Source organism: Marmota flaviventris, chromosome X (genome assembly GCF_047511675.1).
Source record: "Marmota flaviventris isolate mMarFla1 chromosome X, mMarFla1.hap1, whole genome shotgun sequence".
Classification (NCBI taxonomy): Eukaryota; Metazoa; Chordata; class Mammalia; order Rodentia; family Sciuridae; genus Marmota; species Marmota flaviventris.
Window position 1 is genome coordinate 133,565,654 of NC_092518.1, and position 69,866 is coordinate 133,635,519.

At 48.1% G+C, this 69,866-nt stretch overlaps 3 protein-coding genes and 1 pseudogene across 6 annotated transcripts in view; 2 read left to right on the forward strand and 2 right to left on the reverse strand.

Annotated features, from left to right (window-relative positions):
* Window positions 1–14,166: 14,166 nt before the first annotated feature.
* L1cam (L1 cell adhesion molecule) lies at window positions 14,167–39,853 on the reverse strand. Of its 2 annotated transcripts, none has more exons than XM_027921764.2 (27): window positions 39,763–39,853; window positions 29,110–29,302; window positions 25,659–25,764; window positions 25,238–25,437; window positions 24,089–24,211; window positions 23,818–23,988; window positions 23,439–23,550; window positions 23,118–23,302; window positions 22,826–22,957; window positions 22,549–22,692; window positions 21,925–22,036; window positions 21,645–21,811; window positions 21,388–21,544; window positions 21,044–21,168; window positions 20,806–20,916; window positions 20,362–20,559; window positions 20,020–20,090; window positions 19,615–19,837; window positions 18,368–18,483; window positions 17,960–18,161; window positions 17,753–17,875; window positions 17,490–17,663; window positions 17,222–17,341; window positions 16,960–17,115; window positions 16,481–16,615; window positions 16,136–16,208; window positions 14,167–15,559 (listed from the first exon to the last, which is right to left on the reverse strand). In XM_027921764.2, exons 2-27 carry the CDS (start codon window positions 29,183–29,185, stop codon window positions 15,328–15,330), a joined length of 3,744 nt encoding a protein of 1,247 aa, XP_027777565.1. In that variant the 5' UTR covers window positions 29,186–29,302; window positions 39,763–39,853; the 3' UTR covers window positions 14,167–15,327. The 2 variants fall into 2 exon arrangements, with proteins under 2 accessions (XP_027777565.1, XP_071462447.1); XM_071606346.1 differs by lacking the exon at window positions 14,167–15,559 and adding an exon at window positions 15,578–16,039.
* Window positions 39,854–40,840: 987 nt separating this feature from the next.
* On the forward strand, window positions 40,841–48,034 carry LOC114080163 (26S proteasome non-ATPase regulatory subunit 7 pseudogene; annotated as a pseudogene).
* Window positions 48,035–65,298: 17,264 nt separating this feature from the next.
* Window positions 65,299–68,662, forward strand: Avpr2 (arginine vasopressin receptor 2). Of its 2 annotated transcripts, none has more exons than XM_027921660.3 (4): window positions 65,299–65,327; window positions 66,512–66,688; window positions 67,084–67,968; window positions 68,145–68,662. In XM_027921660.3, exons 2-4 carry the CDS (start codon window positions 66,664–66,666, stop codon window positions 68,348–68,350), a joined length of 1,116 nt encoding a protein of 371 aa, XP_027777461.1. In that variant the 5' UTR covers window positions 65,299–65,327; window positions 66,512–66,663; the 3' UTR covers window positions 68,351–68,662. The 2 variants fall into 2 exon arrangements, with proteins under 2 accessions (XP_027777461.1, XP_071462836.1); XM_071606735.1 differs by lacking the exon at window positions 65,299–65,327 and adding an exon at window positions 65,690–66,103.
* Window positions 68,663–68,950: 288 nt separating this feature from the next.
* Arhgap4 (Rho GTPase activating protein 4) overlaps window positions 68,951–69,866 on the reverse strand; it is a 15,957-nt gene continuing 15,041 nt past the window's right edge. For both annotated transcript variants that reach the window (XM_071606734.1, XM_027921659.3), the window contains one exon: window positions 68,951–69,420. In XM_071606734.1, coding sequence (XP_071462835.1) covers window positions 69,187–69,420 — 234 coding nt within the window. In that variant the 3' untranslated portion in view covers window positions 68,951–69,186. The remainder of the gene's footprint in view (window positions 69,421–69,866) is intronic.

Below are 69,866 nucleotides of genomic sequence, written 5' to 3' on the forward strand. Positions count from 1 at the left end.
AAGGATAAACAACTGCACCCAGAAAAGAACAATACAGAAACTAAAACCAACCTGTGTTTTGTTGGCCGCCTCAGCAAAGGGATCTTCAAGGAAGCCTAAAGAAAAGGATGGAAAGGGCCTCCTCCAGTGCATATCAATATGTCTATTGTAAGAAAAAGGTCCAAAAGGAGTCTCTGGGATCAATTGACAGTGGGGAACTCACTTAAAGTAGATGGCACTGTGATAAAGATAAGGGAGACAGATCAGACTCAGTAACATCCTGTGCTCCAACCCCTTGAATGAAACCTGGGAGAAAAAAACATGAAGGCAAAGTTTTCGTATATGCTGTCCAACCCCCTCCTGGGATGAAATTTGTTGTGTAAATTAAATACACAGATTATATTCATAAGGATTGTTTCAGAATATAAATTAAGAAAGCATTGTGGGCTGGGGATATAGCTCAGTTGGTAGAGTGCTTCCCTCAAATGCACAAGGCCCTGGGTTCAATCCCTGTCATCACAAAAAAAGACAAAAAAAAAGTTGTATATGGAAATACATTTTATAATGGAAAATTATAAGGTGTTTCTAACAATTTGAATCCTCCTGCCTTATTTATTTATTTATTTATTTATTTGTTTGTTTGTTTGTTTGTTTATTTATTGCAGGACTAGGGATTAAACCCAGGGCTTCATACATGCTAGGCAAGTGCTATACTATTGAATTACCTCCCTATCCCAGGACTCTTAATTTCTAAGTAGTATTAAGATACTTTTATCACCTTTTTATTTTGTGTATCTAAATCTCATAATTTTGTTTTGTATATTATTCTGATTATAATCAGAGAACATCCCCTACAAAATTTATGATAGTTTAGGGGTTTCTTGTTTTGTTTTCTTATTATTGTTTTGCATTATAGGATTGAACCAGGGATTCAACCCAGAGCCTCAAGATTGGATCCCCAGCACTGCAAAAAACAACAACAATGAAAGATTTTCTTTCTGACCAAAGAAAAATGCAGATATTAGTAGAAATAGCCCTGCCCAGAGTTTCTAGGCAGCTTGGAGGCTGCTTCTTCCTGATCAATCCACCCTTTCTCCTGCCATTTGGTGTCAGGCAGGTCTGAAAGGGCAGTCCCTGCTCTCCACTTTCTGCATAAGGGAAGCTCTTCCTTGCAGCTGGATTGGCCCCATGCTGGCTCTCCAATCAAATTTTTTGATCTTGCCTTTAGTATCTTTTCCATAGCCCCCAGGGATCACACCAGGAGGACAAAACAGACATTGCCCTGGGACTTCTACTGCTTTGGCTTATCCACCCAGGCTAGCTCTTCTTTTCAAATCAAGCCTGAAATTTAAAGAAGGGATGGGGCTGGGGATGTGGCTCAAGCAGTAGTGCGCTCGCCTGGCATGCGTGCGGCCCAGGTTTGATCCTCAGCACCACATACAAACAAAGATGTTGTGTCCACTGAAAACTGAAAAAAAAAAAATTAAAATTCTCTCTCTCTAAAAAAAAAAGAAGGGAAAAATTCAGTGACGAGTTTATTTTTCATGAGTGAATTACATAAAAATAGAAACTGTACATTTATAGTTTAAGGAATAAAAACAAACTATCAACTAGTGACAATAAGTGTGAAACAGTTGAGCACAGTGGTGCAAGCTTCAGCAATTGAGCGATGCCCTAAGCAATTTAGCAAGATCCTGTCTCCAAATAAATAAAGAAAACAGACAAAATGGAAATATTCCCATGCAATTATTTTTTCAGGGGGAGGTACTAGGGATTGAGCTCAGATTTGCTCTACCACTGAACCACATCTCCTACCTTCTTTTAATGTATTTTTTTAAATTTATTTTGAGAGGCTGGCATCTTATTTGCAATCCTCTTGCCTTGGCCTCTCTGGTTGATGGATTACACAATTACATCACAGCACTTGCTTCCCACGCAATTTTGTTGTTTTGAGGTGCTGGAGGAACTTCACCCCAGCCTTCCTATGAAAATTATTATTTATTAAAACTGACTTAATACTTTTTTTCTTTTTTCTTTTCTTTTTTTTTTTTTTTGCAACATTGGGGATTGAACCCAGGTCTTCATGCATGCTAGGCAAGGTCTCTACCAGTGAGCTATATTCCAGTCCAAAACTGATTGAAAAAAGAAAGTCCTAGTAGTCCTGAAACAGGTTGAAGCAATGATTTAAAAGTCTTCCCATAGCCAAGAGCTGTGGTGTACATTTGTAATTTCAGCAGCTCAGGAGGCTAAAGCAGGAGGATCACAAGTTCGAAGCCTCAGCAACTTAGTGAGGCCCTAAACAACTCAGCAACACCCTGTCTCTAAATAAAATACAAAATATTATTTTGGGGATGTGGCTCAGTGGTCCAGTGCCCCTGACTTTAATCCCTGATACCCCCCCCCAAAAAAAGAACTTATAGATAAAACACCAGGCCTGCATGATTTTATAGACAAATGCTAGCAACTCTACTCATTTCCAGAAAATTGAAAAGGACTATTATCCTATTTATTCTATAAGGCTAACAAAACCATAATATTAAGTAGACAAAGACAGAAAAAGAAAGGAAAATTGTAGAACCATTTCAGTCTTAAATACAGAGAAAAAATCTTGAATAAAAATTGTAACAAACCAAATACAAAATGTATAAAGGAAAATAACCAATAATGACCGAGTTTAGCAAATGTCAGTAATGCAAGGGTGACATAATACTGGGATATCTATTAATGTCTTTGAACACAGATTAAAGAGTGACACAATAGTTATCTCATTATGTGCAGAAAAAGCATTTAATAAAACTGCCACACATATTCATAACAAAAACACTTAATAGGTCAGGAATAAAAGGAACTTCCTGAACTTGATACATTAACAGGGAAATGTTATAAACATTTTCTTTAAATCAAGAACAAGAGCCAGGCACAGTGGCGCATGCCTGTAATGCCAGCAGCCCAGGAGGCTGAGGCAGGAGGATCATGAGTTCAAAGCCAGCCTCAGCAACTTAGCAAGGTCCTAATCAACTCAGGGAGACCCCATCTCTAAATCAATTACAAAATAGGGATGAGGACGTGGGCTCAAGGGTTGAGTGTTCCTGAGTTTAATCCCCGGTATCAAATAAAATAAAAGGGAGTGTGTGAGAAATAAGCTCATCTGCCCAAAGTCAAAAGAGTGGACTGGGAGACTCGGGTGCAGTGATGTTGCCAGATCTGATGTCTGGTGGTCAGGCACAGAGCAGTTACAATCAGTATTTTATCCCCTAGTGTGCAAGATCCCTCCCCAGGTTTGTCATTGGCTGAGTACTATGGGGTGTACAATCTTCTGGAGGTCACAGAGTTTTTACTGTCTCCTATTCAGTAATTTAAAGAAAGCTACCTTTCATTGTCTCCACTTGCCTCTCTTCCCTTGTGGCTGGAAGGCCTTCTTGGGGTGAGTGCACTTTGGCATGTACAGTTTTTACTTCTTTACTAAGTTTTGGACCCACCACTTCCCCTACCTCCTGTTTGTCAAGGGGTTCAATCCCCAGCAGTTAACTCACACAATAACCTGCAGAAATGGCAGATTTGAGGTCTGTGCACCTGAGTAGCCCCTGTGAGTGTTTTTCTTTTATCCTCACTAATTTTACATTTAAGGCTAAACGCTGCATTGTGAAAATGGACTGCTGGACTTTCTATTTCTCACAGGGTATAGCTCAGTGGAAGAGCACCCTTAGATTCAATCCCCACTACCAAAAAATATATATATATCAGATTTTACTCTCAAGCATATTATTTGTTGTTGTTTTCTTTGTTTTGGAACTGGAGATTGAACCTTCCGCTCTACCACTGAGCTATATCCCTAGCCCTTTTCATTTTGAGACAGGGTCTTACTAAGTTGCCTAGGCTGTCCTTGAACTTGCCACCTCCTGCCTCAGCCTCCCAAATTGCTGGGATTATAGACATGTGCCATTGTACCCCACTTAAAATGTGATTCTTACAGTAATTCAAATAACACTATAAAAAGTGCAGAGTCATATGGGGTCATAAGTTCACTACAATCCCTTCTCCCTCCATTGACTTCAGTTGTAATGTCAGCTACTCTAGGATAGACTGTGGGATTCACAGTCTGTTTTTCCGCAAGGAAAAACAGTCAACTGTGGGAGACCAACCTTACACGTGACTGGGTCACACTCCCCGCCTGGGCGCTGACGCGCTCAGTCACAGAAATGTGGTCGGTGTCTCGTGCATGGGTGTGTCTTGCTACAGCCCCATGGGTAAAGCTATGCTCACCTGTTCCTTTTAATATAACCCCTTAATACTCTTGTTTCTCTTCAGACGTATAAATCTTTCGCCTTTTGTAATATAACCCCTTGCCCTGTTTAGAATAGAATCTTCCATGGAAGTGCCTTGGGTGTGTCCCTTTCTCTTACTGTGCCCTTGGGTGTGGCCTACCCAGGTGTCAGTCAACCTGCTGACAGTGGACATCATGAAGATAGACTCAACCCCCTGAAACCTGACCCCTTGCCTCATTTGAATAGCTTCTCCTCAATAAAAGGGGTCAGCGAGTGCTCTCGCTCTCTCTCTCTTCCTGGGGACCCTTAAGGTCAGAGGAGCCATCACAGCGACCGCAAAGAAAAAGATATTTGTGTTTCTTGTGTGGTTATTTTGTGCAGCCCAGTTAGCCCAGTTTAGTTGCAGTCAACTGAGATGAGTAACATCATTGCAGGAATCTTTCCAGATCCTTTGACTTTAAGTCTCATGGTTTCTAGAGAAGACAGAAGCCCTATTAATTATTGAGTATGTTTATAGAATGATTCAGTTAAACCAGGAACAGGATTTGGCCTCATACCTAAATTACATTGAAACTCCCAGATATAAGTTCACAAAGAGCTAGACTATGCCTGCTTATCAGGGTCCCTTTTATCTGTAACAGGCCTAGTGATAAAGTTGTAGGCTATCTTAACATAGTAGGTTGCAGAGTCTTAGCCAATGTGTTTGATTTGTTATTTATTTATTTATGCACTTATTTATTTATATTGGTACTGGGGATTGAACCAGGAGTGCTCCACCACTGGACCACATGCCGAGTCCTTTTGATTTTTCATTTTATTTATTTTTGATACTATGGATTGAACCCAGGGATGCTCTCCCACTGAGATAGACCTCCAGCCCTTTTTTGAAAAATTTGAGGCAGGGTCTTGCTAACTTGCTGAGGCTAACCTGGAAATTGTGATCCTCCTGCCTCAGCCTCCTGAGTTGCTGGGATTATAGGTGTGTGCCAGCATGCCTGGTATAATGCATGTTTCTTTTAGGTTCCTTTTCAATTCATTTTCCCATTTTCTTTTGAGAATCTTTTCTTTTTTTCCTTGCAGTACTGGGGATGGAACCCAGGCCCTTGGGAATGGTAGGAAAGTGCTCTGCCATTGAGCTGTATCCCAGCCGAAGAGCATCTTACTCTAGAAGCCTCTAGAAACTTCTGCCTCGTTTATGCTTTAGAGTAAGTTGTGACATGTGAGCAGGGTGCTAGAGAATTTCCCCATTAGATAATTTAGTTTCCATGGAGTTCGAGAATTTTTCCAAAGTTTTCCTGTACTATGACAGACACCAAACAAAGTTGTCAATAGCATGTATATTCATGTTAGATCTGGAACCAAGAGTTACAGCTCTAGTAACTTGTTAACCCAACTGCTTGTACAGACTCAACTCCATACAAATGCAAGCTTCCGGTGATTCATGATAACTCTGCACAGCACAGGGAAACTTAGGTGGGCTACTTTCATTTAAGCATACCACTATGGGTAAACAGTATCAAATACACAATGTGGCCAATTGTGATGGCCACAATCCCGGAGACTCAGGAGGCTGAAGCAGAAGGATGGCAAGTTTAAAGCCTCAGTACCTTAGCAAAACCCTGTCTCAGAATAAAAAATAACAAGGGCTGAAGTGTAGCTCATTGGAAGAGCACCCCTGGGTTCAATTCCCAGTACTGGGAGGGAGGGAAAAGCAATAGGAAGAGGAATATCAGAAAATTCAATTTGAGATTTTCAAGATTTGGAATCCCCAAGACTGAAGAAATGGCTACAGACACTTTCAGTTGTTCCAAGCCTCTTCAGGGCACTGGGGATGTATCTCAGTGGTTGAGCTTTTGCCTAGCATGCAGGAGGCCGGGTATGATACCCAGTACCAGAAAACAAACAAACAAAAACATATCCATTTGTAAAACTTCTTAGGATTTTGGGGACCAAACCAAAAGATCTATGGAGTTATCATGCAAATGCACTCCCAGAACCTTACGTTGAGACTGGGTCTCGATAAGTTGCTGGCCTCCAATTTGCAATTCTCCTGCCTCAGCCTCCCAAGTCACTGGGATTATAGGCATGTGCCACAGTATCAGGATGCCACTATAGTCCTAAGATTGATTCTACCCTGCAAAACTGGGGCTAACCTGCCATCTTTAATGCAGCACTAATCCCAAACTAGCCACAGTATGTTTTTTCCTAATATAGGCTGTTTGCAAAAGGGACTGACTTCTAGATTGTAACACTCTGTGGCCTACAGCAGACAACAGATGGCTTAACATTCCACCTCAGTTTAGCAGTATTGCAATTTGCCTAGTGAAACCTTATGTCCCAGCCAAGTAAGAAATTGCAAGAAAGCCAAAACATCAGTTTTGTGTTGCAATTTAGTTTCAGTGGTTAGCTACTAGCAAATCATCTGTCTGTGGAATAATCAGATCCTCCTGGTGGAACAAATTTCTCCACGTTTTCCTGTAAATGACTAGAGAAAATAATAGGAGAGTCTGTTACGTTTTGGATGTGAGGTGTCCCCCAAAAGCTCATGTGTGAGACAATGCAAAGTTTAGAGGAGAAATGATTGGGTTATGACCTTAACCTAATCATTGAATTAATCCCTGATGGATTAACTGAGTGGTAATTAACTGAGGCAGGTGGGGTGTAGTGAGAGGAGGTCATTATTGGGGGCATGCCTTTGGGGTATATATTCTGTATCTGGTAAGTGGAGTCTCTGTGCTTCCTGATCATGTGAGCTGCCTCCCTCTGCCACATTCTTCTGCCATGATGTCCTGCCTCACCTTGAGCCCTGAGGAATGGAGCCTACTGTCTGTGGACTGAGACCTCTGAAACTGTGAGCCCCCAAATAAACTTTTCCTCCCATACAATTGTTCTGGTTAGTCATTTAGTCACAGCAGCAAAAAAAGCTGACTGTTTTAGTCCAAAACACTTGAGGACATTCTCACAGGGAAGAGCAAAGACAAACTTTGACTCATGTATTAGAGGAGAAGAAACAAAGGTAAAGGAGGGTGGGTGAGCTGAAAAATCAATTATAGAGAATGACTTTGCAGACAGCACTCCTATATTTGGAATGGTCGCAGAGGTTAACAGAGCAACAATTTTATTTTTTTAAAATCTTGTACAAAACGATACAGTGGTTAACCATACTTGTCAAAGTTTTTCCTTCTATTTTGGAAGTGTGGGAGTATTGCAAGGAGGGTGCCTTTTAAAATCATGCCTTGCTTTTCTGATTCTTTTTTAAAAATATTTATTCTTAAGTTTTAGGTGGACACAATATCTTTATTTTACGTTTACATGGTGCTGAGGATTGAACCCAGTGCCTCATGCATGCTAGGCAAGCACTCTACCACTGAGCCACAACCCCAGCCGGTTTCTGATTCTTTTTATGATTGGGTTTCATTCCTTCAGATTAAGTACTCAACAGAGAACATTGTTTTACAGGTAGCTATGGCTTATCCTTTTGGTAAACCTTCTTTTCCCCCCTTGTAGAGATGGGGATTGAAACCAGGGCCTCCTGTATTCGCAAGCACTCCACCACCAAGCTATACCCCCAGCCCAATTTTTTTTTTTTTTTTTGGTGGTGTTGGGGATTGAACCTAGGTCCTCGCAGCATGCTATGCAAGTGCTCTGACACTGAGCTACGTCCCCAGCCCCTTGGTAAACCATTTTTTATTAGTTCTATGTTTTTAATTAAGCCTGCATCTTTATTATCTGGGGCTCAAAATAATGCCCAAGTTGTTTCAGCTTGGGGACAGGGCCTTTTCAAGCAGGATGTTAAGTAAATTTACCTCTAATAACTGTTATTTTTTTGTTCCATTTTTTGTGGTACTGACAATTGAACCTATGGCCTCGCATGTGCCAGACAAGCATTGTACCACTTAGCTACCACCCAAGCCCTTTTTATTTTTACGTTGAGACTGGGTCTCGCTAAGTTGCTGGCCTCCAATTTGCAATTCTCCCGCCTCAGCCTCCCAAGTCACTGGGATTATAGGCATGTGCCACAGTATCAGGATGTCACTGTAGTCCTAAAATTGATTCTTGGAAAAAAAGAGTTTACAATCTCTACCTAGGACCGACAGCATGTCAGATCTATTGTTATTCAAAAGAATAGTGATGGGAAGAAGAGGGCACAGATTTTCTACAAAACTCTAGAGCTCTGCACAGTGATTCCCCTACTAGTATGTGCCAGGGGCTCCGTGTATCCCCATTTCCTGTAGACACTTTGAGTATTATTGTTGTTGTTATTTGGTACCAGGGATTGAACCCAGAGGTGCTTAACCACTGAGCCAAATCCCCAATCCCTTTTTAAAAATTGAGAAAATGTCTCCCTAAGTTGCTGAGGCTGGCTTTGAACTTGCCATCCTCTTGCCTTAGCTCAGATTTCAGGAGTACACCTAGCCACTTTGAGATTTATTAAGTCTGCTGGATCATAAGGTCTAATTGTATAATTGCAGGGTTTTTTTTTATAGTTGTTGTTTGTTTTTGTTTCAGTGCTGGGAATAGAACCCATAAGACCCAATTAGAAACCCCATAAAGCCCAATCTGGGGTTGCTGCAGAGCTGTCTCTTGCTCTGGTCCCTATGCAAGACTGGTAGCCTTGTCAATTACACATTAAATGGGCCAAAATAGCCCTTGGGTGTGATACATATTCCAAAATCCAAAAAGTCCACCAAGGATTGTTTTTAGAGGCGAGTGGTGCCAGGTGAAGCACTGTTTCATCTTGAGAAGATATCTTCACTTCTTTGTTTTGTTTATTATTTTGTGATGCTGGATGTTCCAGATGCTACGCAAATGCTCTACCACTGAGCTACATCCCCAGTATTCTTAAAAATTTTTATTTTGAGCCAGGTGCAATGGTGCATGCATGTAATCCCAGTGGCTTGGGAGGCTGAGACAAGAGAATCACAAGTTCAAAGCCATCCTCAGCAACTTAGTGAGGCTCTAAGCAACTAGTGAGACCCTGTCTCTAATAAAATACAAAAAAGTGCCGGGGATGTGGCTCAGTGGTCAAGTACCCCTGAGTTCAATTCCCAGTGTCAAAAAAAAAAAAAAGTTTTTATTTTGCGATTTTGAGATAGGGTCTCACTAAATTTCCTAGGCTGACCTTGAATTTGCAATCCTCTTGCCTTAACCTCATGAATAGGTGGGATTATAGGTGTGCACTGCCACACCTGGTCTTTACATTCTTTTTTTTTTTTGTGGTGCTGGGGTACTATTAAGTACCTAGGGGTACTTAATAACCATGGAGCTATATCCCCAGTCCTTTTGATTTTTTGAGATGGAGCCTTGCTAAATTGCTGAGACTGGCCTTGAACTTGTGATCCTCCTGCCTCAGTCTCCTGAGTGCTGGGATTATAGGCATGTACCACCATGTCCAGCACAAAGATAACTAAAGTGCTTTTTGCTTCTCGTTTATCAGATCCAATCAAGATGATGTTGTCAATATAGTGAACCAGTGTGATGTGAAGAATGTCAAGACACAGTTTCTAAGTACCATATCATGTCACAGTGGAAGAGACATATTGGAGCTCTTAGGCTCTGTTGTAATGGTGGCCCAGCCAGATCAAAAAAAAAAAAAAAAAAGCAAAAGCAAAGGCAAGCACAATGGGTCACACCTATAATCTCAACTATTCAGTTAGCCCAGACAGCAGGATTGCAAGTTCAACGTTGGCCTGGACAACTTGGTGAGATCCTGTCTCAAAATTTAAAAATAGAGTGTTAGGAATGTAGCCCAGTGATAGAAATCTCCTGGATGTCAAAACAACAAATTACTCTGGTGGTCTTTGCAAATGGTATGGAATAAAAGTATTTGACAGGGCAGTAGCTGCACACTGGGTGCAGAGGTTGTGGTGCTATGTGTCTGGAACAATTATAGTCATCTTCTGATTAGATTTAGATTTATCTCCAGTCATGATCTGAGTCATCCACTTTCCATACAGGAACAAATAGACAAATGGGCATAGGAGAGATAGCACAACTGCAATTTTTAAGTTCAAGGCACTAATGCCTCTCATTTCCCTAAGACTTACAACTTCATGTTCCTTCCTCTATTATCAGGCCAAGGTTGTTCTGTTATTTAAGTATCATTGAAATTAAGCCACAGTTGAGTTCAAGTTTAAATCAACCATTTCAATAGGCTATTATAGTCACTTCTAACTGCATGGACTAACATGAAATACAGAATCTGTGGCAAATGCTCCCAGCTCAATAAATTGTGCCCAACCCAATGTTATATTCCAATCTCTTTGGTATAATGTCTTTAGGATGCACCCACACACATATTCTCAAAGGTTTTCACTAATATGTATTAGCAAAACTCTTGTTGTTGTTGTTTGTGTATAAGCTATTTATTCCTGGGTCTTAGTGTGCCTGTCCCACTGGAGCATGCTGAAATCGAACACTAATAGTGTGCCAAATGACAATGGGGGTAATTGAGGTGGGCCTTGAGACCATGGTACAGGTACAGCCCTCAACATTTTTTTACTCTTTGTACTTGCAGGGCTGATAGTGCCCAAATAAAACCCAAAGTTTAGTTGTGTTACAGATTATAGAATCACAATGTGAGTTGAATCTGTATCCTGATAGATGGAGTTTGGGGCTTGCTTTGTTGACCTCCTTCTGAACACACTAGTAAGTTTCAGGGTCCTACTCCTCCTAACCACTGCCCAACCTTCCACATAGACTCATGGCAAGGCTGCAAATTCAACTGTCATTTTGCTGCTAGTGCAGGTAGCACTTTGTCAGTCTGAAGCCAACCAGGAAGTACAGACAATGACACAGCTCCCCTAGTGCGTGTTGGGGGAACATGCTGGGGGAATGGGGCCCTGTTGACATCTTTTTGTTTGCGGGTTTGGGTGCAGGGGATAGAGCCCAGGGCCTGTGCATGGTAAGCACACACTCCAATACTGAGTGGCACCCCCAGCCCTCTCCTGCTAACATAATGATCTAGGACTTGGGGCCACTAAGTTTGTGGTGCTTTCTTATGACAGTTCTAGGAAACTAATCTAGACCTAAGGCTGAGGATCAAGGGGAAAAAGCTGGAACTCCTCAAATTTAGAAACTTAGAGGAAGAGCCTCAGAGCCAGTGCTGAGTCTCTGAGTCTGAGGTGGGGGAGGTGCCTACCTAGAGCTGGGTTCACTTGGCTCAGAAAAGAGACCCCTGGGGCTGGGACCCAGATCTATGATGAGGAGGAGGCTGCTGATGGCACTGGGGTTTGTGAGTTCAAAGAGCCATCTAGTGCTCAGAGTTCTAAACAAGGGCACTGGGGGATATCGCTGTCTCAGAGGCAGGAGATAATGATGCTGGTTTTACAAGTATTAGAAAATATGAAAATTGGATTCATCTGGTGCCATGGAAATGCACTGCTTGCTGCTCAAGTGAAGAAGCCTTGCTAGGGTAATCCTGGCAGACAGGACCAAGTCCCTTCTTCCTTCAGCCTTGTAGCCTCCTGAGAACACTCCCTGCTAGCAGAGCCTAAGACGAAGCCAGAAGACAAAAGATCCCTGGTCTGGTATTACCACAGAGGACAGGAAAGTGAGTTGGCATGGCCACAGTACAACCCAGCCACTCCCCTTCTGGGGCATAGATCCCTGAGAAAGGATTGCCTATGTCCACTGTATCCTGATGGAGCATGGCTGAGGAAGTGGGGCTGCATCCATACAATGGCCTCTGGTCAGCAGTGTCAAAGTGGGAAAAATGGATACAGAAAGTAGTGATGAGTCTTACAGACATAGCAAGAGAAAAAAGGTGGCATGAGTTCCATCCATAACCAGACGTAGCAGAGCACAGTTAATTTGTAGCAGGGTGTTGGCTGGACAGAGGCACAAGGAGCTTTCAAAAGTTCTATAATTTAGCCAGGCATGGTGGCACATGCATGTAATCCTAGTGGCTTGGGAGACTGATGCAGGAGGATTGTGAGTTCAAAGCCAGTCTCAGCAACTTAGTGAGTCCTAAGCGACTTAGTAGGACTCTCTCTCTCTCTCTCTCTCTCTCTCTCTGGGTTCAATCCCCAGTACCCTGCACCCAAAGAAATAAGTCCTATACTTTGGTGATTTCATGAGGAGATACAGAGGTAAAAAATATCAGGCATGTATATTTCTTTTTCTTTCTTTCTTTCTTTTTTTTTTTTTTTTTGGTACTGAGGATTGAACCCAGGGGGGATCTACCACTGAACCACATCCCCAGCCCTTTTAATTTTTTATTTTGAGACAGGATCTTGCTAAGTTGCTGAGGCCAGCCTGCAAGTTGTGATACTCCTGCCTCAACTTCTTTTTCATCATTGGGGTAACAGGCTTGCACTACTGTGCCCTACAGGTGTGTACTTTATTTGATGCATGTTAGCCCTCGATAAAAACATCCTTAATGGATTTTCAGGACAGTGAAACTACTGTGTATGGTACTGTAATGGCAGATTCATGCCATGCATTTGTTCAAACCCATAAAACACACACCCAAGAGAACCCTAACATCAGCTGTGGAGTTCAGTTAACAATGGTGTCACTATCGGCTCATCAGTTATGACAAATGCAAGGTGTTTATGACTGAACCATTGAGGGTAGAGTGAGGGGGTGTGTAAACCATGAAACTGTTCTAAAAAAATAGAGTGTGTTGGGCTCAGATAGCTTACCTGGGTTCCATCTCCAGGGCAGAGGGGAAAAAAAAGTGTTTAAAAGATCCAGGGAGGCAAACCAGAGACAATATGGCAGCTCCAGATCATCAGGCCCAGAGGGTCCCTGGTGATGGGCTCGGCCATCCTCAATGTCCATTTTCTGTTTGGTGCTCCCAGCAGCTTCTCTTTGCCCATCCTCACATTTCTGTCCCACTTCTGTAAGGGCAGAGCCCAATGGTTGCACACATGTTCACATTCCACACTCCACCCACCTGAACTTCATAGCATAATTCCACTGAGGCACAGAGAAGTCTGGGAAAAGAGGCTGAGCCACCATGTTCCCAAGCTAAAAGACTATTATTATAAAAAAGCAAGCAGTTATTGGGCTGTTATGCATGGAGATCAAGTGGGGAAAAGAAGAGTAGCCAAGTCTAAGGGGTTTTGCTGTCAATAGGAGCAGAGAAGTGGGCAAGAGTTGGGGGGGTTAAGGGACAGTCAGTGTTGGGAGGGGGTGTTTGAACCTGTTTCAACAACTTTTTCGGCTAATAGGAGTGATGCAGCGGGGATGGAAAATCAGATACAGATGGAGAGAACGCTCAAGTGGGTCATGGCGGTTGGAGGGGTGCCCAGTGGGAGGGGCCTGGGGCTGGGGCAGACAGGTTGGGCAGTAGGGAACAGGATGGAAAACATTTTCTTCTGATGCTTTCCACCTGCTCAGTTAAAGATAAGAAAAAGTCCTCATCTGAGAGCAGGGACTAGAGTTGTTGAGAATGGTGTAACATCTTGGAGAGCCAGGGACAAAATGGACTCCCCAAAATCCCAGGGAAGGCTGTGTCTCCCTGCAGGCTCATTAAAAGTGCTTTGATTTAGGGAGCTGGGCACTTCAGGGAGGTCACTCCACCAGGGCACATCATGCTGCTTTCCTGAACCAGGGAATCAGGTTGATACTTCTAGGTGGCCTTGGTGGCTGTGTCATGTTGAATAGCAAAGGGAGACTGACTGGCCAATAAGCTGTAGGTCAAGGGACCAGAATTTTGGAACTCTGCTCCTGTGTCTACCAGCTTTGGGAATGGGGGCCCAACCATGATAAGAACCAAAGCTTGGTCTCTCGGGCCCCAAGGGGTGGATAGCAAGGCCTGTCAGCCTAGGTGCACTTCCGTCTCTGGAAGGTGCAGGGTCACATGCCTGAGCCACGTGGGCCAGCTGGCCGGAGATCTGAACTGATTGCTGGGGCCTCCAAAGTGTGGGACGCAGACAGACACAGGAAAGGAAGTGCTCAGTGAAATGACAAAAGGTTCTCTGCATTTCCAGGTTTTATTTGCCTGTTATAATTCTGATGTTTATGTACATATATATATATACTTTGTTTTTTTGAAGAGGGCTCATCAACAGACCAAGCAAGGCATACAGGGAGGCTGTAGCTGCTGGGCAGGGGCACAGCAGTGCTAGGAGAACCAATCTTTCCTTTTTTTTTCTTTTTTGTCTGTTTTTATTTTTTCTGGGGTGGGATCATCAAAGCTAATTGCTATAAAACCTAGAAACCACCTAGAGACTCAGACATCTGCCTACACACTAGTGGCATATGGGGAGAGGGCAAGGGTACAAACTTTCAAAGTCACGGTGTATGTACATTCCCAAGGTGGAGGGTGGGAGGAGGCTGAGGAAGAGAACTGGGGGTGGGCAGGGCTGCTAGGGGTAGAAGCTGGGCCGGTGGGCAGTGGGAGGAGGTGTGCCCGCCCCGGCAGTGACAGAGGCCACTTGGATGTTGTCTGGTGGGTACCGAAGGCAGCATGTGTATGGAGCTCCTGAAAGCCGGCCATGGCAGGAGGAGGGCATGTGGACCCAGTGTGCTATTGGGGGGCGGGGACTCCAGGCTCTCCAGATGGTCTCCCCTGCACCCATGGCCAGCTTGCCCAGTTCCTGTCCCAGTTGGAGCAAAGATGGCAAAGAAAAGGGAACAGATGGTGGGGACACCGAGTTCTGTCCCCAGTCAAGTGGCCAGGGAATGGCTGGAGGAGGGGGAGGTGCCAACCCTGCTCTTGAGAAGTCCCCACCACACCTGCCCCCAATTAGGGAGCAACAGGGATGGCTTCTCAGAGACCTTTCCAAGGCCACCCCTTCTTCCTCTCCCAAAAACCATGGCCTCTCTGCCCAAACAGGCTGGCAGGGGAGCACCCAAAGGTCCCTGACATGTGGGTGATCTGCCCCCAAGCTGGAGCAAAGCAGCGTGTGTCCAGGAAGGGATGCAGCTGAGTTTTGGCAATAAAGTGGGGACCAGGTGGTAAGAAGGGGATTAGAGGCAACGAGTTCCTCAACCCCAACTCAAGCTTCCCACAGGCCTACAGAAAGGAAGGGGCCTCGATCCCAACGTCAGTGGCACAGCACAGGTATTGGGCTGGGTGTCTTGGCCACTGGCTTTCCTGCACCTCTGGCCCACCTTGCCTGGCTGGACCTCACTATTCTAGGGCCACAGCAGGGTTGATGGGGGAGGTGGCCCCTGAGCTGTCATTGCCTCCTGCTGCTTCCTTCTCTTTCTTGCCACTGTACTGGCCAATGAAGGAGCCATCCTCATTGAACTGGACGTCCACACTGCCCCCATAATCAGCCAGGCTGTCGTCACTGCCCAGGGGCTTGATGTCTCCGTTGAGAGAGGGCTGGCTGCTGCCAAAAGCCTTCTCCTCATTGTCACTGCAAGGTAGTGGGGAGGGTGCAAGTGAGAGTGCTGGGGAGGCCCTGACCCGGCAGGCAGCGCCAGGAGCTCATGCTGGACACACTCCCAGGAGGGCACGTTGCATACATGATACCAGGGGCCAGGCTTGGGCACTCCTAGGATCCTGGAGGCTGAAGGAGCCACTGGACACAGTCTGGTGGGGGATTCCCAGGGCCTGGTTCCTCGCTTGTATGTGCCCACTGCCAGGGACTCCCTTGCAGAGAGGGGCAGGTGGGAAGGTGACAGCCAGGCCTAGCAGCTGGGATGTTAGCTTGAGGTGGAACACCTGGGCATTCTGGCCTCACCTTGAAATGGGAACTGCTAGGCCAGAGGGCTGGGAAATCAGAAGCTACCAGGGGACAATGGCACTCCTAGGCATGCACTGTCCATGGAAGGGGTTCCCTGTTGTTCCAGTGTGATAGTCCACCCCCACCACCCCACCTTACCTCTCCAGGGACCTGAAGTCACCCAGCAGCACAGAGAAGAGAGAGAGAGAAGATCAGATACGAAAAGAAGATGGAGTTGGTGCTGCCCCAGTCCTGCCCCTGGCTCACCTGTATTCGCCAAAGGTCTCATCTTTCATCGGCCGGGCCTCAGAGTCCACCTGGGTGTCCTCCTTGTCCTTTACTGAAGACACACAGAGAGGGGCCAGCTTTCTCTCCCACTCCAGACTGACCCTGGACTCTATGCCCCTCTGTGCCAAGTGCCTTCAGGGTGATCCTCTCAGCCCCAACCTGTGAGGAAGGTCACCCTGACCTGCTCCCACCATGCCCATGATGACCTGACAGAAGCTGAGGGACACAGGGACTCGGGGAGGGCTTGTAGAAAGTACAAAGGGGCGAGGTGGGCCAAGATTCCTCTCACCGCCCCCACCCTCAGCCTGTGTGGTTCAGGATTACCTGAGTATTTGCCGCCCTTGCTGCGCTTGATGAAACAGAGGATGAGCAAAATGAGGAGCAGGAGGATGATGGCACAGACGAAGCCAATGAACCAGCCCTCCATGGCAAAGTTATTGGAGGAGAATCTCACGGGGCCTGAGACAACAGAGCCCAGGCCTGGGGTGAGCTGGAGGTTCCAGGAAGCCAGTACAGCCCCTGGGCCCAAGCCAAGCCTTCAAGCCAGGGCCTTGTGCTCAGGCCCACTGGAGTTTTAGGAGGCCATCTAGGGCCAGGAGATGGGACAGGAAGCAGGCAGGAAGGCAAGAGGGGCCTCACTGAAGAGAGTACTAACAAGGGCATGGACCCAAGGGTACCCGGATTCTGGGAAGAGGGAAGAGGAACCATGGAGTGGGGCCCAGCTGGTGGAGGCTAAATGTAGCCAACTGGGCAGCAGCAGCAGCGACTCCCTGGCAGGCAGTGGTGGGTCCCCAGTGCCTTACTGGTGCCATTGGTCTTCACAGCCATCTGGCGCAGGAGCACCTCCTCCTTCAGCAGGTGGATCTCATACTTGGTGTCAGGCTGCAAGTCCCACTGAGTGTAGGAGCTCTGGTTGTAGCTGACATATTGCCGTGGGGGGTCAGTGATAGCCTTTCCTTCTGTACAGACAGAGACCGTTCCATCAGGGGAAGCAGCAGAGCTGGGTGGCCCCTCTGGGCCCTGAGCCCTGCCCCCTGCCCCTGCCCCAAGGGTCCCTGTGTTTACCTCTCAATGCTTTGAACTGGATGTGGAATCTGAAGTTGCACTGGCCTTCTTTGGGAACCCAGGAGATGACACTGTAGTTTTCACCTGCTGTGGCCGAGATGTTGCCAAAATCTGGTATCCCTGTGGGGTGCAAAAGTGAGAAGAGGGTGGGGAGCCTGCCAGGTAGCCTAAAGGTCCACCCTTCTGGGCTTAGCTTCCAGCCAGGGCCTTATCAGACCCCTCTGCTGCCATGAAGACCAGCACCCAGCAGGCCCTGCCTCTGGCTCACCAGACAAGGTCATGGTGCCTCCTTCCCGCTCGATGGCCTCGCCAGGGCCTTCCTTCGTGGTTGCCTGAAGCTGGAAGTGGTACCGCAGGCCGGGACTGAGGTTGGTCAGGTTGTGTGTCCGAAGCTCAGGGTCCGGAAGGTCAAAGGACAGCTGCTCCTTGCCTCCTGCATTCACTGCAGGGACAAATTAGGGTTGGATTTGGCTGCCAGGTATGCCCCCTCCCATGTCCCCTCAGCCTCCCTGCTGGATACAATGCACGTACGGGGGTGGTACGAGAGCACATAGCCAGTGAGCACGCCATTGTGGCTCAGCGGGGGTTGCCAGTGCAGCAGCAGGCTGGTGTCTGACTGGCACTCCAGGTTCAATGCCTCAGGGTGGCCAGGTACTATAGGGCAGAGAAGAGTGGCAGATCCTCACCCATATCCAGGGAGAAGAGGCAGAGGATGGAAGTCTGAGGAGCCGGACTCACCTCCCTCCGGGGTACTGAAGGTCATCTCACTGGCAGGCCCCAATCCCCTCCCATTAAAGGCCTGCACCTCTAGATGGTAGGAGCTGTAGGGCCGCAGGCCACTGAGGATGGCACTGGTGGTGTTAGCGGGTACTACCACATGGCCTTTGTGGACATGCCTCTTGCTGTGCTTCCTCTGGCTGCCCTCCCACCAGTATGTCACCTGCACAGGTGGACAGGAGATGTCATAGGGCAGAAGGCACCTGGCAGGCAGGGACTGCCAGTGCATGCCCCCTACCACCTGCATCAGGACCCTCTCCTCCCAACCCAAGGACTTTCAGGAGAGCTGCTGGCAGATGGCAGAACCCCACCCTCAATCCCGTCACTTCATCCTGGAGATCTCCCTGTGTCCATGCCTTGAACCCTTACATTGTATCCCCGGAGGTGACCCTTGACCTGGGCCAAGTCCACAGGCCACCATCTGACCAGCACAGTGCTTGAGTTGAGGATCTTGATGCCTTCCAGCTCGGGGCTTACCTGGGGGTCTGAAAACAGAGACTTGGAGAAGGCCACAGGCCCTCACCCAGGCTCTGAGGCCAGCCTAGAACCCTTCCCCCACTGGGCAGATGGATTTGGATGCTATGTGAGGGGCAGTTCAATGAGGAGCAGTGTTTGCATGGCCTCAAGGTCGCTCCAAGGAGAAAATAGTTTAGTTACACAGAGAAACTCAAAAAAGCCTTGACCAGGTGATCAAAATTCAATTCTGCTCAAGTTCCAGATTCAAGGGAACATAAGAGGCAAGACAACTTGTACAGGTTGAGTATTCCTTATCTGAAATGCTGGGACCAGAAGTGTTGTGCATTTCGTATCCTTTCAGAGTCTGGAGTATCTGTATATAGCTCATGGGATAACTTCGGGATGAGCTCTCTTGTGGTGCTGGGAAAGGAATCCAAGGTCTTAGTGCATGTTAGATGAGCACTCCACCACTGAGCTGTACCCCAGCCCTTACTTACGTTTCATAAATGCCTTATACACATAGAATGAAGGCAATTTTATACTATAATACTTTTAGTGAGTCTGTGTTTTGAGTAATCCATCACATGAGGTCATTTTTCCTTGCTTAGGATCAGGCATTGAACCCACGGGTGCTTAAGCACTGAGTCACATCCCCAGCCCTTTTTACCTTGAGACACAGTCTCGCTAAGTTGCTTAGGGCCTTGCTAAGTTGCTGAGGCTGGCTTTGAACTTGAGATTTTCCTGCCTCAGCCTCCCACATCACTGGAATTATAGGCTTGTGCCACCAAATCCAGCTAAAAACTTTTGAGTGATTTTGAAGCATTTCAGGTTTGGGGCTTTTGAATTTTTGGATTAGGAATGCTCGGCCTAAATTAGATCCCTGTACCAGAGGAAGAAATGCTATAAAATGCTATGACGGTTGATACAATTAGAATACTGACTGCCAACTACAGAAATGTATTGTATCAACATGAAATGTCTGGAATTTTATAACATCACTCTGCTTATGTAAAAGAATGTCCTTATTTGTAGGAATTCTGGACTTGAGAATTGACAGGTAGGGGTTGGCACTGTGGATGGGGAATGAGCAGTGTATGTCCACACACTGAGATGCACAGAGGCTTGACCCTGGGTGTTGGTGGGGCCCCACCAATACTCACAGTCCTCCCCGGAATAGCCAATGGTGACCTGGGGTTCAGGGCCCTTGCCCTGGCTGTTGACGGCCTGGACTTTGATCTCATAGGGCACAAAGGTGGATGTGTTGGACACCACCAAGAAGGGGTCGCTCACGGTCTGCTCCTGCCAGATCCCCCGTGTGTCCTGCGGACGCCATTGCACACGGTACTGGACCTGGGGGGCGTTCCAGTCCATCCATCGGAGTGGCTGGAGGGGGCCAGCAGAAAAGGAGCTGGTTGGTCAAGAGCTCCTGCCTTCTGTGCCCTGTCCCTTACCCATATAAACCTAGATGTCTCCAATCATTGGCTTCCTCCTTAATACAGTCCAGGGGCAGCAAATGCCTGGGTCCAAGCCTCATGTCCAGGGGTGAGTCATCCAGGGACCCTCACCTTCCATGTGATAACCATGTTGTTGGTCTCGTTTCCTTCCCCTTTCACATCCACAGGGTTCTTCTCTGGGGCTGGAAAATATTGTGATACCATATTAATGCTTCAGCTTCCTGCCGCAGACTATGAAGGCCAAGGCTGGGGACCAAGGACAAATGACCCATTCTTGTCCCCGAAGCAATGAGCCAGTGGCCTCAAGGTAGCACTCCCTCGCTTCCCCTGGAAATTTGGAACCAGAGGAGCATGGGCATAACATTTGTCCAGGCCCTCCCTTCAGAATCTGTGACCGTAGCTCTTGATATCCCTTTTAGGGGGCCCAGAAGAGAGGGTGCTACCTGAGCTCACCTGCCTCAGGTGTGACCACAGTCTCAGAAGTTGGGCTGGGTTCTCCAGGGCCATATTTGTTGATAGCAGTTACCCTAAAGGTGTAGTGGACGTAGGGCGATAGCTTGAGGGTAGTAGAGGTCTGGTTTCCTGGCACCTTACCCAGACTATACCATTTCTCAGGTGCCATTTCCTTGTCCTCAAATTCAATGTCATACTCTGCAAAGAAGCAAACCAGCAATGATGTGATCAGCATGTCACTTAGCAGAGAGTGTAGTGGAGGGGGTGCTTGGCTCTCTCTGAGCACCTAAGCCAACTGGGACTCCCATGAAAAAACATGAGCCCTCAGAACACAGTGTGTGTCCCAATAAGGTGAGTAGCCCTGGATGGAGCCACAGCCCTGGGAAGAGGGGGGACCCGAGCAATAGAGAGGGATCGCAGGGGTGAAGGTGGGGGGTCTCTTACTCTCAATGGGGGCATTGTGGTCTTCGGCGGGGCTCCAAGATAGGTGCACCTGGCTCTGCTTCAGCAAGTGACGGTCAGACAGCTCCAGATGAGGCACAGGCCCAGGGCTCCCTGAAGGCAATAGAGCCACATACCGTACTTTGAAAGGGCCAGCAACATGAGCCTGAGCCTCCTGGGCCTGGAGGCTGCACCCTCCAGTTCCCCCAGGCAACACACCTAGTACCGTCCTAGGACTTACCGACCACCAAGAGCTGTGCCCTGCTCTCCACCTCATCCAGCTCTGTGCTTGCCACACAGCTATAGTTGCCCTGGTCACTGTAGTCCAGGCTGTGGATGATCAGGCGCCTATCATCTATGAAGTACCTGGGGAGGCAGCTGTGTTTGTCCTTGGTGCCCAGCAGTCACATCACTTCCCTGCCATCTGGGCCCCTCTCTTCACCCCTGCCTCCTTTTCCTTCTCCTGCCAGAACCTCTCCTTCTAAGCAGGAGGCTCACTGCACAGAGAAGGCCAGGAGTTCTGCAGTTGCTATTTTTCTCACTCTGCCCCCTTCCACCCAGTCCAGGTTGGGGTTGGACTCTCACTTGTCACTGTCCCCAAGTTCCTGAAGGTCTCGCCCATCCCCTCGCCAGGTGATGCTGGGCTGTAAGGAGGGGTCAAAGGTAGCCTGGCATGTGAATGTCACCCTTGAGCCTTTCTTCTCAATTGCACTCCGGGGCCCTTGCGTGATCTGGGTTGCTTCTGAGGGTGATAAAGTAGAGAGAGGGTCACTTTGATGTCCTTCAGAAACCGTGACCCTCCCTTCCTCTCAGGGTGCTGCCTTGTGGGAGCAACAGCAGACCTTTAACCTGCAGGTTAGCCACAATGGTCACATTGTTTTGGTCATTGGCAGCCTGGCAGAAGTAGCGTCCAGTGTCATTGGCCTGGAGGTCTCGGATGCCCAGGGTCCCGTTGGCATAAGGGAAGAAGCGTTCATCCTGAAGCACGGTCGTGCCTTCCTCATCCAGCCTAGAGCAAGCAGGTGGGCCTGGCTTGTACCAACTGGCAGGGGCTCCCTGCCTGCCTGGGCTCCTGGGACAAGATAATGGCTTTAAAGGCTCCCCCTGGGATGAGGCACTTACCACTGGATACTGGGCACAGGAGCTCCAAAGGCCTTGCACAGCAGGTAGGCAGTGCTGCCCTCCACCGCCATGTATGTCTGATTGTCTCCTGTCAGGATCTTGACTGGCAGCTCTGGGGGAGGAATAGCGTCAGGAGGTGGAGCAGGACACGGCCACAGGCGTGATAGAAGCCAATATCTCTCCACCCAGCATCCTCAGGCCCCCAGGAGCCCTGCACATTGGGCTTCCCTGCTCAGGGTTATCTCTCTGTACCTTCAGAAGCATGGTCCCCTCTGCCTCCATGGGCTCCATTCCAGCCACGCAAGTTTTACCAATTATCCGAGGCCCAGCTAGCAGTCTGCCTTTTCCTGAAACCCTTCCCAACCCATCCTCAAGTCTTTCCTCTTCAGACTAGTTGGAGTTACATTTTGCCCTGGGTGAATCTCTGCTCGGTTGCGGGAAGAAACCCTGCCTTGCTATACTTTCCCCACAGCTGTTGCAAGGATGGGGGAGGATGGAGAAGATAAGCCAGGGACACATCAGCTTCGCACTGAGTCATTTTGGTGGGCTGCAGGGACAGACTGGGGGTTACAAGGCAAGGAAGTGAAGGTGGGTGGGTAGACCACATAGTTGGCTGGCACTCACGGACAACATAGATGTAGGCATTGGTTTGGAGGAGCCCATGCCGGTTTCGGGCCTCACACTGGGTCACCATTGTGTCACTGGGCTGCACGTTGCTCAGGATCAGGGCACCCTGCTCGATCCGGTACTTCTGGTCCATGGCCAACTCTGTGTGCAACCCATGGGGCCCCATGGGGCCAGGGTAAAGCACTGAGCTGCGCGGAGGTCCCCTTCCCCTTCCTTTTCCTCCCAACAGTCCCCAGGACTCACCCACCTCTCCCCCTCCCAAGGTCCTGCTCACCTTCTATAGGGATTCCATTGATTCTCCAAGTGACCTCTGGTTGAGGCCTGCCCTGGACTTGGCAGTCTAGGCGGGCGGTCTCTCCTGGCCCGTATAGACGGCTCTGGGGCTTATGCAGCCAGTATGGAGCAGCTTAAGAAGAAGGAGAGAAGTACCCTGAGCCCACAGCCTGCTGTTGTCCCTGGTGCACATCCTGCCTTCCCTAGTGACAGTGCATTGCCTGCCATCCTTGGAGGCCATTCTGGGGAGCCTATGGCAACTTGGGGATAGTATGCCTGGCAGAAGCCCCTACCCTCTACGGTGACATAGTAGGCGTGCCGGGCACTTCCTAGCGAATTCTCAGCCAAGCAGCGATACTCGCCGTCATCTTCCTCACCCACATTCAGCAGTTGCAGGGTCTTGTTGTGGTTCTGGTAGCTGACACGGTCTGCTGGCATGGGGCTACTAGGGCGTAGCCACTTGATGGAAGGTGTGGGGCTGCCCAGGGCCATAGTGCAGGGAGGCCACAGGAGAAGAGAGGGGAGAGAGCACAAGGCCACTCAGCCCAGAGGTCCAAGCCCCTGCTGGGGCTGCGCAATCCCATCCCTCCTCTACCCCAGGCGCCCAGACTCACAAGCCCTCAGCGATGCACTCCAGGACCAAGGGCTGCCCCTGCAAGGCCACCAGGTGGCTGCTGGAGTTGGTGGGAAAAAGGAGGCGTGGCTTCCTATCAATCATGCTGTTGGCTGCCAGAAGAAAGGGAGTAAGTGACCTGGAGTCACAAAGCTGGGGAACTCTGGATACCCCAGAGAGCCCCTGGACCTTGATTTCCTCCTCTGTTAAAAAGAGTGTCCCATCTCTGCTCTTGCCACCTGGGAAGGGATCTGGGAAAGGTGGAGGCAGGAGCCAAATTGTCCTTGGGCAAGAATAGGGTTGTCAGATCCATCTATGGTGGAACATGTCAGGCCTGAAGGAGAGAGAGGAGTGGGGGGGTCAGAGACTTTGAGACTCACTGGCCTTGACCCGGAGGTCAATGGGCTCCTTTTGAATGATGGTTCGGGTACCCGGGAAGTGGGCATTGCAGATGTAGTCTGAGTGGTTGTCTGAGGTGAGCACATTGGCAAAGTAGAGGTTGCCGTTCTGGCCCATGGTCACTCGTTCATCCTGTTTGATGTGCAAGATTTCTATGGAGATGGCAAGGAAGTGGAGGTCAGGATTCTTGTCCAGGGGAAGATCCCTGACCAACACTCCAGCCCCAGGTCACAGCCCCTTGCTGGCACCCACTGCTGTTCATCCAGTAGATCCGCAGTGGCGCTGCACTGGGTGGGGGGTTGCAAGGCAGAACAACTGACTCCCCTTCCTCCACCTCCACGGGCTTCACTGTCTCCTTTGGCCACTTGGGGGCACCTAGAAGGGATAGAGAGGCTGGCACTCTCCTCTTGGTCAAGATAATACAGGACAGGAGAAAGGAGGGGGGGATATCCTGGGGGCAGACATGGGGATGAGAGGGCCAGGCTGGGAGGAAGTTCACATAAAGAGAAGCAGAGACTCTGCATCCTTTTGGGGCTCATGGTGGAGACTGGCACCCCATGGGGAGAAGAAATGAGCAGGAGGCTGGGTGACCATGAAGGGTTAACCCTCCACAATTCCTAGTTCTCCCTGCCCACCCAGAGGAAAGGATGAGGATGAGTGGGGGGAGGCTGAGTGCAATAATGGGGGAGGGGAGCCGTGGTTGGATGCAGGAGTCACAGACCCTTCCATCATCCTGACATGGAAACCATGGCAACGGTTCCCAAGGTAACTGAAGGGGAGGAAAGGAGAGTGCTCAGGAGGCAGAAAACTCAGGGAGGATGGAATGTGAAGGAGAAACCTGAGGGAAGGGTGGCACAGATAAAGGCAGAGCATGGGACCAGGAAGGAGAGAGAGAGAGAAGCCGAGTCAGGGGTGCAACGATGGACTCTAAGAGACCAAAGTGGGAAAGCTGAGAGAGGAGGCACCAGATAAGTAGCAGAGATGGACAGGGATGACCTGAGAATGGTGGAGGAGGAAACGAGGATAAGTCCCTAAGCTTAAGTCAGGGAGTGACTCAGACAAGGCTGGCCACAGGGGGAAAAGGCAGGCACCAGGGCAATCACACTTCCCAGCCCCCAGCCCACTAGCAGCCCGTGCTAGGTTGCACTGAGAAAGACTGAGAGAAGGAAGGGGGCACAAGAGGAGCAGAAGTTCAGCAGATAAAGAAGGACAGGGTGAGGATGGCGGAGACTGCTAGAGAAAAAAGGAAGAGGCAATGGGACTTTCTGGGGCCACTCCTGCGCTAACCAACCAGCTGAGGGACAGTGACTGGAAGCCCAGAGCCCCATACCAGCTTGAAACCTGTCTGAAGATGCCTCTCAGGTACCCTAGCCCCTCCCTGGTCCCCGAAGTGCCTCGCACCCTCAGCCATGAGCTGGATCTCATGGGACATAGCAGTGCCCAGCTTATTGCTGGCAAAGCAGCGATAGACGCCCTGGAATCTCTGGGCAAAGCTGTTGTTGCCCGCGATGGTGAAGGAGCCAGAGTAGGGTGCCTCATGTACAGTCACACCCAGTTCCTCCTTGGGCTTGAAGTGGACTCCATCCTTTGTCCAGCGGAACCTGTGGGCAGAAAAGGGCTCAGAGGCCACAGGTCCTGGCACCAAGGACAGGGTTGGGACAGGCCAGAGGCAAAGGTGTGAATAGCCAAAGGACCCCAAGGGATGGGCATGGGAACAAGGACTCAGGACTGTGGGGGAGGTCTCGTGGCCTAGGGAGGTGTGAGGGCTGGAGGCGGAGACTGGTAGTCAATAACAGAGGCTCAGAGGGCAGGGACCACTCACTCCACTTCAGGTTTGCCTCTGGCCTCACACTTGAGGCTGATGTCATCTGTGGGGAAGACAACAAGGCGCCGTGGAGACTGTTCGGTGATGACAGGAGGTTCCATCACTGGGCACAGAATGAGGAAAGAGCTGGTCAACATGATGTCGGACTGGCATCACAGCCTCTGCACCTGCCATATGGTAAGGGAAGCAGGGTCTGGGACCCTTAGGGAGCCCATGGCCATGGAGGGAGAGAGGGGAAGAACCAAAGAGAAGCTTATGGGAAACAAAAAGAGGGAGACAAGAGACACAAAAATAAATGTAGAAAGAGGAACAGAAAGAAGGTAGCAACAAAAGTTATAAAGAAATAAGAGAGAGAGAGAGAGAGAGAGAGAGAGAGAGAGAGAGAGAGAGAGAGAGATGAAAGACAGAGGAAACAAAAAACAAAGGCACAGAAACCAAGAAGGACAACCCCTGTCAAGGAGGAACAGAAACAGCAAGAGGGACAGAAATGTCAGCAGAGGCAGAGACAGCAAACAGCAAGATACCAGTGAGAGGGTGAGGAGGCTGAGAGGAGCCTCTGGATTGAAATAGCAGGAGTGAGGACTGACAAGCCAGAAGAAACCAAGACACCCAGCACAGCACAGGGCACACAGGGAGAGCTGAGCCCAAGGCCCCTCCGCTCTCTGTCCTTGGACACACTCCCAACCCTCCTCCAACTTACCATGGTGTCCTTCATCTAAGAAATCCAAGCAGCAAGGGAGAGAACGGAGGAGAATGCTGAGAGACAGCTCCAATAGGACCTAAGGCTAAGGAGGTGAGATCCAGCAGACCCCAGGGATGAGGAAGGAGCAAGGAGGAGGCTATGGTGCTGGGGTGCAGCAGTGGAAGGGGACAGTGTGAGGCAGAACAATGCCCAGGGAGAGGCTCCTCTGACAGAGACACAGGTATATCAGTACAGGGGGACAGAAATTCTTGCCTTTAAAAAGAATAGTTCTTGAAGCCCCCTGGCAAGGCCTTCTAAGGCCTGCAGAGTGGATCCCTACCACACCCAGGATGCCTGGAAAGGCTGAGAGACACACAGCCCACAGCTAGGGCACCCTCCCCTGCTCCAGCCCACTTCCCTCCTAATCCAATTAGCACAGCGCAGTGTTTTCAATTACCCAGACCCAGCCTCCGGAGCCCAGCAGCCCCTCCCCTCCAAACCCTCCCAAAGGCCCTAATGCATCTGAATCTCCATAGCCTGCAGGGCTGGAGCCAACCCTCCCGTCTCTCTCCTACCATACTCCCAGCTGGCCACTAAATTCCCTGGGGCAGAGGCCACAGCAAGTGCCCTAGTCCCAGGACTCAGCAAAGCAGAGGCAGGGAGGGAGGGAGGGAGGGAGGGAATGGGGAGGGCAGTCAGGACAGGGGAGTAGTGGATCAGCTCTGAAAGCTTTGTCTTTGCAGAAGACCTCAGTGTAAGGGGCCCCAAAAGAGAGGAGGGGGCTCCCCAGGGACACTGCAGAGGGCCCTGAGCTAAGGAGAGGCCAGTGTAGGCAACCTGAGAGCAAGACAACGATGAGAACCACAAGATGGGGGACATCAGCTCTTTGGAAAAAGAAGGAAAATAGACAAAGGGGCTGGCATGGCTGGAAAGACAGGTTCTAATAGGGAGGCACCACAGCTGCCCTCTATATAATATCAGGGTCAGTAATGAGCTCTGGTCAGTGCCCAGGGCAGCCTTGGACTTGCTGTGATCTTTGGCCTACTTCTCTCTCCCCACTGCCATCTTTCTGTTAAATTCTCCCGCCCCTGCCACATACAGACACACTCAAGTAAGATGCTCAACCCATCAGGTGGAAGGGCAGGCTAATACCCAGGATAAGGCCCTGGCATTTCAGACCTGGAGGCAGGCCTGAAAAGCAACTGAGAAAAGGCAAGAAGGAAGGAAAACCAGTACATGTGTATGAATGCAAAAGTGGGGTCTGGGCATGTATGTGGGTGTCCTGGAATGTGTGTATTGCAGTAGGTTTTTTCCAGCATCCATTTGTGTGTCTGTATATGGCTGGGCCTTGCCTGAATATGTCTTCAGATCTGCCTATGTGTGGCTGAATTTCAGGGTACAGTGTTGTGTCTATATCCACTGCCATGTCTGTGTGGATGATGTTCCTTTGTGTATAACAAACCTCACTTTGTGTTTTTGTTGATGTGGCCTCTCAGAGTCCTGCCCCTTCCACATGTCTGCCTGATGGGAACAGGTGTCTGGCTCATCTGACTCATGTGTCCCACGAGCCCCTCTTTATCTCCTCCAAACTCTCCCTGGTCCCTGATGCCAGGTGCCTCCCAAGCCCATCTCTCTCAGCCCCTGTCCCATCCCTGGCAAACTTTCTTACCCCTGCTCCCCAGCTGGTCTCTCCATGTCCAGGCTCAGAGACAAAGGTAGCAAAGTGAGGTAGGGAAGGGATTGGAGCCTGGGAACTCAAGATCCACAGGTGCCCTCACACATGACACTGTGAAATACCCTCCAAATGTTTTTTTTATTATATTTGCTTACACTCAGAAAAAAAATCACAGTGGTAACACCCTACATAAAAGTATGTACACACATTCAGCTTCACACATTCACACAATCCACTACAATCAAATGTAACAGTCAAATACCTCCAGACCCTCACAAACCTGACCAATAAAATAACAATTATATTAACTTCCAAACTTACCCACATAGGAAACCAAAATCACATTCACAAATATTCAATTTAGTCACAACTGCACACACAGATATTTGGCATGTCCAACTCATAAGCATGCACAAGTACTCACAACCCTACAACCAACCACACTGCAGTACCCACACCCCTACCTGTGACCTCTGCAAACAAACAGTACAATCATACACACTTGCTCCAGCAGCCCCACCCCATGTCCTCCAAATAACTATAAATAAAAAAAGGATCCATAAGGTTGTTGGGCAGGGACCTGTTGTATTCAACGTGTCTTTTCCTGTCTCAGTTCAGAGACAGGGCTATCAAATGTCCAAGGAAAGAGCCGGTTGGGAATACCTAGTTTAGAAATAGTAGCGAGACTTGAATGCAGGCCTTGAACAAGCTAGCTGAAAACTCGGGAGTGTCCCATTTTTCTGGCCCCCACACCCCTGGGGTGTGAGGTGGGTGGAAGAAGAAGAGTCAGAGTTGGGTGGGAAGGGGTGGGATAGGCTGAGGGAGAGCGCCAAGGAGGCTGACAGCAGCCCCGTGTCCAGACCGCTGTCCGTGGTGCTGAAACCGCAGAAGGCCACCCGTGCCTATCCGCGGTGCTCACACCCTCCGTGCTTTCTGCCCTTCTTTCCAGAGGTACTCAGTGTCTTGGGTACCTCCTGCCTACACGGCGCCCAGGAAAGGAGGGGTGAGGGTCCAGAAGGAAGAGAAGGTAGAGGATAAAGAGGGACCCACCACAGTGGAAAGGAGGGCTGAGGCTCCCTCCAGCTACTCACATTCGTCGGGGATCTGGATGAGCAGGCAGGGGCTACAGAAGAGGAGAGGCCACACATACCACAGCGCCACGACCATCTTCCCGGTGGCGCTGGCGGCTTGGCGAGGCACAGGCCGGCCGGCTCAGCTCACGCTCCGGCCAGAGGGAAGGGCGGGCTGGTGGGCAGCTTGAGGCGGGAGCTGCGGGTGGAGGCACTGGGAGAAGGAAGGAGGAAAGGGCACGGTGGGAAAGGAGAGAGCGAGAAGGATGGACGGATGGACGTTAGTGACTAACATCTGGGCGAGCCCAGGATCCTGGCCCCGCCCCCAGCCCCGCCCCCACCCGTCGGCTTCCCAGTTCTTCTCCCGCACCTTGGAAGGAGAAAGTTGAGACAGCCTTGGCTTGGCCTGCAGGTTGCTTTTCATGCCCTTCTTACTCTGCAGCTTCCCTGCCAGCTGCTTCCCCAGAAACAACTTGTTGTCCCAATCAGCTTCCCTGTGCATACCACCCAGCCATTCTGTACACACCATCCGCATGTGTCTCTCGATGTGCCTGTGCACAGGTGTCCATGGGAATATGTGTGGATGTGGATCTGCATGTGGGGGAGTAAGACAAATATGCACATCCGTCTTTATGTGGCTGCATGTGCACATGCATGAGAACCTGTGTCTTCTCTGGGAGGGGAGTGCACTCATGAATGGCATGTGTTGGCATGTCTGTCTGGGGGAATCAACACACAGGTCTGGTATGTGTGTTGTGTGCCTTCTTGTGTGTCTTTGTGTATCTGTAGGTGATGAATCACCATGTCTGCTATCTCTGTGTGCATATATAAGCAAGTGTGCACATGTGTAGAAAAGAGCTCTTCTGTAGTCCCATTCCTGTGACTTTCAGAGTCAACTGATCCCTGGGTGCTATTTGTACCTAAAATCTGACAGGGGGTTTGGGAATTGGGATAGAGAAGAGAGCAAATGGACCCAAGATGGCTACATTTCACAGAACAGGCTCAGGAAAAGGAAGAAAAAATGGAGAAGGAAGTCTGCCCCCTGGGGAATCAGTGGGAGAGTGGGGGGAAGAGGAAAGTACTTCCCTGCTGCTTCAGTTCCCTGGGGGAAACAGGGGTGTCTATAGCCTCTGCACTTCCAGATGTTCCAGGCCAGGGTCAGGGCAGGGGTCAGGGAAAGCTCTGGGACATTTTTACAAGACAGTGTTTCTGACACTTCACAAGTGTCTGGCAGTTCTAGCTTCTGGGCCTTTTGCTGAATCTTCAGACCTCAACTGCTAGATGTATGTACCCCCAGTCCAAGAAACACCAGACACAGCCACATTTCACCTGCATGAAATGGGCCCAAAACACTGGGGTCCAGGAGCGGGGGACTCTCTGAAAATGAACAGAAGAGGAAACAGATTCCCAAGAGGACAGGCTATTTTAATTCCACAATAAGAGGAAGGGATGTGAAAAGAGACCAGTGTGATTAAAGTGTGGGAGAGGCTGGAGCAGAGAGCTGAGAAGCCAGAGCACTGGTCTGGATGCTGTCACCAAAGCCATATTGTAATCTCCTATGTGCCCAATCAGGACCTTAACCAAACGAAGAACTGAACCTCATCTACAACACCAAGAATAGAATGCCACGCCAAGATATCTGGACTCTAGCAAGAGGCAACAAGGAGCCACAAATCATTTTTGTGTAACAGGGGGATGACCCAAGAAGAGTGGTGACTGTAGTATATTGCTTGCAGACTGGGCAAGGAAGACGGATGGTAGAGTGGCAGCCAGAGCTGGTAAGTGTGGTGGAAAAGCACCAGGATGGTGTAGAGACCAAGAGAATGACGTGGAGTAGGAAGTGGTGCAGGGGTGGCCAATTCTCCACCTACAAGAGCTGAGCTGGGGCCGGAAGAGAGGAGAACAGTGGATCTGTTCTACTAACACCTCCCCCTACAGAGCCCATGCAATCAGGGCCAGCCCCAGGTGGCCTTGGCCTTGACTTCAAGGCCTGTAGGAAGCAGTAGGAGATACAGATCAGAGAGTAGGCGATCAAACAGCAGCCTTGGGAGCTCTGAGCACTGGTCTTACAAGGGGGAGGGGAGGAAAACTGGAGCAAGGGGAAGCTCAAAGAAGGACCCTTTTGCCTGTGAGGAGGCTTTGATGCTGTGTGTGGAACTGATGGTGTTTGCCATTATACTTCCTCCATTTGTCCTCCAAATTGAGGTTCCCAGAATGATGTTTGGCATGTATACTGGGGTATATGCAGGGCAAGCACAATATCCCCAACCCCATGACCCCTACTCTGCCTCCTCCTGGCCACATCTCAACTCCAGCCTCTTTTCCAGTGTCCTGGTATTTATCACCCCACTTGCTACTGCCCTAGGTACTCAGAGACAGGCAGGAAGGAGCCAGAAGGTTGAGAGGCCCCTGACAGCTGGGAGGGGGCTCCCCCTCCTCTCCTCTCACTGCTGCTGGTTCTCTGATCTCTCACCACTGCTCAGGCAATTACAGAGCAAGCTAAGGTTGTTAGCTCAGCAGGGCCCGACTCCCCATCAGCACTACCACCGAGGGCAAAGGAGCAGAGGAGGGGAGTGGAGTATTCCACAGATGGAGCCAAGGCCCCATTTGCCAAGGGTGACAGACAGAGTGAGAAACAGGCAGGAGGGAGCAGGAGAGGCTGGGAAGTGGGGCCAGGAACAGGAGACAAAGACAGCCATTGGAAGACCCTAATTAGCAAGAGATGACCAAGATAGAGATATCCAGCTAGAGGCCCAGTTGGTGGGGAAATGGAAAGAAAAGGAAAAAGGAGTACAAAGGTGAGAGACAGCTGCAGAAAGCACCACTGAGAAATGGCAGAATGAGCAAGAAGAGTGAGGGGTGGGCGTGTGCACGCAAGCGCACACAAGCCCACGTCTGCTCTGCTTGAGCAGGCGAATGGTGCCTCGGCAGCTTCCTTGTCCCCAGGGGGTGTGCCTGGCAAGGGGCAGGGAATAAGGGAAGATGAGCCTGGATGGGTGGAGAGGGACTTCTCTGGCTTGGAGGTCAGGCTGGAGGGACAAGCAGGGCGGGATAGACAGAGAGTGGACCAAGCTGTGCACTGGAGCCAGAGAGACAAACAAAGCCCCGCAGCGAAAGAGCAGCAAGTCCCTGCCCACTTGTGGCACTGGGGCAAGAGGATAGTTGTTAAGACAAGATGAATGACCCACGGCTTGGACCCGCAAGCACCAGAGAACAGGTGGAGGTTCCTGCAGGGAGGAGGGGTGGAGGAGGGAAAAGCACCCAGAGGATCTCAGTAGATCCTTCCAAGATTGCTGTCTGTGTGTGAAGTAAGCAGCCGCCTGGCTGGGGGAGGTGCACCCGCATTCACAGGCACAACAGTGAGTGTGTGAGTCTGTGCGTGCATGCACATGCGCTGACTGTGCACCAACCACTGTGCTGGGGGAGTGCAAAACAAAGGTGCAGCTGTTCCTGAGTGGGTCCAGCCTAAAACCCATCCACCCTGCCTCATGTGGGGGTCCTGTTCAGAGGCAGAACTGGGCAGGCAGGGAGAAAGGGCGTGGCAGGCCAGGAGATGAGGTTCTGGCCCACAAAGCCTAAAGGAAGGAGGTCTGTGGGAAGCCTCACAGGAACCCCACCCCAGCCCCACCCTGGTCTCACTGTACCCTAGGTCCCTAGGGGGTCCTCTCTGCATTGCCAGCCTCAGTCTGAGTTGAAGCCAATTGCCAGGGAGGGACCTGGGAAGTCCTAGAGCCTGGCTGAGACCTGACACAGCTGCTTCCTTCCCTGAATGAGCCAGTGGGTGCTTGTGCACGTGGGCACACACGTGCGCACACACACACCAGGAACCTCCAGGGTGTCTTGTGTGTGCACACAGCACACATGCCTGCTAGCATCCTAGTCTTGCTGGGGGTCCTTCTCAAAGAAGCAGCAAGAAGGCCATCAAGAGCAGAGCAAAGAATTTCCAGGCTCTCCTGCCTGATGTCTATCAGGAATGGCAGAGCCTGATGACCTACTGGGTCAGAGTAGGAGCAGGAATGGTGGCTCAGAGCCTTGTGTATGTGGGAGGGTCGGAGTGTGGGTGGCAGGTCTCTATGCTCAGGCCAGCCAGCACACAAGGGGAGGGACATGTGGCAGACTTTGTGCCTGTCAGTGTGGACATAAAGATGTAGGTGTTACCTACACCCCATGTACTGTGTCCCTTTAAGACTCCCCCTCGCTCTCCCCCCCCAGGCTATGGCTGGTGGGTTTCTATGGTGATGGAGCTGCTAGCAGAGGTGGGAGCCTTGCTGTAAGTAACCTATTGAGTTGTTTAGATAATAAATGGAGGAGGCTGCTCAAGGGAGCCCTCATAGATACCTGGGGGCCCAGAAATCTTACACTGCTACTTGGTCCTCTGTGCTCTGCCTTACCCCTCCCTAAGGAAAGAGAGTGTGTCTCAGCCCAACTCAGCTCATCCCACCCCCCACCTTATCCCCGCCTGAGGCTTCCGTCTCCAAGGCAACTACAGCTCACCTGTAAAGGACCATTCTCCTTAAAGGATGAGGAGGGGGCAGAGGGAGGTTAACTCTTTGTGTCTTTGTGGAGAAGGAAGGAAGGATTCTCAACACAAGCTGACTCCACCCTATACCTCTCCCACCTTGATCTCAGTCAGCTCTATTTTCTTAAATAAACTGAGGGATAGCACTGACCACATATGAGGGGTTCTGAGCCCTCATATTTTTATACACATCAACTCATTTCATCCTCATTATCTCCAATTTCCACCCATGGAAACTAGGACCCAGAACTGAACTGTGTCCTAGGTTGCAGAGCCATGAATGGTGCTCACCAGGGGTGGTTGCTCAGAGAGGTTGGAGGCTCCTGAATCTACCCAATCTACTCTGGGGTCAGGTGACCTCCCAGGACTATGGCATTCTGATATGTGCCTGCTTGGGTCCCAGGGGACCAGGGACCTGGATAAGGAAGGGCTCTAAGCCATCCTGGCCCCTGGGGATGGGCCCATTTGCTAGGCAGATGACAGGCAAATGTCCAGGGAAGGGAGTGAAATCTTGGAAGAGAGGCCATGCAGAAGTAGGATGTGACCAACATCACGTCTCAACACAAAACAGAAACCTGACCCCAAACAACCTATCCATACCTTGGCTGGGGTCCTCCTCAGCTTGAGGCTCTGTGGGGCTTCACAGGACACCACGCCATTCAAGTACTCAGTCCAAAATAAGGCAAACTCCTTTTCTTATTGGGTTTGGAGACAGGCTGGGTTTCTTTCTTTTTTTGTTTTGTTTTATTTTATTTTATTTTATTGCAGTAATGGGATTAGATCCAGGGGTGCTCTACCACCAAGCCACATCCCCAGCCATTTTTATTGATTTATTTGTTTATTTATTTTTGTACTGGGAATCAAACCCAGGGATGCTTAACCACTGAGCTACATCCCCAGCCCTTTTAATTTTTTATTTTGAGACAGGGTCTCACAAAGTTACTGAGGGCCTTGCTAAGTTGCTGGGACTGTCTTCAAGCTTATGATCCTCCTGCCTCAGCCTCCCATTGCTGAAATTACAGGCATGCACCACACTTTTGGCCATTTTTATTTCTTATTATGAGACAGGACCTTACTAAGTTGCTGAGGCTAACCTTGAACTTGTGATCCTTCTGTGTCAGCTTCCCAAAATGCTGGGATTAAAAGTAATGCACTACTATTCCCAGCCAGGCTGGGTTTCTTGATCCCCTCTCCTGCTATCCAGCATCTTGGCCTGCTGTGACCTCTTTCTTGTAACCAAAGGCTCCAGAGCCTCCTCACAAAGAGGTCTCCACTACCTGGAAGACCTCTTTCCAGCCAGAGCTTAGGGACAGCAATGGCTCCATTACTGTGCTGAAGGGGAGACTAAGACCCAGAAGGGGCTAGGGCTTACCCAGCCTCCCAATGAACCCAGGAACAAGGCTGCAGCCTTCCAGAGCACCAGAAGGCAGAACCACAAGGCAACAATTGGTATCAGGGTTCCACTCACTCTGGGCTTCTTAACCTAACATTAGAGGAGCCTTCTAGGGCCACGCCAGAGGAGACCATGTGTATCCAGCTCCTGGGGCTGTAGGCCTACAGAACAGGTAGGTAGTACAGAGAAGACATCAAGCAAAGGTGGCAAGCAGAGCAGCAGCCAAGCCTGTGTCACCTGGCTTAAGTATTATGTTGGGGGAAGGGTGCATGGAAATGGCTTAGACACTGCCAGGCCCCACTGGACCCCTCGGGGCTCCCTACTCCCAAAGGGTTAAAGGGCAGAAGGAACACAGGAAGCCTGGGGGTGGACAATGGAGCCTCTGTCCTCCCCAAGGCCTTGACATTCCTAAGGCATGAACGCAGATAGCTGAGGAGGGGGCCTAAGAGAACATCTCTCTACTGAAGCCATAAGCCCAGGCTGGCCACAGGCTCTGTCCCCATATGATACAGTGCTGCATGTCAGCCATTGCGGCCACCACCCTTGGCCCCACCCCTGCCCAGCACAGGCCTAAGAGGGACTCTGAGGGGAATCCATGTGGGCACATGAGGATGTGTGTGCTCTTTCAACAACAGACACACACACAAGTGTGCACATGCAACCCAACATGTGACCCCAACACAGGCAAACAGGAATAATGCAGTCACACTCAGATACACAGGTGACCAGATACAGGAGCCCCACACATGCAAATAAGAATACTGGAGGGCCTTACACACCCACACACATGTGCATGCGCGCACGCATACACACACACACACACACACACACACACACACACACACGGAAACCCAAAGTCTCCCATGCAAACCTCTGGACTGGGGCTGCCCTCCCCCACCTCTGCCTGGCACTGGGGACTTCAGACTGGAGAGCTGGGGAGGGAGGGGGGCTTCTGGATGCAGTCCCCATTCTTCAAGCTCCATCCTCAGACTGATATTGAGATGGATAGGCCCAGAAGTCTCCCTTAGACAAGTGCATAAAGCCCAGGATGATGCCACCCTCCTGCCCCACCCAATTTCTGGCTTATATGTTGCCCCTGCTAGGTTTAGGGGCCAGAGACTGGCTGGTGTAAGCTGCCGAACAGAGAAACAGTGGTTCTGCAGCTCTCTGACCTGGAAGAGCAAGCTCCTGAGGCTTTGGGTGGGGGGCAGTGGACAAAGAAAGGCTTCCAGAAAGCCCAGCAGACCAGATCCTCCCCCTTGCAAAGGAGCTCCCCGCCCTCCCCGGCTCCTCCCTCTCCCTCCAACCACAGCCTTTAGGAAGCCACAAAGACCCTGTTGATATTTGGGGAGCAGGCAGGCTGGGCTGGCTATTCCCCTCAATCCTTATCTGATTGGTGGCCACCAGGTGCCCACATCCACCCTCCAGGTCAGATGAGGCCCCATGGGGGGTCTGGGCCCAACCCAGGGATATGGAGCTGTTGGACATTTGATGGGGCAGCAGAGCAATCAACCCCAGTGCTGGGACTCACAGCTCAATGCCAACCGCAGGGCCATCAAGGGCCCCTGAGAGAGGGAGGGGCTTTAGGGGAGGCAGGTAGCAGAGCAGAGAGTAGAAGAAAAACAAAAAAGGAATCAGAGAGACAGCAATGGGCTGGGAGGGGAAGGGGTGGGGCAGGTGAGGCAGAGGGAGGGGTACAGAGCAAGAAGGGGAAAGGTGAGAGTGTGAGGTGGAACCAAGGGTTCAGGAAAAGCAGAGGAGGGTTCCAAGATGGCCATTAGAACAAGTGGAGATGAAAGTCTGCAGGGCCTGGGGGCTGCTAAGGGCCTGGTCCACATGGCCCCACCCAGACTTCCTAATCACAGGAACAGGGAACAGGGCAGAGACTGCAGCCAGCTTGGGACACTACAGCAGGCAATTAGACCCTCAGCCTTCCCTAATGTCTAAAGCATAGGGTGGGGTCTCCACTCATATCCACAGAGGAAGGCAGACCTCTCCATGGGACCCCACCTCTACTCTACATTCTCCCCAGGAAGATGCTGTCCTAGAGCTAGCCCAGTGCTGCTGGCCATGACTGGCTGGACTTAGCCACTACAAGGCCACATCACCCTCAGTTCTCAGAAGAGCACCCAGTTGCAGCCATTTCAAAGGGTCCAAGAACTGGGTGTGGTGATGTACACCCATAATCCGGGTAACTAGGGAGGTTGAGGGAGGAAGATGACAAGTTTGAGGCTAGCCACAGCAACTTAGGGAGACCCTAAGCAACTTAGGGAGACCCCCATCTCAAAATTAAAAAACAAAAAGGGCTGGGGACATAGCTCAGTGGTAAAATTCCCCTGGGTTCAATTCCCGGTTCCAAAACTAAATAAATAAAATAAAAATCAAGTGGTAACAGGGACCATTTCCCTTGAAAGAGACCTTGGAGATGAATGAGTCTGTCTCTCATTTGATAGCCAAAAAGCTGAAGCTCAAAGTGGGGAAGGGGTGGGGAAGGGGTGGGGAAGGGGTGAGGAATGGCCAATATAGCACACACTGGGCTGTCATTTTAACACTCCCCAGCCAGTGGTGGCCAGGTGCCTGCCATGCAAAGTGCCTGGCCCTTGAGGGAAAGAGTGTGGACTTGGTGGAGCCCAACTGGGGAGCACATCTGGCCACCCCTGTTCCCCAGAATAGCCTTCAGACAAGGCCCTCCCTCACTGTGTCTTTTTCCCTTCAATCAATCATAAAGAAAAAAAGTGAATCAGCATCCCATGTGGACAGGACAGTGTTGGTCCAGCCTATTATTGGCTCTTCTGTGGGCAGCCAGGAACCTGGCCCAAGCAGGCTACTTGGCAGTGAGACACTTCCCAGCAAATGACTGCCCACCCATGATTACTCAGTTCTCAGAAAGGAGGTGTCTGTCACCTTGAGAGCAGCCCCACCAGTGGCAACAGGGCATGAGATTCCACCACCTCTGGGTGTTGTATGCCTTCATGATGCTCTGCAGCGGGTTGGGCACTGGGCATTGGAGGAGGGAGCCCCTTGGGAGTGGGTGAGAGCAAACCAGGGAGGCTGGGGAGTGCCAAACGTGTTTCCCTCTTGATGATCAGATCACCAGCAATTCTTAATTTCTTTTGTTCTTGTCTGTATATTTCAAGTGTACTACAATAAGATGAATTACTTTGGGGGTCACCCCACACACATACACAAACATAAATAAATATGGAGAGAAAGAAACATTGGGATGCAGCAAAGAAAAATGGCCAGGAGCCAGGGAGGTGGGGAGGTTCCAGTCCTAATTCAAGCCCTGGCACCAACTTGCCATGTGGTCATATACAGGCAAGGGTCCCCAAAGGCTCAGATCCCGTGAGTGAGCACACATAGGCACCCTATGGGTGCTGTGCCAGGAGAGAGGCTGGGCTGGCCCAAGTTCCCCCACCTGCAGCACGGAGCCCATCAGAGGTGAGAAGCCCTGGCTAGGCCCCCTGCCTTAGCCACCCCACAGGGGACCAGAAAAATGGGGCTTGGCAGCAGTTCCCATGGGAAGAAGGGTTGGTAGGGCTTATTCACCATCAGGGCCATGTGAGTCAGCAGAGATAGCACTAGGATGCCAGAAGCCCCTACCCTTAGGGCAGTGTTAACCAGGAGCAGGGCATCTACCTGGAGGGAGTGCCAGGCCCCCACTCTTTGGGGCTGACAGATGGTGGGCTTGCCTCCCGAGACAGGCAGTGATGGGTGGGGGCTCCAGATACCCTGCAAAGGGCAGCAGATTGCACTTGGTGTTCTTTGCAATCTCTGTCAACCAAGACACCCTAAAATTCTGATCTAGGAAGGAGGAAATAGGAATTGCAGACCCCTCCCATAATGGAAGAGAGGGAAGACTTGGAAAGGAGCAAAAGACCTGCAATAGGCAGGGACAGGGCCCAAGCATCTTGCTTTCCAGAAGTCCCTGGCCCTGAACAGTGAGGCCCTCCCTCCCTCACCCCTACCTGATGGACCATCATTCTACACCCTGCACATGGGAGGTACATCAGGGAGCGTCCAAACACACCTCACCCAGTGCACCCATTATTGGCCACGGAGACTGTGGAAAAGGCTCCCTAGGCGCGCTGCGCCTCCAGGGAGGAGGCGCCTCCAGGGAGGAGACCCTGGTTCTGCGCAGATTTTGAGGGGAATCCCAGCTAGAATTTAGAGAGAACAAAGCCCCCTCCCCACTTTGGGGCGGGGGAGGGGAACGCTGGCACTGCCTAGCCCTGTTCCCTCTCCTCCTTTGCAAGAGCAGCTTCATCCAATCTCCCCGACCCTATCATACTGGAGGCTGGATTTTTGGTCAAACAGGTCCCTAGAAAAGGGATGAGGGATAGCCACGCCCAGAACCACACCCCAAGGCGATCGATGGCGGGGCAGTCGACCCTTTTCTCGCTTCCCTTCCCACACACGCACACACCCAAAGGGACATGCCAACTTCAGCCCCACCATCCCATACAGACCTTGCCTGACCACCGCTTCCCCGCGCCCCTCCTCAGGTGTACATTTTGGGCGCCGCCCAGGTACCCGTCACCTGTCGGGCTCAAACATCCGGTGTCCTTCCCCCGCCCCGCTCCCGTCCTCAGTGCCGGGAGCCAGGTGCCCAGCATGGGTGGGGCTCCGGCTGCATAGCCGGTTACAGCGGCCAGGGTGGCACTCCCTCCTCTCTCTCCCGGGCAGGGCCGGGGCTAGACGCAGGGGAGCTCAGGGGGTCACAGTCGCGGCCGAAGCGCTAGGACAGGCCCGTCCGTCTTACCTGCGCTGCTGCCACCCCTCCGGGTGCCGGTCCAGCCTCCGAACACGCCGGCTTCGGACCCGCCGCCCGAGCGGTCTGCGAAGTCGTTGCCGATGCTGCAGCGGCGGCGGCGGCGGGCGGGGGTGGGGCGGGGCGGGCGTGCGCGGAGGGGAGGGGGAGGGGGAGCGCGGGCGGAGGGGGAGGGGGAGTGAGATCACCTCCCTGGCCGACGGCCCCGCCCCGCCGCGCCCTCGCGCATCTTCCCAGCAGAGTCTGGCCGCAGAGCCCGGCGTGGACTGGGGACCCCCTTGGTGGCCCCTTCCGGGAGATCCGTGGCACCTGCACCCGCAGCCCTGAGGTCCCCGATTCAAGAGTGTTTGCAGCCCCACCACCAGGGAGCCCCCGCCGCCGTGGCGTCTCGAAGCGGGAGTCTCCAGGCAGGGATGCGCTCAGGGGCCCGGGCTTGGGCGGTGGAGAGAGCACCCCGACGAGGAACACATTGCCCCCACCCCCATCTTGTCCTCGAGGGCGCTGGCCAGACACCCGCACCCTTAAGCAAGGCGGTCTCAGCCGGCCCTGATAGTCAGGCATTTGGACGTCCCCCAACACCCAGGGCAGGATTCCAGTGTCCCTCTACCCGCTCTCCTCTGAGTCCCCCGCTATCCTGAGCACCCAATCGGGGTCCTTCCGGGAGGGGTGCGTGGGCCTCAGTCCCCAGCCTTCCGAGGAGGCATCTGCTCAAGCGTGCCCTAAGCCCCAGCGGGAGCCCAGGGGCGAAAGGTCGTGCAGAGGGCGCCCCTAGGCCTGACACTCCCTCTCCCAGTTCTTCCTCGACTCCCCACCAGGTCTGGTGTCTTATTTCTTTGTCTTCGGAATTGGCCTCATCCCGACCTTTTTCGCACGGCCCCATACTCCCTGCAGCCCTGCGCTGCAGCCCAGTGCATGTAGGGGGGGGAGGGGGGAGGAAGGAGCTCCTCCCCAGCGCCCCCTTCTAGGCTACTTGCCGTGACCTCCCAAGCGAGGAGAGGTGGAGGGGGCTGGAATTCCGGAGCAAGCTGAGCTGGCCGAAGCCGCAGGGCAAGGAAGGCCTAGGGCCCAGATGGCAGATTGCAGCCCTGGTGGCCAAGGTATTTTTATGGGCATACCTGTTGCCCAGTGAAGCATTGGGGGGGGGGGGGTGCCCTCAGCTTAGCCTCCCGACACACCCCAAGTGGTGCAGGGTCTTCCTAAGGGCCCACAGGAAAATGGCTCTGGTATCCTGGACTGGATTCCCCACCCCCATTGGACCACCTCCCACCAGCCGCTTTTACCCTGAAAGTGAAGGCTTGGGGTGGTCCCACCGGCCCTCTGAGATGGCCCGGATGCCATGTTTCTAGGGGTCTTTAGGAGGAGAATGGACAAAAACTAGTGAAGGTGCTGGGCTTCCAGGGAGAGGGAGAGCCAAGGGGGCTGCCTGCCCCTCCCAGAGGTGCCGGTGGCCCACCACTTGGTTCTAGTGGCCCCAGAGTGGAGCCAGCACTGGGCAAAGCTCTTGAAGTGCCACTGGCCCAACATCTTTAGGAAGAGGGAAGGGAGACTGAGCCGGCCTAGGTCACAAGGCCAGGGGGCCAAGAGCTTGGCAGAGAGGGGGTATTTTCCACCAGGCACTGAGCTATGGTCAGCTTCCTGCCTGCACTGATGTGACCTCTGATAGGCCAGGCAGAAGCTGACTGTGGGCCTCTGCTCTCCAGCTGCTCACTCCACTCATCCCAACTCACCAGCCTTTCCCCAAGCCCCAACTTCTGCAAATCCTTGACCTAATCTGGGGTTTTATGATGATCACTATGATGACATTGACAAGGGTAAAGTAAGAAGGGAAAGGAATAGGACCCACTTAGCATGTACCTGCTAATGTGTAATGATGGGTGCAGCATTCATTTATTTTATAAATATGAATTATGTTTATTACACTGTATTGCATTGGTAGGCAGTACCACAGACCTGCCTTGTTTTAAGCACATTCCATGTATTAGCACATTTATTTTCCACACCAACCTAGTGAGGTCTGACCAAGCATTAGTCCCACATCACAGGTGAAGAGACTGGAACCCAAAGAACTCAAGGGATGCACCCAGGGAGTGCTGCTTAGAAGAGTCTCTTTCTCTCTCTTAGTTCATTGCATTCACACATAGCCTGGTGATGAAGGTCCTACTATTATCCTCATTCTCCAAGTAAGGAACCCAGATCCAGAAAGAAGCAGTTATGCAGCCAAGAGGGGCTGCGTAGAGTATTCATTCCACCTGCATTCTGCACACCCCTCCTCCTCAGCCCTGCACTGTGAAGTAGATGCAATCAGTGCCCCCATTTCACAGATGAGGAAACAGGTTTCGAGGATTCAAGTGACTTAATCAAGATTATCCAGAACATAAAAGGCATAACTGGCATTTGAACTCATGTCTGTTTTACTGTAAGGTCCATTTTCTTGCTTCCTATGCCAAGGTGGAGGGCCAATGGGAGTGAGAGCAGGAGAGAGAGAAGATCACACACAGGCAGAGCAAGTCACAGAAGCAGCCAGAAGGATTGGCCTTGAATATAAGGTGAGCATTCCCTCTACTGCCTTGTACTCACTGTGGAGGTTCATGGGATCACTGGGCAGATGGCTGTGTCTTGCCCACCCATGTGCCTTTCAAAGTCAAGTGCACTTCATAGCCTCTGCAGTTTGGTGGTCATGATCTGCCCTCCATGACCCACTCCTCTTAGGCACAGGAGACTGGACCTAGACAGCCCCCCAGAGTCTGGCCAGATCCCCCAGATGATGGGTCATGTGATAAGGGATGGACATCACAGACAGCAGCCAACAGTGGGGCAGGAAGAGTGGCAGCAGGCAGGCAGAGTGGGCTTGTGAGCTTGCCATAGCTTTCCTTGATCTCCTGGAAGTAGCATTATAGTTGGTTTTGGTTTGATCCAGTCTGCCAATTCTTATCTTTTAAAAATCAGCTGTATTAGGGCTGGGGATATAGCTCAGTTGGTAGAGTGCCTGTCTCACATGCACAAGACCCTGGGTTCAATCCCCAGCACCACAAAAAAAAAAAAATCAGCTGTATCAAAGTATAATATACACACAGTAAAATTTACCCCTTTGAAATACAGTTTGGTTAATTTTGATAAATGTCAGTTACCACCAAAATCAAGCTATAAATCATTTCTGCCACTTCCCCAAATTCTCTCCTACTACTTTGCAGTCAACGACTGTCTCCATGCCCTGGCCTCTGTCCCCCACTGATCTGCTTCATTTAGGCAGTCTAATTTTTGAGATTCATCCTGTTTTGTGCATGTGTGTACCAGTAGTCTGTTCCTTTTATTTTTATTTCTTTTTGTGGTTTTGGGGATTAAATCCAGGGCCTTGTGCATGTGAGGCAGGCACTCCACCAACTGAGCTATATCCCCAACCCAATGTGTTCATTTTCATTGACAAGTAGTATTCCTCTCTTTGGATGTATCAGATTGTGGTTAGGTATTCACTCATTGAAGGACATCTGGGTGGTTTCCAGTTTTGGAGTATATGAATAGAACTCCTGTAAATATTCATGTGCAGGCTTTTGTGTGAACATGCTTTTTCACTTGTCTAAGGTTAACTAGGTTAGTAGCCAAGAACTGGGTTTCTGGGTCATATGGCCAATTTATGTTTGTCCATGTTTGTCTTTTTTTTTTTTTTTTTCCAGCACTGGGAATTAAACCCAGGGCCTAGTACATGCTAAGCAAGTGTATCATTGAGCTACATCCCCAGCCCTAAGTTGCTGAGGCTGTCCTTGAACTTGGAATCCTCCTGCCTCAGCCTCCTGAGTAGCTTGGATTATAGGCATGTGCCACAATGCCCAGTCCCATCTTTGTCTTTTTAGCAGTAGAGTTTGATTACATTTATGATGATTGCTGTTCTATTTGGATTTATTGGTCCTTATTCTGTGCTTTCTATTTGCCCTGTTTTCCCAGTTCCTCTCCCAGATGCAGAATCCATCGCTGCCACAAGTGCCTCCTAACACCCAAACCATGGAGGCTGGACACAGGAACCTCCTTGATGCCCAGCAGGAACACAACTGCCTTCCCATAGCATCTCAAATCTCCCTGAGGGCACCAAATTTGTCTCCCAAAGCCCAGCTGTATGGAAGTCAGAGGTGAGAATGAAGACTGAGAGCAGGTGACAGGCCCAGGCACACCCTCTGTTGTAGGTCATCTCTCAGACGGATTGAGTTTGCTTTCTCATTTCATTTCCCATCTGTTTATTTAAAAGCACTGTATGAATTTTTTAATAGTTACTTTAGCTATTTTAACATGCATTCTTAACAAAGTCTAAAGTTAATCAATATATCCACTCCAGTGGTTATAATGTAGATCCACAAATTCTTTGATATCCCTCTCCTCAAGAGGTGGTGCCCAATGCCTCTCCCTGTGAGTACTGACTGGACTTGGTGCCTGGCTTCTAATGAATCAGAGAAAGCAGAAGTGACAACTTTGGGGAGCAGGTCATAAAGGCACCACTGCTTCACTTCCTCTCTTGGATTACTTTTTGGGAAAAGCCAGCTACCACACTGTGAGGACACTCACCAGCCCTGCAGAGGCACTCACATGGGATGGAAAGAAAGTGTCCCACCTATAACCATGTTACCATTTTGGAAATGGTTTCCTGGGACTGGGATGTGGCTCAGTGTTAGAACATGTGCTTAGTACATGTGAGGCCCTGGGTTCCACCCCCAGCACCAAAAACAAAAACATCCATGCTTTCCTGTGACTTCAGTGCTGACCAACATCCTGAGTGAAACTGCATGAGACACTTTCAGTTGGAACAATCCAGCTAAGCCACTCCTGAATCCTCACCCACAGAAATTGTGTGATGATAAATAGTTATTGTTTTTTTAAAAACTATTACATATTGGAGCCTAGGAGCTCAAGGCCAGCCTGGGCAACATAGTGAGAGTCTCAAAAAAAAAAAAAAAATATATATATATATATATATGGCTTTTCTCCCAGGGATTTGCTTTGTTTATGTATGTAAGGAAGGCAGTACACGTTTCTTTTTTAAATTTTTTTTCTTTTTTCATTTTATTTGTTATTTTTTGGTACTGGGGATTGAACCCAGAGGCCTATACCACTGATCCACATCTCCAGCCCTTTTTGGGGGGGGCGGGGGGTACCAGGATTGAACTCAGGGGCACTTGACCCCTGAGCCACATCCCCAGCCCTATTTTGTGTTAAATTAGAGACATGGTCTCACTGAGTTGCTTAGCATCTCGCTTTTGCTGAGGCTGACTTTGAACTTACAATCCTTCTGCCTCTGCTTCCTGAGCTGTTGGGATTACAGGCGTGGGACACTGCACCTGGCCCTTTTTGTTCTTTATTTTGAGACAGGGTCTAAGTTGCCTAGGTTGGGTTTGAATTTGCATCCTCCTGCCTCAGCCTCCCCAGTCACTAGGATCACAGATATGCACCACAATGACCAACTAATAAGGAAGTCCAAGTTTCTAATTTGTTATTTGGCTACACAACTAGGAGAACATGAAGCCCTGGTTACCACCTCATGTAACCTAGAATTTCCATTTGTCCCTCAGAAGTGACAGACTTCTGACCAGTCACTCCTTGGGATTATCCTTGGTCTTGTCCTCTCCACAGTCTTCTGGGCTTCCTTTCTTTAGGCCTGTCTTTCTGCTGATGCCTTCCACTGGAAGCTCTCCACAAAGTTCTCTGTGCACCTTTGTTCCACAGCTAACAAATTCAACTGCCTCTTTGTCAAGTGACCCCCCCAGGACCAGGGCCCCTATCCTCTGGGTCAGGAGGTGGAATCAGCATCTTCTATGTGTCACTCAGCCATTTTGTGTTCATCACCAACTCATTTGCCAATGGCCAATGGCTCACTGTCTTCTCTTCCTGGACAACATCCCAACCTTTCAATTTCTTGGCGTTTTTATCTCTCAAGACTTTGTTGATCTCACCTCAACATCCTCCTTCATGTTAAATCCCAAATGCTAATCCTCTGGGCACAGCCTCCACTCTGTTCCTTCCAGTTCTCCAACTTCCTCCCTGTTATCACTCCTGTGTTTGGACTAGGTACCAAATATATGAGTTCCCACTTGGTTTTTCTCTTCTACATCCTACCTTGGCCCCACCATGTATCTCTTCAATTTGCTTCAGTTTATCTATTTAAAGGAGGGCTCTGGTAGGAAAGAAGAAGGCAGTAATCTCAGCTAATCTGCCTGAGCTCCAGGGAACCTAGAATCAGAGGATTTTAAGCAGGTCAAGGGCCTAAGTTGTCTAATCCACAATGCGACCTCCACCTCTGAGCTACTGTTATGAGGACTCCTGTTACCACCAACCAGTTCCTATTCTGTCTCTTCTGAGGCCATCTTTTCCTCATCTCTTTGCTTCTGCTTAATCCTAGCTTTGCTTCTCCTGGCTTCTACTGCTTTATGACAAGCACACATGGCTTTTCTCCATGTGCCCATTAGCTTTTAATCTCACTGCAGTGCAAGTTCCAAGAGAAGAAAGTTGATTGGCTCAAATACTTGGTATCCTTGTTTTGGCAAACCCTTTATGCCAAGTAACTGCATTGGCAACTGGCCAGTCTATAGAGGTGGCAGTTCTTGGCCAGGCACTGGTTCCTGATCCAAACAGGTAAATCCAAGGTTAGTCCAGGCCAATGGGATACACACTATATATTCTATATATACTGCTATGGACTGAATGTTGTGCCCCCCACCTAATTCACATCTTGAGGCTCTAACCCTAAGTGTGGCAGTATTTGAAGATGGAGCCTCAAAAGAACTAAGAAATGAGCTCATAAGTGAAAGGCTCGGATTCCCATAGGGTTGAAAGTGTTCAATCCCCTGACCCACCATAGGAGTACACAATGAGCAGGTGGCCATCTGCAAATCAAGAAGAGAGCCCTCACCAAGAAGTGACCCTGCTGCACCTTGATCTTTCTTTTTGTTTTCTTTTTTGTTGTGCTGCGGATTGAACCCAGGGCTTTGTGCATTCGAAGCAAGCACTTTACCAATTGAGCTATATCCCCAGCCCCTGATCTGGGATTTCTGACCTCCAGAACAATGAGAAAATAAATGTCCATTGTTTGAGCCACCTAATCTAAGTCATGGGCAGCTGCTGCAGGGAACTATCTATGTCTTGGCTAGCCTGTCTACACATGTCAACATCATCCATTCTTTTGGTTTTCCTTTATACTCAGGTGATAAAGCCTCAGGGTTGAACAGGATTGCCCATGACTCTGTCTGGTTGTTAGATCATGATTATTTGGAAAACATGTATGCAGTGTTTAAGAAGGTTAATGTCAGAGAAAGAATAATTGGCTGGCTAGGGGCTGGGGCTGTAGGTCAGTGGCAGTGTGCTTGCCTATCATGCTAAGGCATTGGGTTCAATCCTCAGCACCACATAAAAATAAACAAATAAAATAAAGGTATTCTATCTGACTACAACTACCGAAAAAAATTTTTTTAAAGAATCATTGTCTGGTACCACCCAGGCCCTAAACAACTATGTAAGAATGACATTGCCATCAATGAACTCATGAAAACATACTGCCCTAACTCAGTATTGGTCATTATCATGCAAAGCCAAAGAACCTGGGGCTGCCCACAGAAACATATATTTCAGGCGAAGAAGTTCATGATGATAGAACTCCAACCTTGAAAACATTTGAGCATGTGACTGGGAAAATTGGAGCAGAAGAAGCTAAGGAAGTTGGGGTTGAACACTTATTGTGAAACATCAAAGACGGTACAGTGGGCAGTCTTTCCAAGTGGATCACAAATCAGGGCCATGGTTTGAAGGGACTGAACTCCAAGTTTCTAGATATCAGGAGCTACTTGGAAAAAGTAGCCACAGGCAAGCTGCCCATCAACCACCAGATCATCTACCACCTGCAGGACATCTTCAACCTGCTGCCTGATGTCAGCCTGCAGGAGTTTGTCAAGGCCTTTTACCTGAAGACTAATGACCAGATGATGATGGTGTACTTGGCCTCGCTGACCCGCTCCGTAGTTGCCCTGCACAACCTCATTAACAACCGGGATGTAGAGAAGAAAGAAGGGCAGGAAAAAGAAGAGAGCAAAAGGATAGGAAAGATGACAAAGAGAAGAGAAAGATAAGGAAAAGAGTGATGTGAAGAAAGAAGAGAAAAAGGAGAAAAAGTAAAACGTGTAGCTTTTTTTAATTTGTAAATTAAAATCTTATAAACTAAATCAATGTGCCACTAGAGGGTTCTTTTTCACTTTCAGTGCTTATTAAAAGGCTGTCCTGATGAGAGCTCTCTGCCTCCAATCATTCTTGCTGTGGCATTATGTGATGTAAATGACAGAGGGACTGATCTCCAACTCAGACTGCAGCCTCAGCTGCTGTGCATTGGGAATTATGATAGCTCAGGCTTCAGATCATGTGAGAAAAGTGAAAAGACAACAACATAATATTTTTGGTACTCTTCATTCTTTATAAACAAGAGTTGAATTTTCCCCTTCTTGAGAGATTCTTGGGGGGTCTTTTTCTGATAATTGGCAAAATTGCTAAATGGAATGTGTGGATCCTGTATGTTCTCTGGCTTGTAAATCTTGAGTTCTGACACTTCTGAACTCTTGAGAACCACACTACATTTTGGACCTGCAGTTCTGCAGTCTCACGACCTAGGGTCCAGCTTCATGTGTTGTTTACCTTCAAAGACACAATTAAATGCTTTTTTATAAAGTGGTGTCTTGATGAGGGAATGCCATGGACAGCTTAGGAGGTGCCATACAGAAAGCAGGGAGATTAAATGGAGATTTTTTTTTTTTACATTTAATCTCATTTTTATTTCTTTTAGGTTTCTGTTTTTCTGGAACTAGACAAAACAGTTCTAAAGTACTCATGGAAAAATAAACAAGCAAGAATTGCCAGGAATATGCAAAGCAACAAGGGGACACTTAAATGGAGATTTAGCTACTAAATGTGGGACACTCTGGGTTTTCTTAGCCCACTCTTTTCCTCAAGTGCGGACAGTCAGCCCCAACTATCAGCCTGAAGAGCTTTCTCTGGAGTTGGTTATGGTTTGGATCTGGAATATCTCCCCAAAGAACCGTATATTCTTAGTCCTAAGATCAGAGCTTTTGAGAAGTGGCGGAACCTTTAAGACAAGAGCCTAGTGGGAGATCTTCTAGTCATTGAAGGCATGTCTTCAAAATAAATAGTGAGGCTCAGCCCCTTCAACTTCCTCCTTTTTTCATCACAGCTATGAGGTGAGAATGGGCCAGGTGATCATGGGCTGAAACTTCGGAAACCATGAGCCAAAATAACCTTTTCTCTCTGCAAATTGTTCATCTCAGATATTTGTTACAATGACAGAAAGGTGACTAACAGACTTCCCCAATAAAACATCCCAACTAGATCCCCATACAGCTAAGCTCACATCAATAAGCTCATCCTTTCCAAGGAGCTCTTTAGTGCCCAATTTGCAATATGAGAAGACAACCAGGATCACCAGACATCTGAGAAAAGTCTCTAATGTGACAGCAAGAAAGAGAAAAGCAATCGATGAAAAACAACTATGTAGATAAGAAAAAAAATTTTTTTCCTGGATGGGCACATGACATACGCTTGTAATCCCAGTGACTTGGGAGGCTGAGATAGAAGTTCTCAAGTTTGAGAGCAGACTCAGCAACTTAGGTAGACCCTATCTCAAAATAAAATAAAATATGGGCATGGTGCACATGCTTGTAATCCCAGAGACTCAGGAGGCTAAGGCAGGGGGATCATGAGTTCAAAGCAAATCAGCCTCAGCAATTTAGCAAGGCCCTAAGCAACTCAGCAAGACCCTATCTCTAAATAAAATAGAAAAAGGGCTAGGGATGTGACTGAATGGGAAAGTATCCCTGAGTTCAATCCCCAGTACCAAAAAAATAAAATAAAAATAAAAAGGGCTGAGGGTATAGATCAGTAGTAGGGCACCTCTAGGTTCAAGTCCCTCATACCAAAAAAATAAAAAAGAAAAAAAGAAATAAAATGAATACATTTTCAGGGCTGGGGGTGTTGTTCAGAGCTAGAACACTTGCTTATCACATATAGGGCCCTGGGTTCCATCCCCAGCATTACAAATACACATGCATATGTACAGAGATATTTTTTTCTAAAAATCCCTTCAGGAAGATAATAGAATGTAAATATATCTATGAAACAAGAAAAGGATGCTACAGAAAGTAACATGTAGAGTACAAACAAGTGCTTTCTGTGGGAACACAAATTAAAATTTCAGTAGATGGACATTTTGCTTCTGAAAGGAACTAGAAAGTTAAGACAACATCACTCCCACCATAGCTACAAGAAGGAGATGGATAACCTACAAAATCCTATAGGGTACCCATCTATTGTGTGGCTCAGGCTGACCTTGAATTACTGGGCTGTAGCCATCCTCCTCCCTCAGCCTTCCAATTAGCTGGAACTACAGATGCCTGGAAACATCTTATTTTAAGCCCACCAGGAAACTGAAGTTAGGAAGAAAAAAGAATACAAGTCAGAAAAATCCCTTTCTAGGAGAAAAGATGGCTGCTTTTATCCTTGGCAGGACAGCAGCAGCAGAAAGAGACTGCCCTAGAATGTGTAAGAATCTTTTAATAAATGTTAAAAGGTTGGGTGTGGGATGACATGATGGGTAGCCAAATCTCTAGGTCCCTACAACTCGACAGTTTTTATTCTCCCACCTACTCCTTTCCATGGGTCTTCATCAAGAAATTCTGGAGGCAGGTGAGCAGAGAGATCTCTCTGAGGCACAGATGTGCTGAGACTGCCAAAGTGTGAATGCAGGTCAGGGGAATGGAGAGAAGCCCCACTGGTACATCAGGCCTTGCAGTTACATGAAGCAGCAGCAACGAGAACTGCAGAAGGGTAGAAGAGCTGAGAAAGACCATTCCCTGGCTGAAGGGTTTGCCAAAGGCTTAAGGCAGGATGGAGAACTAAGAGAAAGGTTAACCCTCTAAATCTCACTCTAAGTACAAAGCAGAAGCCAGTGAAACGGAGACAAAACATGCCTGGAGCACACGATTGTGGGTCTACTAAAGTCTAAGCATGGGGCAGGACAATGAACAAAAATCCTCCAGGCACTTTCATCACAAGTTCTGCTACACAGAGGTTCTGATCCTGCTCTGAAGTAATTTGACATCTGTAGGAAACTGAATCCATCTGAAGCAACAAGAAACCCAGACACAGCTTAACTATAGACAAGACTGACTCAGTACGATTCTATAAGACACAAAGACAGACAAACACACACACACACACACACACACACACCCTAGTCATCTAGAAGAAGAGTCATTCCCCCCTCTTCTTTTTGGCAGTGCTGAGATCAAACCCAGGGGCCTCACAAATACTAGGCAAGTACTCTTGCAGTCCTTTTTATAAGATTTGGAGACAGGGCTTCATTAAATTGCTGAGGCTGGCCTCAAACTTGCCATCCTTCTGCCTCATTCTTTTGAGTAGCTAGGATTACACGTATGTACCACCATGCCTAGCCAAATCATGTCCTTCTTTGGATGAAAATGTTATTTATTTTTCTCTCTACTCTTCTATTACATATGATATCTGACACTCATTTAAAATTAAGAGGGCTTAGCTGGGTATGGTGGCACACACCTGTAATCCCAATGGTTTAAGAGGCTGAGGCAAGAGGATCTCAAGTTCAAGGCCAACCTTGGCAACTTAGTGAGACCCTGTCTCAAAATAAAAAGTAAAAGGGGCTGGGAGTAGTAGTTCAGTGATAGTATACCCTGGGCTCAATCTCCAGGTTCAAAAAAAAAGTACAAATGGGAATGCTAGACATGAAAATTTTGATATCACAGATGAAATATCTAATGAACTTAGTAAAAAAGTAGACATGAGGAATGAATCAGTGGACTTGAAGACAGGAAGATAGAAATTATCCAAACTAAAGCACAAAGAGAAACAACACTGGGAAACCCAATATATCAGAGCATTTGAGATGAGTGGAACAAAATCAGAATATTTAATGTAGGCAGAGAACAGGGCAAGGGAAATACATTTGAAGAGATATGACCAAAAACTTTCCAACATAGATGACAAACATTCTCAATCCACGGATCCAAAAGTTTTAGTGAACCCTATGCCAGATAAATGTAAATAAATTCTCTTCTAAATACTTTATATTCAACCTGCTGAAAAATGAAAACAAAAATCTTAAAAGCAATCAGACAAAGAAAGAACATGCTACTTTGACCAAAAAAAAAAAAGCAAGAATGACAGTCGTCTAACCCTCACCTGAAACAACAGGGGCAGAAGGTAGTGGAACATTCTTAAATACTAAAAGAAAAAAAAATATCAGCCTGGATTTCTAGACCAGGTAAAAAGTCTTACAAAAATTAAGGCAAAATAGTTTTATCCCCATATGAGAATAAAGGACATGCAATGAAATAAGGTGGAAGAGAAATGATCTCCAGATGAAGGCAGGAATGAAAAATACACTCATTCTTTTATTTTGGGGGGGTACCAGGGATTGAACTCAGGGGCACTTGACTACAAGGCCACATCCCCAGCCCTGTTTTGTGTTTTATTTAGAGACAGCGTCTCACTGCTTAGGGCCTCTCTAAGTCGCTGAGGCTGGCTTTTGAACTCCTGCCTCAGCCTCCCGAACCTCTGGGATTACAGACATGAGCCACAGCACCTGGCAATACACTGATTCTTTACTGCTTGAAGTTAAAATAATAACAATATAATTTGAAATTGTCCTTTTGTAGCCTAGCATAGTGATGCACAACTGTAATCCCAGTGGCTTGGGAGACTGAGGCAGGAGGATTGCTAGTTCAAAGTCAGCCTCAGCAATAGTGAGGCCCTTAGCAACTCAGGGAGACCCTGTCTCTAAAAATATAAAAAGGGCTGGGGAGGGCTGGGGCTATGGCTCAGTGGTGGAGCACTTGCCTAGCACATGTGAGGTACTGGGTTCGATCCTCAGCACCACATACAAACAAAGATGTTGTGTCCGCCGAAAACTGAAAAATAAATATTAAAATTCTCTCTCTCTCTCTCTCTCTCTCTCTCTCTCTCTCTCTCTCTCTCTCTCTCTCTCTCTTTCTCTCTCTCTCTCTCTCTTAAAAAAAAAAGGGCTGGGGATGTGGCTCAGTGTTTAAGTGCCCCTAGGCTGAATCCCTGGTATATATGTGTGTGTGTGTGTGTGTGTGTGTGTGTGTGTATACACATACATATATATGACTATATGAATGAACATTTAGAAATTAAAAGTTTCTGGGCATGGTGGCACATGTCTGTAACCCCAGCAATTCAGGAGGTTAAGACTGGAAGATCTCAAGTTTCAGGCCAGCCTCAGAATCTTAGAGAGGACCTGTCTAAAAATAAAACATAGAATGGGTTGGGGACGTGGCTCAGAGGTAGAGCACCACTGAGTTCAATCCCAGATACCAAAAAAGGTCAATAAACAAGACAAAATACTTTAAAATTCATTTCCTCCCAATCAAAACAAATAAAAAAGAAAAACAAGAGTAACAAAAATCCAACATCAATATGGTATATGTGGGCTGGGTTGTATCTTTAAAGCACACGCCTAATATGCATGATACCCTGGGTTGAATCCCTAGCACCACACACACAAAACAGATACTATACATAAACACGAAGATAACAATAAGTATATTAAATATAAATAAACTAAATGGAGTAAAACTCGGTTCCAGCCAGGCATGGTGGCACACGCCTGTAATCCCAGTGGCTGGTAGGCTGAGACAGGAGGATCATGAGTTAAGCAATTCAGTGATACCCTGTCTCTAAATAAAATATAAAATAGGGCTGGGGATACGGCTCAGTAGGCAAGGACCCTCAGTTGTTCAGTACCCAGTACCAAAAAAACAAACAAAACACCAAAACAAAACAAAAAAACCCTCTATTCCAGCCATTATTATTTTAAAAAATATTTTTAGTTGTTGATGGACCTTTATTATTTATTTATTTATATGTGGTGCTGAGAATCGAACCCAGTGCCTCACACATGCTAGGCAGGTGCTCTACCACAGAGCCACAACCCCAGCTCTGTTCCAGCCATTATTGCATAACAAATTGCCCCAAATTTAATGTTTTAAAATAACAACTACCGGGCTGGGGTTGTGGCTCAGTAGTAGAGCACCTGCCTAGCATGTGTGAGGCACTGGGTTCTATTCTCAGCACCACATATAAATAAATAAATAAATAAAGGTCCATTGACAAAAAAATATATTAAAAAAATAAAAATAAAATAACAACTACCATTTTTTATATTGCTCATAGTTTCTGTGAGCCAAGAATATGGGAAACAAGTTCCCCAAATACTTAAATATGAAATTTTAATATGATTCAGAAGTACCAATCCTATGTATATCCTGAAAACAAACCAAGGAACAAGAACTCAAACTGATGATTTGCCCATGTTTATTGCAGCATTATTCATAGTCATCAAAATGTGGATTCAGGGGCTGGGGCTGTAGCTCAGTGGTAGAGTGCTTATCTAGCACGTGTGAGGCACTGGGTTCGATTCTCAGCACCACATAAAAATAAATAAATAAATAAATGTATTGGTGTCCATAAAAAAAAAAAAAGTGGAAGCAGTCAGAATGTCCACCAGCAGATGAGTGGCTTAAACAAAACATATCTATCCAAATAGTAGAATATCGCCCACCTCAAAAGGAGGGAAAATGGATACATGTGCCAACAACACGGATGAACCTTGAAAGTACTGTGGTAAGTAAAAGCCAGAGGACAGATATTGTATGACCCCACTTATATGAAAGACCTAGAACAGGCAAATTCATGGAGACAGAACTATTAGAGGCTGCCATGCCAGGGAAGGGCAAATGTAGAGCTTCTGCTTAATGGGTATGGAACTTCTGATTGGGTCGTAAAAATGTTTTGGAAACACACAGTGATGATAGTTGTTCAATACTGGGAATATAATGAATGACACTCAATTGCACATTTTATATATATATATATATATATATATATATATATATTTTTTAGTTTTAGGTGGGCTATATATATATATATATATATATATATATATATTATAATTTCTCTACCTATATCTACATCAGACACTTAAAGTGATAGATTAAATGACTGAGTCATAGACTGATAGATCACAATTGTCTCAAAGGCATTTGGGAAGGGCTCAGTTAGACAGTTCTGGTTCAGGGTCCTTCATATGGTCACTGTTAGACAGATAGGGGCTGAGGCTGAAACAGTGTAACACTAGAGCAATTTATTGCTGTTTGGGCCTCTCTCCTTCATGTTGCCTCTGAGCCCTTCTGTGTTTTCTCTCCATGGTGGCTGGTTTGGGCTTTCTCATAGATGATGGGGAAGCTGGACTTCTCTGTGGCCTTGACAGGCCTTAGAAATCAAGCAGCACTTTTACCATATTCTCTTAATTATAAGCCAAGTCACAAGCCTGCCCAGATTATAGAGGGGAGGGTTAAATTCCACCTCTTGATGGGGAGGTGGCAAGGTTCCAGAAGAGCATGTGGGATGGGAGATAGTGTTGGGGCTACCTTTGAAAAACACAATCTGCCACACACCAGTTAAAAGGCAGAGACTGTCAGGCTAGACAAAATAGCTATATGTTATTTACAAGAAGCACATTTTGAGCATAAAGATACAGACATGTTGAAAGTAAAAGTATGAAAAAGACATATCAAGCAAACAGTAGCATAAGCCACAGTAGAATTCAAGACAGAGTATTACCAGAGCTGAGCAGCTTTTCATAATGAAAGAGACAAAAAAATCAAGAAAACAATCATTTCAAGCATATAAGCACCTCATAACAAATCTCCCAATGAAACAAAAATTGATAACACTAAAGGGTTCTACAAATAGATTCAAAGATTTTAATATCACTTTCTCATGTGCATGTATGCTTGTGTAACAAACAATCTGACTTTTTCACTTAAATAATTGAATTTTAAATAGTGACATATATAATGGTCATTGCAGGACTGAATGAAAAATATATATATATATATATATTTAATTAGAGCATTATAGTTATTCACAGTAGCTGGATAGATTTTGACAAAATCATACATGCCTGGAATTTTATTTATTTTTTTAAATTTATTTTTTAGTTTTAGGTGGGCACAATATCTTTATTTTATTTTTTTATCTTTATGTGGTGCAGAGGATTGAACCCAGGGCCTCACACTTGCTAGGCGAGCGCTCTACCGCTGAGCCACAATTTCAGCCCCTCTTTATTTTATTTTTATGTGGTGCTGAGAATTGAACCCAGGGCCTCATGCATGCTAGGCAAGCACGCTACCACTTGAGCCACATCCCCAGCCCCCTGGAATTTTATTTCAATGCCCATTCCCTCTTTTCCCCCTCCCCTCCTTCATCCTTCTTTTTTTCTTCCCCTACTCTACTGATCTTCCTTTGTCTCCTTATTTATTTATTTATTTTAAATTAATTTTAGTTGGGGCTGGGGATGTGGCTCAAGTGGTAGCGCGCTCGCCTGGCATGCCTGTGGCCCGGGTTCGATCCTCAGCACCACATACAAAGATGTGTCCGCCAAAAACTAAAAAATAAATATTAAAATTCTCTCTCTCTCTCTCTCTCTCTCTCTCTCTCTCTCTCTCTCTCTCTTTAAAAAAATGATTTTAGTTGTCAATGGATGTTTATTTTATTTCATTTATTTTTATGTGGTGCTGAGAATCAAACCCAGTGCCTCACACATGCTAGGCAAGTGCTCTGCCACAACCCCAGACCCCTATTTATTTATTTATTTATTTTGGTACTGGAGATTGAACTCAGGGGCACTTGACCACTGAACCACATTCCAGCCCTATTTTGTATTTTATTTAGAGACAGGGTCTCAGTTGCTTAGGGCCTTACTTTTGCTGAGGCTGGCTTTGAACTTGCAATCCTTCTGCCTCAGCCTCCTGAGCCACTGGGATAATAGGCACGTGTCACCACCTATTTATTTTATTTTATTTTTTTTTTTAGAAGGTGAAGTCCAAACCCTTAAGTTTATTTATTTATTTTTTTTAAAGAGAGAGAGAGGGAGAGAGAGAGAGAAAATTTCAATTTCAATATTTATTTTTCAGTTTTCGGCAGACACAACATCTTTGTTTGTATGTGGTGCTGAGGATCGAACCCGGGCCGCACACATGCCAGGCGAGCGCGCTACCGCTTGAGCCATATCCCCAGCCCTATTTATTTGTTTTTGATTGGTATTTTCTACATGTACATAAAGATGAAATTCCCTCTATGTATTTATATATGCATATAACATGATTTTGTTAAATTTTTTCTAATTCCACTATTAAGTATGATTATAATGCAGCAGAAAAAAATCCTTTTCCCAGTAAGTGATAAAACAAATAGGAAAAAAATCAATCATGTAAGGCCCTAGTTTCCCAGCACTAGGAAAAAAAATACAATCATTAGTAATATAAGTTTGTTTGTTTTTCAGCACTCTGGATTGAACCCAGGGATGCTCTCCCATTGAACCACATCCCCAGCCGTTTTTTAAAATATTTATATTTTTAGTTGTAGACAAACACAATACCTTTATTTTATTTATTTATTTTTATGTGGTGCTGAGGATCGAACCCAGGGCCTCGCACATGCTAGGCGAGTGCTCTACCGCTGAGCCACAACCCCAGCCCCATCCCCAGCCCTTTTTTTTTTTGTTTTGTTTTGCTTTGAGAGAAGGCCTCACTGAGTTGCTGAGGCTGGTCTTGAACTTGAAATCCTCTTGCCTCAGCCTCCTAAGTCACTGGGATCACAGACATGCACTACTGAGCTCAGCCAGGATATAAATTTGAATAACACTACCAAGCAAATTGACTCCACTCCAAAACAGCAGAGTACACATTCTTCTCAAGTACAGATGGAACATTCTCCAATACAGACAACATTCTGGACAACTGAACAAACCTCAATAAATTACAATGAGGCTGGATTAAAAATCAACAATAAAAGGATATCCAGGAAATTTCCAAATATTTGGAAATGAAAAAAATATGCTTCAAAATAATTCAAATAATTTCTTCCCCCCAATAAAATAATAAGTGAAATTAGAAAATATCTTTAACTGAATAGAAACTAAAACAAAATATCAAGTTTTGGAAATCCAACTTAAGTTAAAGAGCAGAAATCAATAAAATATAAAGTAAAACAACAAGAGTAAAATAAATATATGAAAACAAAAGCTGGTTCTTTTGAAAGATCAATGAAATCAATAAACCTCCAGGCAGACTGATGAGAAGTGAAGATACAAATTACAAATACTGAGAATGAAAGGGGCCATAACTACAGAGCCAACAATCATTAGAAAGATAAGGTGAGGCTGCCAGATGTGGTGGCACAGGGCCTCTAATCCCAGAGTCTCAGGAAGCTTAGGCAGGAAGATTGCAACCTAGAAAGGCCCTAAGCAACTTAGTGAGGCCCTGTCTCAAAATTTAAAAAGGGTTGGGGATGTGGTCCAGTGGTTAAGTGCCCCTAAGTTTAATCCTTTATATCAAAAAGGGGGGGGGGGACTATCAAAGGCCATTCAGGAAGAAATAGATAACCTGAACAGAACAGCCCTATATCTGTGAAAAGAGTTTAATTTGTAGCTAAACATTTTCATGAAGAAACCTCCAGACTCATGTGGCTTTACTGATGAATAATATCAGTTCTACACAAACTCTTCCAGAAAATAGAAAAGGAGAGAAAACTTTCTAACTCATTTTACAAGAGTAGCATTCCACTCACTCCAACATCAAAGACATTAAAGAGAAAATTACAGACCAGTTTCCCTCATGAGTTTATACCAAAACCAGATAAGGACACATCAAGGAAAGAAACTACAGACTAATATCCCTGATGAACTTAGATGCAGAAATACTTAATAAAATATTAGCAAATTAGTATTGAACAACATACTAAGAAGATACTACAACAAGACCAAGTTGGTTTTATTCCTGAAATACAAGGATGCTTTAACATATGCAAATCAATAAATTTAATTCATCACATAAATAGAATTAAGGACAAAAATCACTTAGTCATCTCAATTGATGCAGAGAAAGACTTTGACAAAATTCAGCACCCATTCATGATAAAAAAAAAAAAACACTAAAGAAACTAAAGATAGAAGGAACCTACCTCAACATCATAAAGTTCATATATGAAAAAACCCAAAGCCAACCTCATAATAAATGGGGAAAAACTGAAAGTATTTCCTTTAAAATCTGGGACAAGACAAAGATGTCCATTCTCACCATTCCTATTTAATATAGTGCTAGAAATTCTATTCAGAGCAATTAGGCAAGAGAAGGAAATAAAAGGGATAAATAGGAAAGGAATAATTCAAATTATCACTGTTTACAAATGACATGATCCTATACTTGGAAGATCAAAAAAATTCCACCAAAACACTGCTAGAGCTAGTAAACAAATCTGGCAAAGGAGCATCTAACAAAATCAACATACAAAAATCAATATTTTCCTATATACCAACAATGAATCTGCTGAGGAAAAAATCAGGAAAACAATTCCATTCACAATAGCCTCAAAAAAAATTCCCTAGGACTAAATCTAACCAAGGAGGTGAAAGACCTCTACAATGAAAACAGAACACTGAAGAAAGAAATTGAAGAAGACCTCAGAAGATGAAAAGACGTCCCATGTTCATGGACAGGCAGAATTAATATTGTTAAAATGGCCGTACTACCAAAAGCAATATACAGATTCAACACAAAGCCTATCCAAAGAACAATGACATTCTTCAGATAACTAGCAAAAAGGTCTCCTAAAATTCGTTTGGAAGAATAAAAGACCCAGAATAGCCAAAGCAATACTGAGCTAAGACAGCCATGCTGGAGGCATCACAATAACTGACTTTAAGTGATACTACAGAGCTATAGTAAGAACACTGCAGGGTACTGCCATAAAAACAGATACATAGACCAGTGGTACAGAACAGAAGACACAGAGACAAACCCACACAGAAACCGTCATCTGATCCTTGACAAAGGTGCCAAAAACACACTGGAGAAAAGACAGCCTTTTAACAAATGGTGCTGGGAAAACTGGTTAGCCAGATGTTGAAGAATGAGACTAGACACTTACCTCTCACCCTGCATAAAAAAATCAACTCAAAGTGGATCACAGACCTAGGAATTAGACCACAAACTATGCAACTCCTTGAAGAAAATGTAGCGTCCACAGTCCAGCACAGGCAATGGCTTTCTCAACAGAACCCCCTATATCTCAGGAAATTATGCCAACAGTTAATAAATGGGCAACATCAAATTAAAAAGCTTCTGCACAGCAAAGGAAACAATTAGGGAAAAGAGAGAACCTACAGAATGGGAGTAAGTCTTTGCTAGCTACTCATCTGATAGCAAATTAATATCCAGAATATATAAAGAACTCAAAAAACTTTATACCAAAAATCAAATAACCTAATTAATAAATGGAAGAATGAATTAAACAGACACTTCTCAAAAGACGAAATACAAGTGGTCAATAAATATATGAAAAAATGTTCAACATCATTAGAAATTACGGAAATGCAAATTGAAACTACACTGAGATTTCATCTCACACCAGTCAGAATGGCAGCCATCGAGGATACAAACAATGCTGGAGAGGGGGTGCTGGGGTTGTGGCTCAAGTGGTAGAGCGCTCGCGTAGCACATGTGAGGCAGTGGGTTCTATCCTCAGCATCACATAAAAACAAAATAAAGATATTTTTTAAATGCTGGAGAGGATGTGGAGGAAAAGGAACACTTTCCACACTATTGGTGGGACTGAAAATTAGAACAACCACTATGGAAATCATGGCATGGAACCCCTTTATGACCCAGCTATACTACTTCTCAGTATTTATCCTGAAGAATTTGTCATAATACTATAGTGATACATGCATACCCATGTTTTTATAGGCACAATTCACAATAGTCAAATTATGGTACCAGCTTAGGTGCCCATCACCAGTTAGATGAATAAACAAAATGTGGGGTATATATGCACAATGGAGTTTTATTCAGCCATAAAGAAAAATGAAATTATGTCATTTGCAGTAAAATGGATGGAACTAGACACCATTATGTTAAGTGAAATAATTCCAACTCAGAAGGTCAAGGATCTTATTATGTTTTCTCTCATATGCAGAAACTAGAGAGGAAAAAGGAAAAGAAAGGTGGGGGTGGATCTCATGAAAATCAAAGGGAGATCAGTAGAGGAAAGGGACCAAGGGATAGGTAGTAGGAAGGGAGGGGGGAAGTGCTGTGAAGTGATACTGGCCAAATTATATTGTCATATTGTGTGCATGTAGAAATATGTACAACAAATCCCGTCATTATGTACAACTATAATGCACCAATAAAATGTGGGAAAAAATAGAAATATGAGAACTAATCAGACAAAAAAACTACTCTGAGATTTCATCTCACTCCAGTTAGAATGGCAATAATCAAGAATACAAATAACTAGGCTGGGGATGTAGCTCAGTTGGTAGAGTGCTTGCCTTGCATGCACAAGGCCATGGGTTCAATCCCCAGAACCACAAAAAAAAAAAAAAAGAAGAAGAAGAATACAAATAACAGTCCCATGCAGTGGTGCATGCCTGTAATCCCATCGACTAACGAGGGTGAGACAGGAGTATTGCAAGTTTGAGGTTAACGTCAGCAACTTAATGAGGCCTAAGCAACTTAGAGAACCTGTCTCAAAAAATAAAAAGGGCTGGGAATGTGACTCAGTAGTTAACCACCCCGGCATTCCATCCTTAGTACCCACCCCCACAAAAATAAAATAAAATTGCTGGCAAGTGTGTAGGGGGAAATATTCACTTATATATTGTTGGTAGGGTTGTAAATTAGTACAACCATTCTGGAAAGCAATATGGAGATTCCCCAAAAGACGGGAATGGAACCACCATATGACCCAGCTATCCCACTCCTCGATATTTATCCAAAAGAACTAAAATCAGCATATATAGCAATACAGCCCACATCAATGTTTATAGCAGCACAATTCACAACAGGCAAGTTATGGAACCAGCTCAGATGCCCATCAACAAATTAACAGAAAATGTGGTATATATATACAATGGACCCAGTAGCAAGAAGAACAAAATTATGGCACTTGCTGGTAAATGGATGGAACTGGAGGATATCATGCTAAGTAAAATAAGCCAGACTCAGAAAATCAAGGGTTGAATGTTTTCTCTCATATACAGAAGTTAGAGAAAGAGAGAGAAACGGGAATTTTAAAAAAGGATCTCACAAAAATAGAAAGGAGACCAATAGATTAGAGGAAGGGGATGGAGAGGGAAGGAGGAAGAAAGGACATGGGGAAGTACAGGGGAATGAAAACTATCAAATTATGCTATGTTCATATAAAAATAGCACACAAATATATATATTCATATATAAATGATAATGCATTAATTAAAATAATAATAATAATAGAAAGGAGATCAATAGAGTATAGCAAGTGGACGGAAGAGGGAGGAGAGGAGGGAGAGAGAAGGTACTGGGAAATTAGATGGATCAAACTGTTATGTGCATATATGAATATGGCATAACAAATCCCATCATAATGTATAATTATAATGCTTCAATGAAAAATTTTTTTAAAATAAGGCTCCGGGTGTAGCTCAGTGGTAGAGCACCTGCCTAGCATGTATGAGACTCTGGTTTCACTCCACAGAAAATAGTTAACAAAAACAAAGAAGAGGGGCTGGGGTTGTGGCTCAGTGGTAGAGCCCTTGGCCAGCACATGTGAGGCAGTGGGTTCGATCCTCAGCACCACATAGAAATAAATAAACAAAATAAAGATATTGTGTCCACCTACAACTAAATATATATAATATATATATATATATATATATATATATATATATATATATGAAAAAAGTGAAAAGTAAGAGTTGTCCACAGATTTTTTTGTACCCTATTCTATTTTTTAAACTGTTTCTAATTTTTTCTTTTTCTTTCTTTCTTTTTTTTTTTTTTTTTGGTATACTGGGGATTGAATCCAGGAGTTCTCTACCACTGAGCTACATCCCCAGCCCTTTTGTTTATTTTTGAGACAGGGTCTCACTAAATTGCTTAGGGTCTCACTAAGTTGCCCAGGTTGGCGTTGAACTTGCAATCTTCCTTCCACAACCTCCAGAGTAGCTGGAATTACAGATATACACCCCACCCACCAGGCTATCTTTGTTTTTTTAATTTACCATTTTAAATTTAAATTTAAATTGATTGATTGATTGATAGCAGTGCTGGGGATTAAACCCAGGGCCTTGTGCATGCTAGGCAAGTAAAGCTGATTTCAAAACTCATTTCAGAGAAGAAGCTATTGCTGATGTTCTTGTAATGAAGGAAAAGGAACATGTGTTGGGAGAAGGCCAAGTGTCCTGACTGAGAAACCCAGAGGGAAGTACTAAAAGAGCTCATTGACAGGAACTGAAATTGGTTGCCTCTGGGTAGGGAAATAGTGAGGGACAGATGGCACTTTTATTTTTATTTTTTTTACTTGTAAATGGACACAGTGCTGAGAATCAAACCCAGTACCTCCCACATACTAGGCAAGTGCTCTACAACTGAGCCACAACCACAGCCCTGGTGGCACTTTTTGAAAGGAGCCTCACTGAACAATCTGCCTGTTTAAACTACATGTATGTATGACCAACCAAAAAGGAGACTCCTGCCAGGCTGCCTGAGCCTTAGGTGACCTCAAGACTAGCTGAAGGTGCAGGCCTCTATGTGCTTTCCTTTGCCCTAGTACTATATTCATGCCAGCCCAGTGAGAGGGTGCCTTGCTGGGGACCCTGCCCTCTCCCATGCAGGTGAGATAGAACAGGACAATCATCCTCAGATCCTCAGACTGTCATCATTGACTGCAGCCATTCAGCATATGCGCACACCCACTTATTTTTTAAAATATATTTTCTAGTTGTAGTTGGACACAATACCTTTATTTATTTATTTATTTCTATGTGCTGCTGAGGATCAAACCCAATGTCTCACGCATGCTAGGCAAGTGTTGTACCACTGAGCCACAACCCCAGCCCCACTTGTTTTTATTTGTTTGTGCCCACTTAATCCCCTCCTCTGATCCATTGCTCCTTCCCCCACAGGCACCTCTCCCAAGTATTTGAATGACAGGAGTTCTCATTCTGCTCCTCACCAGTCCCTGTGACATCCATTCATCATGGCTATACGCACAACTCGTTCATCCCTTCCACTGCCACATGGGATTGGCTACCTGCAATTGCATAGCCCCTGGGCCCAGCTGGGGTGCTTCTTCCTACTTCAGGATGTAGCCTCTCAGTAGCTTGTGTACCTCCTTCCTTTGGGCACCTGGGTCTTGGTCCCAGGCTCTCCTGGCTTCCCTGCCTCCACTCCTCTCTACACGGGCCCCTGTTTCCTGAGCAGGTCTGGGTCTTTCCACCTCCATGTCCACAGTGGGGCCACTTGCAGTTTGGTGACTGAAGGAAGGGCTCTGATCTTGGGGAAGCAGTGGATAGTGAAGGACAGGCCACACTTCAGTCATTGAATTCCATACTTTGGAGAAGGGGAACAGGAAGCTGAGTGGTCACGTAGACACAGCTGGGCAGTGGCCTAGCAAGGACTTGAGCCTTGCTTTCTGTTATTAGGGGACCAAGGTCCTCAATTTCTTTGCCAGTTAAGAGGTGTCTGGATGATGAGGAGATTTGTCTCCTTGATACTTAATCTCCAGAGGCCAGTACGCAAGGGTGGGGGTGCTGATGGAGAGGTGCACATGAGGAAAGGAAGGAAGGACTTGGAGGTGGGGTATCAGCATTCTGCAACTGATTTGACAAGGGTTCCAAAAAACATAAATATGCATGTGGGATATGTGAGTGTGACTGTCATGTGTGTGTGTTCAGTGTGTACTGTGTGCCTTGTGTGGTATGTGTGTATGTGGGTGTGTGCACATGTGAGCTGCGTGGCATGTGTACACGTTTTGTGAATGTGTGGTGATCTACGGGTGGGGGTGAGTGCGTGTGCATCTTTGCCTATTTGCAAAGTGCACACCCCCACATGTCCTCTATCCGTTGAGGCTGGGTGGGGGGGAGCTGGAACACCACAACAGTCACCAGGCAGGAAGAGGAGGCCTTGGCTGTTGGCAAGGTCCCTGGACCAGGGCCTGGTCCATGTCTATGAGAGGCCAGTTTTGGTCTCCAGCTTTGCAGGTCATTGGAGAGGACAAACAGGAAAAAAAGGAGCCTGCCCTGGGCGGGTGGACAGGCTGTGGCCAGGGCTGGGCTGGGTAGGCTGACATCTGCAAAGAGTGGGAGCCATGAGCAGAGGGGAAGCTGATGAGCTGCAGGGGCCTGGCTACAGAGGAGGGGGGAAGGAGGGAGGATCCAAAGACCTTGGCATGGAAAGTCCCCTCTCAGACTTCTCCACATCAAAACCTGCACCCCAGTGGCTGTGGTGTATGCATGAATGTGCCTATGAATTCATGTGTGTATCTGTCAAACACTGTCTGGTGGGTGTGTGGATGTCATATATATGATTGTGTGTGTGTGAGTGTACGTGTGGAAGAGAGAAGAGAGAGAGGAAGCAAGAGGAACACAGGTAACAGCATGGAGATCCCATTGGAAGACCCCTCCTTCTACAGCAGGTAGCTAGCTGCAGGAAGTGGGTGGGGTTCCCTGGCTCCCACAGGCCCCTGGGGAGGAAGCTGGATATTGCAGGGGCACATTAAGCCTGGACTTGGCCCCTACCCCACCCCCTCCCTTCCTGTCCCTCCTCTTGAGCCAGCCCTAATTGACAAGGAGGGGACTGTGTATGCATGGGGGGGCACCCTGAGTGTAGTGGGAATTCCCTTGGCTTTTACTCCTTCCTCACTGGGGCCAAATAGGAACAGGAGCTGGCTTGGGAAAAAGGAGTGACGACCTGCCATCTCCGATCTCAGTTTACCCATTCAGGAGGTGAGGTGCTACACGGGTGATCCCTCACAGCACTACCAGACCAGAAGTTCCAGGAAGGGGGTCCTGTGGGGTGGGGGCGGGTGGGATGAATGGAGGTTGCCACTAGGCCAAGTGGGGGACTGGATGAGGCAGCCTCAGGGCCTTGAGGAGTGGGGGAAGGAGCCCTGGGGATGGATCTGGGAAGCCTGAGGGCAGGAAGGGAAACTGGAGGCCAGGAACCTACTTCCTGGTGAATGGGAGGAGGGAAGCGGGAGGCCAGGGGAGGCATGTGGGGGAGGAAAAGGGGGAGGAAGTCCTCTCCTGGGCTGGTCACTCCCAGAGGCTGGGTCTGGGCGGGGCAGGCGATGGAGAACAGATCTGAGCGCCTGGGCCACCTTCACGCTGCTGCCCAGCTGCCCAGGAGCCCGGGAGCCTGGCCAGGTAAGGGGTTGTGAAGGGGCCTGTGGCAGCATACCTAGTCCCTCCTGCCTAGCCTCTAGCCCTCAGATGGTAAACTCTCTAGGCCTGTGCCAGGGCAGGAGGATTTATGAATCTGCTTGGATGCCCACTCCCCAATCTAGGTCTCAGGGGCTGCCTGGGTGTATCCTGGGCTGTTTGTTCTGTGTGACTGCCTCACATGCACGCTCTCTCTCTCTCCCTCCCTCTTTCTCTGGGGGGAGTGCTGGGTACTGAACTCAGTGGTGCTCTACTACTGAGCTACATCCCCAGTCCCCAGCCTTTTTAACTTTTTTTTTTTTTTTTAAATTTTTGACTCAGGGTCTCACTAAGTGAGATGACAGACATGCATTTCAACACCTAGCTGACTGCCTCTCTTATCTTCCTGCCCAGGAGTGAGCACAGGCCAGACCCCTATCCCAGGCACCCACACACTGACAGGCATCGGCTACCCTGACACCTCTCTAAGGACTTCTGTACAGTTAACCCGGGCATCAGGGCTGGCCCCTCAAGTGGAGGCAGAGTTTGCCCCGTCTCCAAAGACCATGCTGCTGGCCTCCACCACCTCCGGTAAGGCTGGGCCCCTGCACACCCCCACAGGGATGAGTTGGGTGGCTTTGATAAAACCAAGAAGCCCCTCTTTCTAAAGAGCTCCTTTGCTCGTCTCTTTGGGGCAGGTGGGAAGAAATGCCTCAGGGGAGGAGGAGAGGGAGAGGAGGGCAGGTCATACATACTCCCTGGGCTGAGGCTGCCCTTCCCTTGGGACCACATGTGTACAACTCCCCACAGATGAGGCTTGCTTGGAGGAGTCCCCTCTGCTGGGAGCCAAAAAGTGGACAGTAGGGGAGGTCCAAGGTGCCAGCTGCCCAGGCCACCAGCTCTAGCATCTGGTGGAAATTTCCTTGGCCTGAGTTCCCTACATGGCACCCTTTCTAACTTGGCCCTTTCCTCCCACCCTTGCCCAGCTGTGCCTGGGCCCCTCTCTCCACTTAGCCCGCCAAGCAACGGCAGCCGGGAGGAGTCATTGGACACCAGGGACCCATTGCTAGCCCGGGCAGAACTGGCCCTACTTTCCACAGTCTTTGTGGCTGTGGCCTTGAGCAATGGCTTGGTACTGGGGGCCCTAGTACGACGTGGCCGGCGCGGCCGCTGGGCACCCATGCACGTCTTCATTGGCCACTTGTGCCTAGCAGACCTGGCTGTGGCTCTATTTCAAGTGCTGCCCCAGCTAGCCTGGGATGCCACCGACCGCTTCCGTGGGCCTGATGCCCTGTGTCGGGCCGTCAAGTACCTGCAGATGGTGGGCATGTATGCTTCCTCCTACATGATCCTGGCCATGACGCTAGACCGCCACCGCGCCATCTGCCGCCCCATGCTGGCATACCGCCATGGAGGTGGGGCTCGCTGGAACCGGCCAGTGCTGGTGGCCTGGGCCTTCTCACTTCTTCTCAGCCTGCCTCAGCTCTTCATCTTTGCCCAGCGTGATGTGGGAGATGGCAGCGGGGTCTTTGACTGCTGGGCCCGCTTTGCAGAGCCCTGGGGCCTTCGTGCCTATGTCACCTGGATTGCCCTGATGGTGTTTGTGGCACCTGCCCTGGGTATTGCTGCTTGCCAGGTTCTCATCTTCCGGGAGATTCATGCCAGTCTGGTGCCAGGGCCATCGGAAAGGGCTGGGGGGCGCCACAGAAGGCACCGGACAGGCAGTCCCAGAGAGGGAGCCCGGGTGTCAGCAGCCATGGCCAAGACTGTGAGGATGACACTGGTGATTGTGATCGTCTACGTGCTATGCTGGGCACCCTTCTTCCTTGTGCAGCTATGGGCAGCATGGGACCCAGAGGCACCTCTGGAAGGTAGGTGTAGCTGTGGCTAGGGCTCTGGGGGCTGCTTGAACTTGGTCCTCTACCCATACCCACACCCGACGGTGGGCCACAAGCATGTGCTTGTGCGCACTGGTAGCCTTTAGCAGGTACACAAGATCCCACCCCTCCCGGACCCCTGAGCCCCAACCTGGACTCTGCCTCCACAGGGCCCCCCTTCGTGCTGCTCATGTTGCTGGCCAGCCTCAACAGCTGTACCAACCCCTGGATCTATGCCTCCTTCAGCAGCAGCGTCTCCTCAGAGCTGCGCAGCTTGCTCTGCTGTGCTCGGGTGCAGGCCCCACCCAGCCTGGGGCCCCAAGACGAGTCCTGTGCCACTGCCAGCTCCTCCCTGGCCAAGGATACTTTCTCCTGAGGAGCCAGTGGGCACTTTCCTTCCAAAAGCTCCATGAAGCTCAGCTGCCTCTGGGGCTAGCTCTTCTAGGACTCACTGTATACAAAGAGGCTTTCAGGCTCCAAGACTGTGAGAGTCCCTTATGTTAGCTCCTTGTTCCAGGCATGGGGAGAGACTAGATAGGGCAGAGGATCCCAGGGCCTGGGGGTGGCAGGTGACCTGTGCCCTGGAAAGTGCCCTCCAGGTAACACAGAGGTCCCAGGGAGCCAAAGAGGAAGGAGCAGGGTGGGGCCAGTGTACCTTCCTGTCTGTACCTCTCTAGTCCTTCCCTAATAAAAGTTGGCTATTTTCCACATGGTGAGGGGGTCTTCTTGCATTAGGGTAACAGTGGATGTGGAGGCAGAAACAGACATACGAAGACCCTCAACACATGCATGGGTCTGGAACCCACAATGCAAGCAACCAAGCCTTCATAGGTACAGGTCCCCAGGAGATACAGCCCCCTGAATGGACAGCTCTGTGCCAGGGCACCCACAGCAGAAGCTATTCCTTGCCAGTGGAGGTGCTGGGGCTGGCCTTGTACCAACCTGCCCAGCCCCCAGAGACAGAGAGCTGGCTCCATCAAGGTATCAATGCACAGGTCTTTATGAATCACTGCCAACACCTGCCACCCAAAGCCAATGACGAGCCTTCCCAGCAAAGCCGCAGAGGGGCTTGCCCCCAGCCTCCTTCCCTGGCTGCCTCCCTAAGGGCCCTTAGCCAGGGATGAGAAGAAGCAAAGGACCTGGGGACAATGGTGGACTTGCTGGAAGCCACTTGGAGTAAGGCAGGACCTGCACTGGCTCCACCAGAGCATCTCAGTGTGGCTTGAGGGCTGAATCTGGGCCCTGGGGATGGGAGGCAGAGGGTGAAGCTGGGGCCCCAGACCCACGGGAGAAACCCTTGTTCCTGCCGAAGCGGCTACAGGCCAGAGGCTTTGGGCTTCGGGGCCCAGGGCTGGTGAAGGCAGGAGCTGCTGGCCCAAGGCCCTGGCGGACAGCAGCCTTCCCCAAGAGCTCCTTAAACACGGAGTCCATGTTCTGTGCCACAGCCTGGCAGAGAGGAAAGGAAGGGAAAGCATCCAGTGAGGGCTCCCCCAGAAAAGGCTCCCCGATTCCCAGCCTCTGCCTGACCCCTCCTACCCTGCCACTGGGCCCCTCCCCTCCCAGTGGGGCTCCCTGCCACCCCTCCTTCCCTGGCCTCCGCCACTCCACACTGGTTTCCCTTCTACCATTTTGAAGCCTAGGAGCTGGGTCACACCTGAGATGCCTGCATATTCCTGTACTGTCTCCTCCTTGGGCTCAGTGACTGTCCCCAGGGCTTCCCTGTGCACAGATGGTCACAGGGTCCATCTTTCAGAACAAGTGAACAGGGGTAGGTGTTCCCAAGGTTGTGCTGCTAGCCAGGACCCTTTCTGCCTCTCTATCCCTTTCATCTTCCCTGGTGTGCCAAACACCTTCCATGTCACTGTTTGTCACCTAGCCTGGCTCTAGATGCC

Coding starts and splice junctions, on each gene's coding strand:
- L1cam (XM_027921764.2), bottom strand. CDS start 29,185: ATGGTCGTGGCGCTGTGGTATGTGTGGCCTCTCCTCTTCTGTAGCCCC. Junction 25,765..29,109: donor CATCCAGATCCCCGACGAAT/GTGAGTAGCTGG, acceptor TTCTGTGCCCAG/TGATGGAACCTCCTGTCATC. Junction 23,551..23,817: donor TGACCTCCGGGTCAAGGCCA/GTGAGTCTCAAA, acceptor TTCTTCTGGCAG/CCAACAGCATGATTGATAGG.
- Avpr2 (XM_071606735.1), top strand. CDS start 65,917: ATGGGAGGAGGGAAGCGGGAGGCCAGGGGAGGCATGTGGGGGAGGAAA. Junction 66,104..66,511: donor GAGCCCGGGAGCCTGGCCAG/GTAAGGGGTTGT, acceptor CTTCCTGCCCAG/GAGTGAGCACAGGCCAGACC. Junction 67,969..68,144: donor CCCAGAGGCACCTCTGGAAG/GTAGGTGTAGCT, acceptor CTGCCTCCACAG/GGCCCCCCTTCGTGCTGCTC.